The sequence below is a fragment of the Lacerta agilis genome, chromosome 8, assembly GCF_009819535.1.
Source record: "Lacerta agilis isolate rLacAgi1 chromosome 8, rLacAgi1.pri, whole genome shotgun sequence".
In the NCBI taxonomy this organism is placed as follows: Eukaryota; Metazoa; Chordata; class Lepidosauria; order Squamata; family Lacertidae; genus Lacerta; species Lacerta agilis.
Window position 1 is genome coordinate 13,797,670 of NC_046319.1, and position 71,185 is coordinate 13,868,854.

Here is a 71,185-nt window from a genome sequence, read left to right on the forward strand (position 1 = left end):
GTCATTCAAGGATCCCCTGACTTCACTACAGCCCCGTCCCCTCACCGGTTCATCAATCGCCATTAAGAATCCCTGCTCTAATCCAAAACAACTCACCCACCCCTCATATCGCGACCCCATAAGGTCCCCTAAATGGGCTCTTACCTGTTTGGAAGGCGCCTCTTCCCCGACAGATTCCGGCCAACAACACTTTAGGGACGGAACCGAACTGTGCGGGTTTGGCCGCCTGCGGGGGCACAGTATTGCACGAGTACCTCCGGGGAAGCTTCTTATTGGTCGCGGGCGCCGAAAGAGGCGTCGTGTCCGTCCCTAGGAACAGTCCCCCCGGCACACAATCTTGAAACCGGAAATGGGAAGGGTTTGGGCTTTTGAAATAGAGGACCCCGTTGCCTGAAGAAAGAATGTGATTGGGGGAGTTGGGAATGTCGGTTTTCTAGAAGGCTGAAGGAGTGTGGATTATTATTTGGGGTAAGGGGCATGCGGGGGGGGGGGGATAACGTGGGGTATGTAATAAGAGAAGCTATTAGTGGAAGGAGGATAATAGGGGTGGTGGGCTATAAGGAAGGGAGGCCGCCTGCGGATCTGGGAGGGGGCTTTGAAGGGTTTGGGCTGGGTCGGGGAGCCATTTTCAGCCCATTCCCTTCTGGGGTGGGGGTGGGGGATTGGAACATGCCAGCTGTGGGCGGGGCAAGAAGTGTAAATTCCACCTTTGTACAGAAGGCTGGTAGTTTGTGCACACACCCTTCTCCATTCGGGTAAGCAAGGAGGATTACGGTACTGGAGGTGCAAGGGGGGAAATCCGTCCATGCAAAAAGGCTCAAGGAGGGTGCGATGTCGGGGGTGGGGGTGTGCGGCTGGGGGCCAGAGGCTTCCCACTCCTGATTTAGGATAAGGTTTAGCACCCTGGAGAGGTCCGGGGTGGGTGTGCTCGCGGCCCCAGCTACAAAAGAGAAGGGGCGTGTCAGAAATGGTATTTTGTGTTAGTGGGATTGGCTCCCAGTTTATTGTCGCTGGGCCCCTCCTAACATTTTCCTCCTCAAATTAATTGTGGATCAGGGAATTGATAGAGGAACTATGTTTTTAGGTGGGCCTCAAAGGCTTTTATTTTTATTTTTCCTCTGTAGCTTTCAGCGGCTCATGTAGATTAGATTACATAGAGGACGTTCTAAATTGTTGATAGCATGCTGAGCTGTCTGACTGGAGTTGGTTTTTGCTTATTTTTTACAATATCATGAAGTATGCTTGCATTTAATATTTTTTAGATGTCATTTGGATTTGCTGTTTTTGTTATTGTACACTGATTTGTGACTAATGTTTCTTTAAAATTCAGATAGGGTTTGTGTGGCCAAATGGGGATTTGAACCCTGGTCTCCAAGGGCCAGCCATCTAACCACTACTCTACCCTGGCTTTCAGAGCCAAACTGGCTGTTTTCTAGAGTTTGCTGAGTGTCCCCTCCCCTATTTAATTAGGAAATCTATTTATAATTTTAAAACACATTTTATAAACTGGGGGGGGGGGGACATGGCACCCCTGAACATATTGGTCCTTGGTGTGAAATACTTTTGCACTAGAAACTAGTAAACCAAACATCCTGGTAATTTTTTTAATTAATTTTGCTTCCTAGGGTGAGGTGAAGGGGAAGTAAAATATGGGTGGGGTTTCTTTGCTTCTTTGTACTGTGAGAGGAACAGTGTCTGTATGCTTACATCGCAATGTAGCTGAAACAAATTCCAAGTATGTTGGAAAATGTACTTGGCCAATAATAAATTATTCCTATTCCTATCATGCTACAATAATCCCCCAATACAATATTTTCTTCTTTGAGCCTCTCGAATAGGATGGGCATGTTTAAATAAAGAAGATGATATTTACCTTTGTACTAGAGCAAAGTTATTTTATGCCACTTTCGCTATGTAACTAGCCTGCTATATTCTTTTAAGAACATAAGAGAAGCCTGCTGGATCAGTCAATGGCTCATCTAGTGCAGCAGCCTGTTTTCACAGTGTCCAATCAGATGTCTGTCAAAAGCCTGCAAGCTGGACATAAGTCCAATAGCACTCTGCCCACTTGTGATTCCCAGCAACTGATATTCAGAGGCATGATGCCTCTGATAGTGGAGGTAGAATATAGCCCTGGCATCCCCAACCTGCGGCCCTCCAGATGTTTTGGCCTACAACTCCCATGACCCCTAGCTAACAGGACCAGTGGTCAGGGATGATGGGAATTGTAGTCCAAAACATCTGGAGGGCTGAAGGTTGGGGATGCCTGATATAGCCATTGTGACTAGTGGCCATTGATAGCCTTGCCCTCCAAGAATGTGTGTAATCCTCCTTTAAAGCCATCCAGGTTGGTGGCTGTCACTGCCTCCTGTGGGAGTGGGTTCCACAATTTAACTTATGTGCTGTGTGAAGAAGTACTTTCTTTTATCTATCCTGAATCTTCCAACATTCAGCTTCATTGGATGCCCATGAGTTCTAGTGTTATGAGAGAGGGAGAAAAATCTTTCACTCTGCACTTTCTCCATTCCATGAATAATATAACTTATATCATGTCACCTCTTGTTTGCCTTTTCTCTAAAGTAAAAAGTCCCAAATGCTGCAATCTTTCCTTATGCGGGGGGCGGAGAGGAGGTGTTAATCCATCCCTTTGATCATTTTTGTTGCCTTCTGAACCTTCTGCAGCTCTACAGTATCCTTTTTGAAGTGAGGTGTCCAGAACTGCGCACAATATTATTCCAAATGCAGTTGCACCATCAATTTGTATAACATTGTTGTGATATTGGCAATTTAAATAACACACACCACATGTAAGTTTCTTGTCTCTTTCAGGTGGTCTGTTATGCACAAAATTTGAAATGGCTTCAAGGGGAACAATTGAGACCAGTAAGTTGAAACAGAACTTGGAAGAGCAACTGGATAGACTAATGCAGCAATTGCAAGATCTGGAGGAGTGTAGGTAATAAATGCCATCCTGAAATTGACCAATCTGTCACAAAATCCTTGTGTTAATGCCATGTAGGGCAGGGCAGCCATCTTTTTCTCCAGTCTTTAGCTGTTTTTAGATGGATGGGATGATGTTATTGGAGGCTGGCCTATCGGCGAATGGGGCACAGTCCCACTAATGTCAGCCTGCTCTTAGTCAGACCCTACCTTGCCTTCTTACATAGTACTAGTCCAGGGGGTGGGACTGCCTGCCAGCTTCCTCCTTCATAATCTCAGTATTGCCATTGTAGAACTTAGCAGGGAGGAGGATGTGGACAAAGCTAAAATTAATTGAGTTTGGTTCCACCTACTGTTAGGCTCTATGCCTTCTGGCCTTCCAGTACCAATGGGCACCAGACACTACTGGGTGATGCATGCACTCATTTGGATTTCGTCCTTTTCAGACATCCTTTAAGGATCTTCCAAGGGCAGTGCTTCATGTGGCATGCCAATATGTTGTGTTGCTGTTGTTAAGAATGTAAGAAGAGCCCTGCTGGATCAGACCAAAGACTTTTCTATTCCAGTATCCTGTTTCCCTTGGTGTCCAATTTGATGGCTTTTGGGAAGCCCACAATCAGGACATGAGGACATTAGCTGTCTCCTGTTACTGTTCCGCGGTAACTGATACTCAGATACGTACTGCTGCTGAACCTAGAGGTAACGTAGCTCAGTACTGCCTACACTGACTAGCAGCAGCTCCACACTGTTTCAAGGTGGCCTAGTAAAATACTGGCATCATTAATTTTGCGAGATGGGGAAAGCAGCCCACTATTAAGTGGGATGGATGTTGGAATATAAGGCTATCAGCAGCTACTGGTTAAATAAAAAGGCCAAAGCTTAGTGGTAGAACATGTGATCTGTTTGTAGAAGGTCTCAGGTGGTGTAGTGGTTAAGAGCGGTAGACTCGTTATCTGGGGAACCGGGTTCGCGTCTCTGCTCCTCCACATGCAGCTGCTGGGTGACCTTGGGCTAGTCACACTTCTCTGAAGTCTCTCAGCCCCACTCACCTCACAGAGTGTTTGTTGTGGGGAAGGAAGGGAAAGGAGAATGTTAGCAGCTTTGAGACTCCTTCAGGTAGTGAAAAGCGGGATATCAAATCCAAACTCTTCTTCTTCTTCAGGTTCAATCCCCAGCATTTCCAGGTAGGGATGGGAATGTTCCCTGCTTGAAACAGTGTAGAGCTGCTGCCAGTCAGTGTAGACAAAACTGAGTTAGATTGACGAATGGTCTGATTCGGTACAATGCACCTTCCTATGTTCCTATGTAGAGGCCTAATGTGGTTAACCTTTGGCTGAGTCACAGTGCTTGCTCTTATTCAGAGATGATCTGGATGCAGATGAGTATGAAGAGACCAAGAAAGAAACCCTTGAGCAGCTGAGTGAGTTCAATGATTCCCTGAAGAAGATCATGTCTGGAAACATGACATTGGTAGACGAACTTAGTGGGATGCAGTTGGTGAGTGTTTGGAGGGGACTTTTTTAACATAGTGTTAAACACTGCATTATGACATTGGGTCTCTCACTCAAAGGGAGAGCATCTGCTTTGAATGCAGAAGATCCCAGGTTCAATCCCCAGCACATCCAGCTAGGGCTGGAAGAGACCCCTGCCTGAAACCCTTTGGAGCCACTGCCAGTCAGTTTAGGCAATGCTAAGCTATACTGAGTGGTCTGACTCTGTTTAAGGCAGCTTCCTATTTCTTAGGCGAAAGGACATAGCTCAGTGGTAGAGCATCTGCCTTGCATCTAAAATGCCCCAGGTTAAATCTGATCATCTTTAGATGGGCCTGGGAATGCCTCCTCTCTAAAACTCTGGTGGGACATTGCCAGTCACAATGCTGAACTAGATGGACCAATGATGTAATGCAGCTTCCTATACAGGTAACTTGCATCTTTCGCGAGGGTTTTAGCTTGTAATCTTCCTCTTCCAGGCTATACAAGCGGCCATCAGCCAGGCTTTTAAAACCCCTGAAGTCATCAGGATGTTTGCCAAAAAGCAGCCAGGGCAGCTGCGGACAAGATTGGCAGAGGTAAAGATGTTTTATCGCCTTTTTAAAAAGTGTACATATGTGAAGTATGTTTAGAATCATTAGTTCATTTCATTTATAATCTGCTTCCCCTGATTCATCCCAATGTGATCTACATATTTTTTGAAACTTGCAAATCTTAAACAATATTTTATACTGATTTGCAAAGATGAGAAGCTGGGAGTGTTAACAGCATTGCCTAGTCCCGGGCTGGGCAGACTAAATTATGAAAACTAATTTGGGGAGGGAGGATTATTGGTTGTTCTTGTTTTTGTTTTTATTATGTATTTTGTGCTTTCGTGTTGTGATTTTATCTTGTGAACCGCCCTGAGACCTGCAGGTATAGGGTAGTCAGTATACAAATGTTAATGAGAATAAGAAGAAGAAGAAGATTTAGGCAGGCTGTAGAAGCTTTGCTTTGATTGGGAGCTTTGCCCCATGCAGTGCCTGTGAACTGGTTCATACAATCACATGGAAATGTGTGATGGGAGAACTCTGCCCAAGGAGGGATGGGGAACCTGTAACCTGGACAGGTTGTTGCTGGACTACAACTCCCATCATCGCTGACTGTGAGCCATGCCAGATGGGGCTGATGGTGGAAGACAGCAGTCGATCTTTTCTGCGGCTGACACTTAGCGGATGCCACAAATTTCTTTCTCATGGTACAGAAATAATGGGTGTTAATTCCTAAGGGCTGTGTAAATCTTCATACATCAGATGCATAATTAGTGTCATCCACCCCCACTTCCTGGTTTTCTCTTCCCCTTTATAGATGGACAGAGATCTGATTGTTGGAAAGTTGGGACGGGACGTCTATACTCAGCAAAAAGTGGAAATTCTTACCGCTCTCAGGAAGCTTGGGGAGAAGGTACTAAATTTGCTTGGCATGCCCCTCATGGGGCTATAAATGGAATTGCGTGGATTACACACGTTGTGTAGCACTAGTCTTATACCCTGCTGCAGAATCTGCACAGAATATTACAGAATTGGATGTTTTTTCTCTACACCACAACACTATTTAAGGATTTGTCTGGAGTCTTGAAGCTATGAAAGCTTGACTGGAAAAGTTTTCTTGTATTAGTTATATCACTTTCATTTTAAATGTTTAAGTGATATTTAAAGTTTCATGGTCGACTCATCTTTATTTCTTTCATTGTGTTTACAGCTGACTCCTGATGATGAGACTTTTCTTTCAACAAATGCAGGAGCTGCTCTCAGCCAGTTTGTGAGAGTTTCCAGTGACCTTGGTAAGTTAAAGAAAAATCTCCCCATGCCTCTTTCCTTGATCATGTGTGTCAAACTTCTCACAATCAGGAGAAAAGAAATGGTCTCTCATCATCCTTAGTTCATTACTGCAGCTCATCTGCTTCCTCTTCATTAATAGGCATGGAGGTTGGATTCACTGCCATATAGCATGAAAATGAGTGTAACTTAAATAGCATTTTTTCCAATCCAATGACAGACTGGTTTGACTTTATTCCAAATGATGCTTATCAGTCCCAGTTAAAACATACAACTTGATCCTGTAGATCAGCCTGGCAAAATCAGTCAATGAAAGTAAGTAGTAAACACATACCATATTGGCCCAAATAAAAGCTACACTTTCCTCCCAAATTCCAACCGTGAAAAGTTAAAGTGCAGCTTAAATTTGCGACCTTACAAAAATTGGCTTTTACGATATTGCTGCTGAAACAGACATACAGTAAAACGGAACAAAAAAAGTTTTATTGCCGATTTGCAAGCTTGAGGCTGTTGTGCAATTAATTCTAGTCATTCATTGCTTTCCCCGTATTTTACAGTGCAGTACAGTATTGATTTTTTAAATTTGCATTTATGGTGCTACGAACAGATGTTTAACCCACTTGTGGGTCCTCTCTAGTACCCGTAGAATTTTCTTCTACATTTGCCATTTACGGGTGTGAGTGCCTGCAGAATTTTAAGGGAGCGGCTTATATTTGGGTATTGTCTTTTTTTTTCTTTTTCCCCTTGAATTTTAAAAGTGTGGCTTATATTTGGGTGCGTCTTATATTTGGGCCAATACGGTAAATAGTTGCCTGCCATCTTACCTGCATATGACTTCCTGGCAGTGTTGTACCGATAATTGCTTGGGAATTCTAAGAAACCCCCAAATCAGTGCAGCTTAATGCAGTTTTGAGATCCATGGTTAAAATCAGTGGTTTTGAGATCAGTGGTTAACATCAGTGCAGTTTTGAAATCTGTCATTTAAATCAATGCAGTTCAGCCCACCATTGTTTCTTTGTTGTTTTTAATTTTGTTAGTCTATTAAATGTATAACAAACTCACAGAATATTCTAAGAATTCAACAAGGGAGGGGAACAATTGAGCATGGTCAGGTTTAAGATAAGGAGATAAAAGATATAAAAGGAAAATATTAAAAGAAACTCGTACAAGAGAGGCAATATGGTAGTACTGTACAGTGGTGCCTCGCAAGATGAAATTAATTCGTTCCGCGAGTGCTGTCGTATAGCGGAAATTTCGTCTTGCGAAGCACGGTTGGAGGAAGCACATTTTACGAAAAAACAAATGTTGCGGCCATAGGGAAATTCGTCTTGCGAGTCACCCTTTCGTTAGCGAATGCCTTTCGTCTAGCGAGTTTTACGTCTAGCGAGGCATTCGTCTAGCGAGGTACCACTGTATTCCAAGTTACGAAAGACTTAAAACAGTGGATCAAAAACTCATATAAGTGCATAATGTTCTATTCATATATTAAAAATATAAATAAATTTTACTATCAAATACCTCTGTGTGTTATTAGTATGGCTATATAAATTTATACTTGTAATTGTTAATCCATAATTATTTGTTGGAGGCTGGATGTTGCTGATGGAATAAAGGCAGGATTTTAAAAGTCCCTCTTTTTCATTAACTGCAGGATCAGGCGATAAGGTCTTCGCGCTGGCAAGTTTTGAGGTAGAGAAATCAAAGCAGTGAAAGCAGGCTACATTCAGCTGCATTGGATCTGGGGTTTTTGTTTTTTTACCATGTTGTATTTGTGTGTTTCTTACAAACTTTTTTGTAATGCTCTTTATCTTAACGGCAAGCTAACCTACAATGAAGACCGTTTTTGAAGTGCCCTTTTTGCGAGCTGGGCTGCATAAGTTCAGAGGCTAAAAACACTAAGTGGTACTTTTTAAAAACAAGGAAATGAAACCAACTAACTTAATTGTGTAACCTTTTGATTGTATGCGTTGTGTATGTATTTTCCCCACTTTAAAATGTGCATTTCTCTAGTAAAATGTTTTCTCTATTATTTTTGTTACATGTGATGGCAGAAAGCATCTCTCTTCAGCAGCTCTTGGTGCTTGATGGCTGTGTGAGTTCAGTTGTTTTGCTGGAATAGTTTTTTTTTTTTAAGTGGGGTAGGGGAGAGAATGTAGCTCTAGTGTGGAATGCGACACAGTTTTGCTTGTCTCAAAACAAGCCAAGCGCCCTCCTGCCCTCCCAGTTTCTCTTGGGAGATGAATGGGCAGCATTGTGTCTTCCGTGTCTTGATTGGCAAACAATAGCAGCCCTGTTGGGAGCTTTCTGGGCCAATTTAACATTGTGGACCAGAATGACAGGGAACGCAGTCAATAAGCCCTGTCTCTGGCCTCCTACGGTAGCCAGGCGTGTTATTGGCTACAATCTGCCATTCTTCCCTCGTGTGCATGAAACTGCTTCCTTCCAAGTAGAAACAAACAAAGAGGAATCCTAATTTTCTTAGATGCTGCCTGTTCTGTTGCCGAATGAAGGTGGCGCTTGCTGTCCGTTGATCTTGTTAGCCCTGCAGGCTCCCCATCATCTTCCAGGCCTGACTTAAGATGCAGGTTGATTTTGACTTACAGGATTGAGCTTAAAAGTTCCCTCATCCCTTTGGGCTCCTTCTCAACAATTTTCATTTAGGAGTATGGGAAGTTGCCTTTTCCCAAGCCTATCAAGCTCAGTGTTGTATTTCAGAGGGGTCATTCCCAGCCCAACCTGAAGATGCTGGCAATTCAACCTGTGCTCTTAGGTGCTCCACTATTGAGCGACAGACTTTTTTGTTCCTCTCCCACTCTTCCCTCTGTGTATATTTCCCCCGCCACCCATTTTATCCTTGCAACAATGACCCAGTGAGGTAGGTCAGGCTCAGAAAGAGTAATTAGCCAGCCCAAGTAGGGTCTTGAATCTGGGTCTCCTTAGCCCTAGACAGAAACGCCACACTGTTTCTCGCTGGATGGTGGGTAATTTGCCAAGTTGGTGTCTGTGGAGTGCATCCTCTTGCTAGGCCCGTATTTAAGGAGTTGAGACATCTCTGAAAACTCCATCAGAAGAGGGCTTGTTATGACTAAACCCCATAATCTGGTTGCAATATTTGTAGCTTTTCCCAAAATAATTGCCTCTTGACATTTGCAGTGTCTTTAGTGATGCTTCTAACCAAGTCCTACTCAAATTTAGCAGATGGCTAAATTGTTAATTTTTATGAGTCTACTTAGAGTAGGACTTGGTTGGCTACAACTTAGTAACTATCCAACTGGGGTTTGTTTTTTTTTGCAGGGGTGGGGGAGTGGTGTTGGAGAGCATATCTTTCTGCCCTGCCATCTGCTCTATACTTGTTTTTCACTTTTTTGCAGTTTGAAGCCATCCACATTCTTTCTATCATTTCCACTTTCATTTTTGACCTTAGTTTGTTGCAGGACTCACCTCTGCCCTTTTCCTAATCGCTACAAATCTTGTTCACTTTGAACCCCAGAAAGTGAGTGGGTTTGAAAAACTGTTTTGATTTAATCCTGAATATGAAACTTCTTCCTTGTTTCTATCTCCTGCTTGTTACAGATCATATGTAATCTTGCCTGGGGCCTGATTTTAATTCCTTTTTAAAAGAAAGTACTGAATATTACCCCTGCCAATCAATTCTCTTACCCTTGCCACAGCTCTCAGATGAACTCATTGTATAGTAACTTGAGAAACTGCTGCTCTCTCTCCCTCTCCCCTCCTCAGTTTAAAAAAGGAACAAGCACAATGCCTATATTCTATTTTCCTGGCTAGCAGGCATGCATAGGTTGCCAAAAGGGTGCTGGCTGTAGCATACTGCAATGCTGCCAAAACATGGCTCTCCCTTATTCAGCAGTTTTTGGGAGTGCAGGAACATGAGGCTGGGAGGAGCCGCTCACTGGGTTATTAGTGAACAATGGCCACAGTAGATCAGCCATGAAACAGGCAACTACCTTCCATGTTTTATAGATCAGTTATGACGGCACTTTTCCAAATAGGATTATGAGTTCTGAAACTGGGCAAGTAGAAAATGTCCCTCTGCAGTCTCTCTCCCACCGCCCACAACAATGCTTCTACAATACCAAGGCTGTTAAACCACCAGAATTAAGAGGTAAATATTTTGCTGAACTCCACTGATTCACATTGCAGGAGCTAGTGGGATGTGCGTGTTTGAATGTCCCTCTTATACCTGTTCCCAATGCACTCTTCCCTTTCTTTCTCTTTCAGCTGCAGAGGAATTGTATGTCAGAGAGAAGGCTAGGCTGTAAACTCCCCACCTCCCACCCTAGGAAATGAGAGTTTTCTGTGTGCAGGGATTTGGGGTTGTGAATTCAAACATCCAGTTTCCACCTGTAGCCTAAAGTGGGTTCAGTCTAGAAAAAGCTTGATCTGCAGTGAGCAAAATTAGGTTGTGAATCTCCCAGTAGGTTGGTGCTCCTCAATTTTCACTGTCCTCAACTCAAGACCATACTGTCCAAGCCTCCTCCAATGTTAGACACACAGAAGATTGAGGTCAGGTTTACTTTTGGATCTGGGACTGAAAGCTCTATAGTTCATTTGAGTTAGGGTTGCCATACAGTGGAACCCCGAGTTATGCACATGATCCGTTCCGGGTCGCCGTGCATAACGTGGGCGTGCGTAACTCGAATGCACGTAAAAAAAACCCAAAAACCCAGAAGTTGCGCGATTTGAGCGTTTCTGCACATGCGCGAAGTGCGCAGAAGCGTCCTGCGCATCTGGCAGGCACGCACACTACCACGCGCTCCAAAAAACACTTCTGGGGGGCAGGAGTGTGTATCCTGAACGTCCACAACACGGAGCATACACAACATGAGGTATGTCTGTATTTCAAAAAGTTAAAACCAGGACACCGGAAAATTGTTGACTTTTTTTTTTTTAGGAAACCACTGGAATTGTTGAGCTTTTCTTTACAAAAACACCCCAAAAAAACCACCTGGGATTTTTCAATCGACTTGCCTAACATCCAGGACAAAGCACTGCCATTTGGGAATTCCCCATGGATGTCAATTCTGCCTTTGAAATCCCAGTAATGTCCTGGAAATCCGGACATATGGCAGCCCTAACGAGCTGTTGAAAACTTCCTTTAGTCATAGATTTGACAGATAAAAAACAAAAGTCACATATGAGGTTTTACAGTGGAGAACATGTTAGGGTTCCCTTTTCACCCCGGCAGGGCTCTTTTGCCTTTAAAAGCTGCCCAACAGGTAAGCAGTAAAGAGTTGCAGCCTTTAGTGTCAATATAATGGAAAGCTCAATCAGCTGAATTTCTGCCTGTTATGTAGTCTGTTCAAGGAGCAAGAGGCCCATGGGAAACATGGGGAGAAGCCATACCACCATACCTAGCATACTGTTCCAAAGTGTGGTGGCTTATGTCCCACAGAAATATGGGAAAACCCTGGTTAGAGGAAAGAGCAGGTCTACTGGGAAGTGTGTGTGTGTGTGTTTGTTTGAGCTTTGTGACTCTGAAAGCCTCTGTGCAGCACTTCCTAGAGTTAGACTGCTTTTGACTGGCCTGTTTGTGGACTTCACTGCCCTCTGTGGCTTGTGATTAGGCCTTGGCAGTTGGGAATAGCATCCTTTTAAACGTTTCTTCCCTTTTAAAACTGATGGCTAAATAACAGCTTGTGTGAAGTCACAGTGGTTACAGACCTTCTTTCCCTGAAATGCTGTAGCTGTCTCATTAGTGATGATTAGAGGGTTAGTTCCTTGCCTGCAGAAGGGAAGCTTTGCTGCTGTGCTATTGCAAATCTGTGCCTTGAGCCAAACCCAGCAGTCACACCGGCTTTAAACAGGCTTCTTCTTCTGATCTCTCTCCCTCACTCAGCTTAGAGATTTGCATTTACTTGTCTCTCTTTGCATATTGTTCATTTCACTTTAATAAACCATCACTGAGAAATGCATTTTATCTTTATTGTCAATTTTATATTCCCCCACCCATCTACTTTTTAAGGACACAAACAATGCCTTATAACAACTTTCCCCTTAAAATGCTAATGGTTTCAAATATGGTATTTATTTTGGAATATATTCTTTGAGAGTGTTGGATTTTCTTGTTAGGCATCCAAAACTTGAGCTACTGTTCTTAAAGCAATTATAAAGCTCAAGGTGCCTTAGTGCTGCTAGTGTAAAACTGTAATCTCTTTTCAAAAATTTGCCAGCAAATTGGTAACTCTGAAAGTCCCTCTTCAGGTGTGGAAAGCAGAAGGAAAGTTACTTGGCATGAGAACATATACGTATCTTACAGATGCATCTTTTCTAGTGAGCAACATTCTCTATAGCAGGGGTCGTTAGCCTTTTTGGTTCCACAGACCAAATCCTCATCAGGATTGGCCATGTTGAACAAATTTATCAGGTGGGTGGCCCTACCCACCTGTCAATCACCTGACAGCACAAGGACATCAGGTGCAAAGTGTTGCTAAAAATGATGCTGGCCCTCTTTGTTTTATACAGGACTTTTGATGGTTTGTATTGAAAGCCCTACTAAAATGAAGGGAAGGAAACTGTTCTAGCAGAGAATTCTGATACGTACCTCTTTCTGATTCAGGAAGGTGTTTGCATGGTATCCTGCCCCTGCTCATCAGTGGACAAGCGGGAGATTAAATTCTGATCTGTTCCCTAATTGGAACAGGCACACAGCCAATGCAGGATTTAACCCTGTCCTGCCTCCAGTCACATGATGATGTAGCTAGAAGGCATGGTTTGAGGGAAATGGATGCATAGGCTCACCTGGAAGGCGAAGATTGGCCCAGGGGTTCGCCACCTTTGCGCTGTAGCCTTGCTTTGCTTTCACAGTAGTCCTGTGAGGTAGGTCACTTGTCATTCATTTTCTGCACTCAATGCTGCTCTTCTAAGACTAGTTATGCAACATTATGAAATACGGAATATACTTTTTTTGCTTCTTAATCTCTTCTCTTCTGGAGTGGGAACAAAATTTCCCAGCTGCAAGAATACTTCATTAAAAGTAAAAACAATAGCTCATAATATGGGTAGTCCTCATAAAAAGAATGGTCATTTTGGAGTCCAAAAATGCAGGATGTAGTTGATTATATTGATTGCCCATTAAATTGTTTCTGGCGAAAAGTTAGGATGGACGCTCTCCTAAGGGTGCGAAAAATCCTAATAATGATGCCATGGCAAAGATTTCAATTTGACCAGGAGCACCATCTTAACATCAGAACTAATCTACCCCTGTGGTCATATGGAAAGTCTTGGTGTGTGATGGCAGCTGGATTATGAAAGAATCCTAAATGAATTTCAAAGCAGATTATCATGGATGGCTAACGACAAGAGATTGAAGCAGAGCGTCTTTGTCCAGAATTAAGGCTGGCTGTGCAAAGCAGCAAATGGAGGAGCTAGGACTTATGATACCTGATTTTCAGCTACGCCTAGGAAAAAAGATGCATAAAGCAAAGGGAACTGGAGGTGTCATGCAAAGCTCCAAACCAACAGCAGGAAACTATAGAAATGTATAACACCATTTAATGCCTTTAAAAAGTGGGGATTTTTTTTGGGGGGGGGGTCTTATCCCAAAGGGTCTTACATTGTATAATAAAACACACACACCAGTCACCCAACAGTACATCATTTACAAATAAGTCATTAAGCTTCCTAATATCACTTGAGTTATAGGTTAATAGTAAATTATTATTTTTAAAAGATGTGTATGGGAAAGCAAGCAGGTTTGAGAGCTGTGTACGGCAGCCATTTAAACAAAGAAGATGTCACTTGCCATTCCTTCTGTACATCTCTAGAGGATCAGACCATATCAGACTAAGAACTGGGTCAGGAGCAACAGCAGCTTGCAAATAGCTTCTTGTCCTGTGCTCAATCTCCCCCATCCCCTGCTTTTCCTGCTGAAATGCTTTCCCATTTGATTCACCCTTAATGTAACTGCATTTTTTCCCTTACTATCTATCACCTTGTCCTCTCCTAAAATTCTGGCCTTTGGAACAAGCCAATGCAAGTTCTGCAGCAAATATAATGTTTGCTTGAGTTGCCCCTCCTAATCATCTATCAACTACAAGTCCCTGCTTTGCATTAGCTGGGTACCACCAGACTTTGCAGAAAGGCAATCAATAAATAAAATCTTTAAGGGGGGTTTGGGCACATATATAATAGTGGTCCTCAAGTATACTGTGGTGGAACTTTTCCCCCCTCTTGGTGCAGACGGAAGAACTAGAAATTGCAGGAAAGTAGATTTTGTCCTGTCCTAAAGCAAGGGTGGGGAATCTGTGGCCCTCCAGCTTTAGTTGGATTTATAACTCTCATCATCCCTGACCATCAGCCATACCGGCTGGGACTGTTGGGAGTTAGCATCCAATACATCTGAGAGCCATAGATTATCCCCACCTCTGCTCTGAAACGTTTATACAATCAAGCAGCCAAATGAGGACAAAGCAGAACATATGGTGTGTTTTTAAAATTGCATTAAGCCTGTAATTCCTTCAAAAGCCATCTCGGTCAGATACAAAGGGTAAACAGATGCCTTAATTGCAGGTCTCCCACCTCACATGATAGAATGTCTTTGGATATTTCTCTGCGCTTCACACACCGTGCTAATTAATGTAACTCCTAACGGAAGGATCCCAGAGTGATGTTTCCGTCTCCCCCCTCCCCCGCTTCAGCCTGAGCCGACGCACTCAGTTTTTCTTAAATAATTAATCATCATTACTGCCTGCTGCTTGCTGGGTACGTGTTAGTGATCATCTTAGATCCCAGCATATTTACACCCTTCCAGTTCCTGTCTTCAGCTTGCTTTTGCTCTTTTCACGGGCTTTCATGTTAAGGTCTTCATTAACTGACAGGTTGTAGATTTCTGTGCCATCGTACTTTGATGTCCTTTAAGTACTGAAACACAGATTGGAAAGCACAGGGCTGTTTGTTGCTGCACCTTACAGAATAGAGATGTATCTCTATAATGTAATATAAGTAGTAAACAGTAACCACACCTGGGCAGCCAGATCCTCTGGGGCTGGCCTTGCATAAAGAATCTGGGGGAGGAGGATTTTCTACTGTCCAGCTAGGTAACCACTGCCCCGCTACTGATATTCCTTAAGTGAGAAATCCAGTTCCTAGCTCCTCTCATTATACGGCTATGACCTACTTGTTGATTTCCTCTCTGTGACCTCAAAGTATGGAACTCTTCTGCTACATATTCTCCATAGCTTATTGAAGTGGTTGCTACATGACTTGCCTATTTGTCCTCCTCCCTGATATTGTGCCAGTGCCAGATCATGGAAAAACATGTCATTGGTACACTATATTTTGAAGGTGGTGGAAGGTTGTCTCAGTTCTCTGTCTTTCCAGTGACCATCCACACAATATCCATTTAAAAACCTCTAAACAAGGTATAGGGGCGTGGGTGGCGCTGTGGTCTAAACCACTGAGACTAGGGCTTGCCGATCAGAAGGTTGGTGGTTCGAATCCCCACGACGGGGTGAGCTCCCGTTGCTTGGTCCCAGCTCCTGCCCACCTAGCAGTTTGAAAGCACGTCAAAGTGCAAGTAAATAGGCACTGCTCCGGAGGGAAGGTAAAAGGTGTTTCTGTGCACTGCTCTGGTTTTGCCAGAAGCGGCTTAGTCATGCTGGCCACATGACCCGGAAAAACTGTCTGTGGACAAACGTCAGCTCCCTCAGCCAGTAAAGTGAGATGAGCGCCACAACCCCAAAGTCATTCACGACTGGACTTAACTGTCAGGGGTCCTTTACCTTTTAAACATGGTATAATGCCCCTTCATGTGAAATTCAGACAAACTGTTTGAAAACAATTTTAATGATGCCTGAGGTGACAAAGGTGGCTAAGATTATAGTTTTATGGCTATTTGTTTTATTTGCAAGATTTATGCAAAAAAGCTTGCACTTTCACTGTTATGCTATATTAAAACTCACTGTTTATCTTTGTAAGGAAACATAGGAAACTATGCCGCCCAGAGTGGCTGGGGAAACAACAGCAGCAGCATACAGTCAGTACTGTCAACACTGACTGGCAGTGGCTCTCCATGATTTCAGAATGGGAATACTTTCCATCCCTAGCCAAAGCTGCAGGGATTAAAGCTGCATGCAAAGCATGTGCTCCAGCGCCGAGCTGCAGCCCCTTGCACCTGACGCAGATGTGCACTATAGTCCAAAATATCTGGAGGGCACCAGAATAAAACATAAAAGGAGCCTTGCTGCTGCATCAGGCCAGTGGCCCTTGCCCAGCCAGTCCAACATCCTGTTCTCACTGTAGCCAACCAGGTGCCTGCCAAAAGCCGATGAACAGGACCAGAGCACAACAGCACTCCATTCAGTGCTTTACTGCTCCTATTCCCACCCTGAGACGTTCTAAGCCCCGCCTCCCGACGACGACCCCGCCCCAGGCTAGTTTCACGCCTCCCTCTCCTTGTAGCTCCTCCCTCCCTCTCCGGCCACGCCCCGTCCTCCGGGCCACGCCCCCTCCCCGAAACAATAGCCGCCTTCTCCTTCCCCAGCCACAAGCTCCGCGTTGGCCACGCCCCCTTTTACCTCAGGTTGCTGTTGGAGGCGGCTGCCTGAGGCTACGCGGCTTGCCGCCTCTCAGCGGCCTCGGGCGCTGGGACGCGGCAAGCAGCGGCGACGGCGGCGGCGGGTCCCTCCCACCCGGAGTCGCCCAGGCGCCTCCTCCGCTCCCTCCCTCGGTCGCCGCCGCTGTGAGTCACGACGACGGAGGGAGGAGGAGGAGGAAGAAGAAGAGCAGAAGCAGCGGCGGCCGCTTATACACACACACACACACCGTTCGGGGCTTCTCTCCCCTCAGGCGCAGAAGGCTCAGCCGCTCCAAGTGCTGAGAGGACGAGGGCACGATCCTGCCTCTGCTTCCCTCCCTGTCTACGCGGGAGGGCCACTCGAGGGCTCCTCCCTGACCCAGTAACAACAACAACAACATTATTATTACTAGTGCTGCTAATAACTGCGGCCGCCGCCGCCACTTCAGGTAAGCGCTTTACGCCTCGCCTGGCAACAAAAGGCGCCGCGCGGTGAGTAGGCGACTGCTTTCTCCCTTGCTTGCTTTCTCTCTCTCTCTCTCTCCCCCTCAGTGCGTTTGGCTGCTCGCGCACGCGCGCTCGTCCGTCAGCCTGTTTGCGCGCGCCTGGTTCCTCGTTCGAATGTCCGCGCAGCCGGCCGTTGCTCGCTCGCGCGCCCGCGCCTCTCCCCCGACTCTCGTAAACGTCACTCCCCTTCAGCGTTCCATCTTCTCCCTCCCCCGCTGCTTGCTCGCGCGCCCTCCGCCTCATCTCTCCCCCCCCCCATTTAGCCAACCATCCTTTTCCCTCCCCGCAAAAAACCCCTCATTTCCTCTAAGCAGCACCACCCACCATTCATTGAGTCACTCTTGCTCACTGACTCTCTCTCTCCCCCCTCACATACATACGAGCGCTAGAGGCATTGCTAAGTACTTTTAAAAGGTGTGGTGGGGCTCACACAGGCCCCTGAAACAAAATCATCATATGGTAATTTGTGTGCAGCCTATACATTTAGGGGTTAGTTTCAGAGGCGGTGGGGTCCTGCTTCTGGGCATCTGGTTGACTGTTGCATGGACAGGATGCTGAGCTAGGTGGGTCTGATCCAGCAGCAAGCCTCTTCTCAGGTCTAGATCCATGGTATACATTGAGAGCATATTCAGCACACACATTTCCTCCATAGAATCCTGTTAACTGTGGTCTTTGCCCCTCAGATACCATTTTCAGCGTCCATAACAAACTGCAGTTCCCAGGATTTGGGGGTGGGAGAGTACAGTAATGTGCTTTAAATGTGCACTGAACATGCCTTTGAGGTTTTTCGGTTCTTGCTGCCAGGGCTTACTCTGAGCTCTGGAATGGTAGGGATGGATGGCTCAGCCTCTGTTAAGTCCATCCCATCTCATTTTTTTGCATATTAAAACAATACATGAAAAATTCACATTAGATTGTATACATTCATCCCCTAAGAGATATGTTTTTGCATGCTTTCATTTCCCCTAGGTATGCCTTTTTCTGTGAAATGTAATTCTTGTGCCTTTTTTTAATAAAAAGATTAAACTGCATTGCCAAATTCATACACAGGCTGATCCACATAAAACTGTGGGACCAGCAAATTAGGTTGGTTCATTTCAAAATGTGGATCAATTTCTTTTCCATTCCTATAGGATGCTAGCAGGGTTTTAGGGGCTGCTCTGGGTGGATTGGGCCCTCTGGTTATATACACATTCAAATTAAAACCAACCTTTCAGAACAACATGACTTTCACACATGAGCACATTCATCTCTAGCACCATTTCTCCTTCCCATCTTCATCTACCTATTTCATATACCACAGATCAACAGAATGTTTACCACAAATATAAAGCAATGAAGGATGGCTGTGGCCTTGTCATTTGTTGTTGTTGTTCAGTCGTTCAGTCGTGTCCGACTCTTCGTGACCCCATGGACCAGAGTACGCCAGGCACGCCTATCCTTCACTGCCTCTCGCAGTTTGGCCAAACTCATGTTAGTAGCTTCAAGAACACTGTCCAACCATCTCATCCTCTGTCGTCCCCTTCTCCTTGTGCCTTGTCATTAGTGAGCATTGAAGCGTGCTCAACCACTTTGTAAGCAAAGAAAATTTTAAAATGTTAAGTTTAAAACTGAGGGGAAGGGGAAGTGATCTGGGGGTTTGGGCTCCCTGGGCCACCTGTTAACAATGGCTCTGGTCAACACAGGATGCACCAATCTTTACAACTTCATAGCCTGCTCCTCTTCTCTTCCTAAATTGTGTTCTCCAAAATTTCTGAAGAGTGGGTTGGTGATAAACGAATGTTACCTGTTCCATCTTTAGGAGAAGTACTTCAGGTGCATGTGCAAAGGAGAGGGTTCTTCTCTGTGGTAACTGAATGGTTTTATTTGACTTAGTGTTGTTGGTTTGTGTAGTGTGTCAGTAGCTTTTATGTTTCTTTGTGTACCATCCTAAAATCCATTTTTGGGGGTGAAGGACAGTTTGTACATTTCAAAAATAAAATTAAGACAAAAATAAGTGCTTCTTCACAAAGCACATAGTTAAACTAAGGAATTAGCTTTGACAGGGTGTAGTGATAACCACCAACTTGGACAGCTTTGAAAAGGGGATTAGACAAATTCATGGAGGATAAGGCCATCAGTGATTACTCCCTGTGATGACTATCTAGCCTGGTATAAGAGGCAGCATGCCTTGAAAAACCTGCTGCTGGGGAACATGAGCCAGAGAAATCTATTGTTCTCATGTGCTGCTTGTGGGCTTCCCAGAAGCATCTGGTTGGCCACTGTAAGAACATATTGCTGGACTAGATGGGCCACTGGTCTCATCCAGTAGGGCTCTTCTTATGTTCTGATGTTAAAGGAGAGGGGCTTTTCTGTGGTGGCACCCCTTACTTTTGAATGTCCTCCCTGACGTGGTTCAGCTTGATAACAACACTGCAGTCTTTTCAGTGGCAGGTCAATAAACTTTTTATTTGCTGAAGCATTTTTCAATGGTTATATCTGCTTTATAGTTTATAGTTTTATAATTTGCTGCCTCTTAGTTTTATCACTGAATGTATGTGCAGATGGGGCAACTGTATTATTGTAAACCATCCTGAAATACATCAGGAGAAAGAGTGGTTTAGATGTTTTTTAAAATGAAATATTATTTTGGAGGGGGGTTGATGATGGTGAAATGGGTGTGTGTGGGAACCTTACTCAACTGGTTCAACCTGTTGTTTCCAATGAGCTCTGCCACTACTTACTCTAAATCAACTAGTTTAATTCTTTAAAAAAGCTAAAGCAAAAAAGTAATAATCTTAATTCACCCACCCAAAAATCATTTGTTCAAAATCTTCTTTTTATTTCCTTCTCTTTGGGTGTTTTCTTCTTCTATGCTTCCTGTAGGGATTCCTTCAGGACTGTCACACTTAATGTTTCCTCTCCATCTCCTAAACCTTGTCTTACACACCTGCAGAAAATTATCCCATGTTTTCCGAATCCTGTCCATTTTTTTGTGCTGCATTCTTTTAAGCATGAAGCCCAGCTGTAGTTCTCTCTTTACTCCTCTTTTTGCTCTTACAGCAGCATCATAAGCAGCTTCACCTAAAAGTCATTTAAGGGATATGGCCGCCACATTTCTACATGACTTTCTGTGGTCAAAGCTTTCAAGGAGCTGGTGGTTTGTAAACAAATTTTTGTTTTTTTGTTTTTGCAAAACTGTCACATATTCTTCATGACTGGTAAACTAAATGACCCCTGTTTAGAGCCAGAATAGCAGTATTTCCTAATCCCTTGCTGATTGCCCCAGTCCCACACCTGCTTGAACTTGCTGGCAGCACTGCTAGGCCCTTCTTCCTCCTCTTTTTCATAAAGTTTTTTATTTAATTTTGAAATGTATAAAAAAATGAAAAATAACTAACAAAATACTAGACATAGGGAACAGAAAAACAAGACAAATAACTATGTAAAATAAGTGTATTTGTGCATGGATTGAGTAACAGTGTCCAGTTCCAAAAGAGGCTAGGGTTCTCTTCTGATAAATAGTTGGGGCCAAAGAGTGTCCAGACCAATATGAAATTCTTGTATGTTTGTGCACCAGAATGAAAAAAAATGGTATCTTGCCTCAATTGGAACCCCTGATTCTCACAACTAAACCCTATGGCACAAGCCACAGGAGGCCAGCCAAAATGCAGGTCTCGCTAGTTTGAGGGTTCAAGTCTGGGCAAGGAAATAGCTTGCTTCCCAGTGGAAGAATCCTTTTTGGGGAGGACCCACAGGTAGAGTACCTGTTTTGGAAGGGTTCATGGTTCAGTCCCCTGCATCTCCAGTTAAAAGAATAAAATAGCTGGGAACATGAAATAAACTTCCATGCCTGAGACACTGCCCATCAGGCTAGGTGGACAGATAGAGGAATCTGCCTTAAATCAGGTCAGACTGTTTCTATCTGGCAGCCTCCTGCCACACCCATTTCTAGTCTTTCCTCCGGCAGTTGGCTCTAGACCAGTGTTTTTCAACCTTTTTTGGGCAAAGGCACACTTGTTTCATGAAAAAAATCACGAGGCACACCACCATTAGAAAATGTTAAAAAATTTAACTCTGTGCCTATATTGACTATATATAAAGTAATTCTCTTGAATTTTTCAATTTTTCCCACGGCACACCAGGCAACATCTCGCGGCACACTAGTGTGCCACGGAACAGTGGTTGAAAAACACTGCTCTAGACTACCAGTTGCCGCTTTGTATGTTGCATTTTCAGACGTACATTTAAAACAGCTGAAACACTTAAAGTGAGAACTTGGCAAAGATGTTAACACCATTGCTTCATAGCCAGCTGTGACAAGCAGCAGATCCTTGCTGTATGTTCGCTTTATGTTAAATCCTGGCAGACCTTTGCCTAATGTGCAAAATTGCGCACTTTTTCCTTTTTTTTTTTTACACTTGTGAATGCTACTAACTTGTGTTTAATGTTTCAAATGTCTAATATGTTGGCATTTATTCATGAGGTTTTACTTCTTCCCCTTTTGTATTGTTTGAAGCAGCTTTTAATTCAGAGATGGGGAGCCTGTGGCTCTCCATATGTTATTGTCTCCGTCTCCCATCAGCCACAATTAGCAAGGCCAAAGGCCATGGATGTTTTAATCCAAGAACAACTGCAGGCCCACATATTATCCATACCTGCTTTAATTGCTGACCACAGATCTCTTCATATTGTCTACATCTTCTTTCACTTCAAGATTTCTCTTCCCGTCCCCTGCCCCACTTCAGAACCATTTTGTTAGGCATGAGATTGCACAACCCTATCTCTTTAACTTGCTTTAGGATACATTCTCAATGTCACTTAAATTCAGTGCCCTTAAGCCTTCCTTTGTAATTTTAATCAATATTATTTGAAAAAACGATGTAGGTGATCTATGGGATTTTTTCATATATATTTGCTCTATTCTGGCTGGCTCCTCACATGCAAATGTTGTGCATGAGCAGGGGACAAGTGTACGAAGCTACTCTCTTCCCATGTTCCCATCACCCTCCAAAAGTTGGAAGTCTGAAGTGTTCCTTGCCTCAAAACCTAGAGAGCCACACCTGGTTAGCAAAAACTTCTGAGCTAGGGGGACCAATGGTGTGACTTGGCATAAGGCTGCAATGGGCTTAGAGACGTGGTATGGGAGCGGGGGAGGCTAGAGCTTAGCATGTTCAGCCTGCTCACATGTAGCATTTGCATGTGAGCAGCATGCCTGAATGGGGCCAAAGTCTATGGGCAAAGTAGGAGTTCTAATCCTAGTTAACTAGAGTATTGAACCAATAAGTTCTTCAAGGAGTGTTTTGCAAATAATGTGAATATGTGAAGCCCCTTCTCATGCCGCCCCTGCCCTTGCTACATTCACAGTGACATTTTCTGCACAAACGTACTTCATAAAAGTAAGCAAGAACTTGTATTTCTGTATCAATGATATTTCCCCCCAGGATTATTTTTAAATGCACTGTGCATCATCTCTATTTTGGCTCTAAAATTAATCTAGCTGTTTTCTGCTGATTAACTTGTTAAATGTGAGAAGGTAAACTCAAGGGTGCTGCTTGAGAAATTCATCCTTAAAATAAGAATTGGAATGCATGGCAGCATGAGCTAACGTGATCTACTTGCACAGTCAGAATTTGCCTGCAGTTATGTGTGCATAAGGTATTATAGTACTATTTTCTTTTTTCTGTAGTTTTTATTCACTTTGTAAAAGGATGTTTCTTTCACTCAGGAACTTAATTAAACTTAAGTTCCTGAGTGAAAGAAACATCCTTTTACAAACATGCAAGTTTATTAGATCATTTATTCTCAAATGGTTGGCTAATACCAAGCTATGGATTGCAGAAAACATGTTAGCAATGCTGCCTGCATTTTGGGGCAAGGTAAAAAGAAGAGTACACACATGATTTCGGTTGGGAGAAGAGACTTCTGAATTTGGAACTGACAGGTAGAGCTGCAAGGCAAAAATGCAGTTTCTGAGTTTGGGAATTGTGGCTCAGGAGGCCTGGACATTACCGGTAAATACCCACTGAGGTGTGCATTGAGATTTCAGCTACCTCAAGTTGTAGAATAGCATGAGTTTATATACAGTTGTGCTGTTAGAAACATCGTACGGTACATGGTAGCTTGTGGGTGACATCCTTGTCCAGAACAGCATGATTGTTGCATTTTTAAGTATAACTGGTGCTGTCAACAATGGAAGACTTATAAGTGAGTTTATATAGAGAAGGCATTGTTCAGCAGAGTACAGTCTTAGCTTGTCTTGTGCCATTAGCTGTAACATATGGTAGAGAGATCAACAGTTAAAACACAAACCTCTTTCATTTCATAGAGGACATTTTCCTTCAGTGCATAAGATGCTTAAACCATATTCTTTTTGTCAGTAAAATTCTTAAAGAGCAGCTGAAGTATAAAATTCTGGTTGAACACTGAAAAAGGTCCTGTCTTAATTGTATGCAATAAGTCTCCAGAAATCCTCAAACTGTAATTACCAATGAACAATGAAGTTTTGGTAACTAAGCTGTTCATGTGGGTTAATCGTGGGGTACATTGTATAATCTCTGTTCAGTTAGTGTGCAAGATAAATGTTCTCTAGAACATAGACACTTCTGAATAAGTCTACTGTGATAAGTATTTAACATAATTAATGTTAATCCTGCATAATTCCAGTTTGTACAATGATTAATTGCAGGCTACTCCATAGAGTTTAGTAGTAACTCATATGACTCTTCAGCCTTATATCAATTTCACTTTCTCTTTTTGCAAAATACTAATGCAGTAGATTAACACTGATTAAGTCTTTCTATTGGAAGATGTAAGAAGTATATATTTAATGTCCATGCTAACAAGTTATCTGTTACCTTTGGTATATTGGTTCTGCTGCATAGCATATTATATATTTAACTTTGTCTAGGAAGGAAGGAAACTTCACCCTGCTGAGGACATTTCCTTCTCTGCTTTTTTTCCTTTTAACTGTTAGTGTAATGACCTAGTGCCATGAAACTTAAAATACAGACAACTGCAGGTGGGAAATATTTTGATATATTAGTCTGAAGTTTAAGGTGGAAGCTTCTGAGTTTGTGGAGAGCTAAGGAGATCGAGGTGACATCAACTTCCTGACCACCCCTGAAACAACAATGTGTAGCTTGTGCCAATTAGTTTAATGACCCTCCAGTGTGAAATTAAAAGTGTCTTGTGCTTCCTGTTGATTCCCCCCCCCCCAACAGTATTGCGATACTGCAGCCAATGATTTTTGTGGGGTACAGAGTGGTTACCGGTAGTTTGGAAGGCTACCAAGTACGTAAAACTTTGGTGCCTGCAAAATAAAAATGTATTTTCTACCTGTGGCCTGAACAAGAGTTTTAAGAAAGACAGAGGATTAAGTTGGGAAACATTAAAATTATCAACTTGTGTTGATGATTAGGAAAATACAAAATCACTCACAAAAATGATCAGATACACTGTTGCCATGTTTTATTTACACCAAATGATAACCTGCCACAGGTTTTATGCCTTTCTTAGTCACCAGAAACACAATTTCAAGAGCTATCTACTGATTTATTTTTTTAGTGGCTTTGCACTGATTAATAATTTGCCATATGTTGTAAGCAACCAAAGCATTTCCCAGTTGTTTCATTTTCTTGCTGAGGACACAGAAACTGTTGACATATTTGTGGCATATGTTTTCCAAGCTGTCATAATGAAATAGTGTTTGAGAAAACCTTTGACATGCCCATAAATAATGATTGATGTATGAAATGTCATGTGAGACATGATGAAAATAAATAATTACAAAATAAGTGTTACATTAGAAAATGCTTTATTGCCTTTACCTATATTATAAACAAAATCAAAATGAGTTACACAACTTCTCTGGATGTTTATAACATAGGGCTGCCATACATCTTATGCTCTTTCTTGGCATTTTTGTAAAAAGAAGCTTAACAATGGGGTTTGTCTCGAAAAACTCAACAAATTTTGGGGGTCCTGGTTGTTACTTTTTGAAATATGGCAACCTAGTGCTTTAAGTACAAAGATTCACAAAATGTTTAGGGGTATGCGTACCCCCAGAAAAAAGCACTGTGGAAACCCTATTATGACAGGTCACAAAACTTAAAGTATGGTCCTTTTTGAGTTCTGCTAAAATTGGCCTATTTATCTGTAAAGTATTATTGCACTCTGCTTCATATCCGACGATTCAGTTCCTTTCAGATATTACTCAAACTGCATAGAGGGACACAGACAAATGTGAGTAAGCTTATGGGCTAGTAAATGTTAGTTTTTGTTTATAAGACTGACTAAATAGCTCTGTACATTTTTGAATTTTTTTATTGATTCACTTTTTTAGTCTGACTCTCCCCATAGATTTACATTCATTGGGGATCGATCAACACAAGCAAGCTTTTCAGCCCTAGTTTTCTGCATAACCAACACAATTTTGGGTTTATGAATCTTTAACATCAACCCTCCATGCTACATGGCAAGCTGCTTTTGAAAACGAAGTGGGGTTTAAAATAAAGGAAAAGTTGACTATCCACAAAACTGGTAACAATTTCTTTTTCTTTTTTGTTACCAATTATATGAGGCTTCTGGGGAGATTGCAGGTCTTCAAATAGCAGGCATAGCAATGTGTTAACAGCTATAAAGATTGGCCTCATGGATAAGGATAACTTGGTTTACAAATACAGTATTGTATTCTATCCCATTTTTGTTGTTTTTCTGAAAGATGGAATAGGCTTCTCTTTAAGGAGGTGTAGTTGTCTGTAGAGTGGTACCTCGGGTTACGTACTTAATTGGTTCCGGGTTGCCGTTCGTAACCTGAAAATCGTGCTTTGTGCAGATTGCGCACGCGCCGAAAAACACTTCTGGGTTATCAGAGTACATAACCCGAAAACGCGTAAGCTGAAGTGGACATAACCCGAGGTACGACTGTAATTTGTAACAAGATACCCCCTCCCACATTACCAAAAATATTTGCCTGTCATCCAGCCATGGAGAGACCTAAATATTACGCAACTGTTTGACATGCCATTCTAGGGTATGGTGCAACAAGGCCTAGGCCAGCTTTCCCCGACCTGTTGCCCTCCAGATGTTTTGGATTACAACTCCCATCAGCTGCACCCAGTGGAAGTTGTAGTCCAAAAACATCTGTGAAAGCATCAGGTTGAGGAGGTTGATTAAAACACACTTCTGTTTTATGTATCCAAATACTGCAGTTGCCTGAAGGCAGAATGAAGTTGTAGCTTTTCTCTAGAATGAACACTGACTTTAATGAGGCTAGATATGTTGGCTGGCTGGCTGGCTGGCTGGCTGGCTTGAAGTACAACAGAAGCTGTCTTTCTCTGCTGACAAGGTGATATTTGCAAAAAAATGCAATAGGTTGCTTACGCCTTAAGGACAGAAGAGAGTAACAAGTTCAACAATAATTCACAGTTAACTTGACTCCATGTGGTCAGGCAAAATTACCTAGGGGAGTTCTTGAATTTGACTTCATTAATGCTCTCAATGTGTTTTGAAATCTGTTCATGAAAGAAGCTATAGAAATTCAAAGATCATGACCAGGGAAGGAACATTTTTACCCAATTTGGGTTTAGAAATTAATGTATAGGTAAATGCAGCTTATTTTTTATTATTATTATTTTCATGGGAAGGACTGTAAAAGCTTTGTCTAAAAGCGGTACAGTATTAGCTACTTGGATGGAAACTACCATTGGAGAATTCATTTTGAAGTCAAATGTAGCTGAAATTGTATACCAAGGGGCCTGAGTGTCCCTTAGAAGCTTGGTGTGTTCCAAAAAACCTAAAAAAGACAAGACATCAAGTATTCTCGATCTTGCTGTTCAATTATAAATGGATAAGTGTTATGAATTCTGTGTTGCTGACATCCCTTTGGAGAAGTGAATTGCCTGCGGTTGAAGGCCATGAATCACATTGAGTACAAAATACAATAATCAGAAGTATGGAATGGGTTTTTGGATTTCAGTTATTTGGTTTTTGTTGGAAGATCTCATTGTAAATGAACAAGTCTTGAAGATGCCACATCCTTTTGCCTGTTGAGATCATATTGTAAACATTAAAAGTGTCCTGCATAGCTACAGAGATTAAACTGGAGAATAGCAGTGTCCATTTAAGGGAGCAGCTCAGTACCAGTTTTTAAACTCAGGCTTTCATGGAGGAGAAAAGGTTGTCTGAAGGTAGAAAGGTTGGGAAACCTCTGCTCTAGAATAACATTTGTTTATTCCATAAAACATCCAATTCCATAGGATGTTATCCTTCTCAGGCTCTTTGTCTCCTTGCTAGTGAGAGAGCTGGATAGAATGTGAGGAGATCGACTTTTAGATGCAGAACACAGTTTAAGTTTTATGTTAAGCATTTAATGTGCTTCTTTTCTGTATAGTCAGTTTATTACTTTACAATTAATTATGCATTGGTCACTTTAAAATACCAGAAGTAGGACAGGCTCTGTCTTGTTGGTGAAGTTATGCACTCTTAGTCAGGTTTACTTTGGCCAGGGCTTGTGTCAAGAGTCTAAATGACTTTACTTGCTCCCATGAGTGTCAACTAAGGAGCCCTGGTATAGAAGTTGTGAGAGTTGGTTGTGTGTATATGGTGCTCCTCTGCTGAAAATGGTGATTTGGAAGAAGATTATTGTGGCTTCTTTCATGATAATAACGGTAGATATGGTAGTCCCCTAGCATACAGTACTTTTGATTGTATACATGACTGCAAGTAATGATAGGTTCCACAAAAGGGTAACTGGGGCTGGCATTAAATCCATGGCTGAGGTACCCGTGGAATTTGGCCGTGCCCCCTGAAACCACTGTGGCTCTCCATAAACTGCATAATGAGCAATACTATGCAGGCCTTGGTGGTGATGGGTCAGCTGTCGTACAGCTGTCTTGCTAAGCATTTCTTGCTTTTGGGACCTTAGTCATCTCCACACATACACACCCCACATCTCCCCCAAAATATCCTGTTACAGAGTATTTGGGGATCCTATTTCTTGAAAGTCCATGTGTAGTTGAACATTTCAGATTTTTAGTTGAAATGAAAATCCTTATACATGGCCGTGTAGTCCTTGGAATCAAGGTCATCAGATTCTGCACTTAGCTCTGTCACTGACTTTCTTTGTGGCTTTGAATGCATTCATTGGAACTCTGGGCTTCACGTTGCTCACTTGTAATACAGGCAACTCCCTGTTTGCGTGGGGGTTGCGTTCCAGGCATTCGCACGTGTTGGCAGAGCACACATAAGCCTGCCCCATTATGCCCCCTTCCGGGTTCAAAATTACCCACATGTCAATGGTCGTGCGTCAGTTGAACATGTGTGAAATGGTTGCCGCCTGTATATATTTATGTTGGGTGCAAGAACATGTAGGCAGTGAGTTAGATCCAGACTTAAGTGGGTCACCCTTTAGTCACATTTAAATCAATGAAACTTAAGTGTGATTAATGTAGCCCAGATCCAACCCACTGTATATGAAGAAACAGAAAACTGTGTCCAGCATTATTACAATCTCTGGGTTAACTGGTGTATAGTGAAGAGGGGATGCTGCTCATATTTTACTGTTTTCATAGGTGTCCTTAGCCAGAAATGTTGCAATCTGCCTTTCAATGTTTATGTATGTGTTGCTTTAATCGGTGGATTTTTGTCGTGATACATTTAGGCTAGATCTCAGCTTGCAGTTTATATCTGAGATCCTTTCCTGATATCTCCTGGTATCAAGGAGTTATTTAGTTTTTTCATAGTCTGTGGATTGTTTTGGACTACAACTCCCATCAGCCCCAGCTAGGACAGTTGTGCTTTTGGGAGCTAATGAGAGTTGTAGTCCAAAACATCTGGAGGGCTTCAACTTCGAGAAGGGTGCTTTGGTGTATCTATACTCGTGTTCACAGCAATGCTTTGAAAACATCTTGCTGCAGTAGTGAGAAATAATAACAAAGTATTGTCTGTTAATAAAATGGATACAGCTGGAATGGATGTTTTCTCTAATTCTAGCCTGTTTCTTTTCTCAATAATTCTGAAGCTCGTTTTCTGAGGGTGTGAAGCGGGTTTTCATTTCTGTAGACATCAAAAGATCACTTGGTTCCTGTAAATGACCCTTTTGTCAGAGATGTCCTAGGGCTCTGTTACAGATTTAGAAAGCAAAGATAGCAGGAAGTAATTAGTGAAAAAAATTGTTAAAAGATTTTAAAATAGCTCTTTCTCTCCTGGGGGAATTTTCTCTTTCAGATACAAGATGATACTTCTGACTTTTCTTTCTAATGTGCTTCTAGCCCTTTCTAGTGTGTTGCAGTGCAGAGGAGGGCTTGCAGGAATCTCAGCTGTAGTGTCCCCCTCCTGGTGGTGACATTCTGGGGATTAGTTTGGCATCTCTTCCAGATGCTTTGTGGGATAGTAGAAATAAGCTGACACTTGGGATTACCAGACTCTGACCTCTGATCGAAGTGTGTGTGTGTGTGTGTGTGTGTTCCTTAAATCAACAATTTTTTCAACCAGTTTTCAAGGAACCTTGAGGGTCCTCAGACATTTATTAGGTTCCTCTGTAATCACCAATTGCAGACAAGCTTCCCTGAATGATAGCTTGCCCTCTGGGTACTGTACTGATATTTTCTGAAATGCACGGCTATAGGGAAGGGTGTACACTTTGGTCTCATTGTTGCCCTGCATAAACTAATAGGCTTGGCCAGAGATTTATGTGAACTGCCCCTTTGTAATACGTCAGTCTTGTAAATAAGCCCCCACAAGTTAATAGCATGCAAAAAAGAGAAGAAAAGAAAAAGAAACTGGTCTATTGGGGGCTGGCAGAGGAGGACTATGAGCTGCATTTCTGTACTGAGTATGGAAGAGGGGACTTTCCTCCAGCAGCCTGTTTGGTTTCTGTGCTGGTTCCTCTGCCATCCTGTTCACCTGTCTGCATAGAATTTAATGCACTTGCCTGCGTGCAGTTCCTGGTCGTCTATGGTTATGAGGCTAGTGCTTAAATACAAGGGTGCCCTAGGCTGCTATAGAATATACAACAGTTCTGTGGCAGGACACGGGTTTCTGGGCAGGCAAGTCATTGAGGAAAAAGTTTTAAACCAACTAACATCAACCCCAGCCATGGATTTTGAAATCAAATTGTACCATGTAGTTCTATAGTTGATGACTGAATTAAATTTGTTGTACTTCTCACCCATGTTAGGTGACTTGCTAAACTTGTATCTGGGTTATACTGCTTCAGGCTACAGATGACAGCTCATTTGATGGAATATCATTCCTACAAAAAAGAAAAAGAAACTAAATGCCTACACCTACAAAGCAAGCTTGCTTGGAATAAGCAGCTCTGTCTTAGCCATCTTTCTGAGATATCACTTTTCTCTGTGGGGATGTTTGTTTGTTTGTTTGTAACGTTTCATCATATGAGCACCCCCACCCCACCCCAAGCAGTATGAAATTGAGCAATCCAGAGACAAGTTTACCACCTCCTCTACTGTTATTACTACTGTTTTAAATCAATCACATCAACTGTCCCCACAATCCCTGGTCACCTGCATGTTTATGGTCTTGATAGACTTTATTAGTTTTTTATGTTGCTTTTCAGACAATTATTGTTTCCCAAAGCAACTCATATAAACAGTCAGTGAAAGGCCCTTCTATAAGGCTTACAAGCTAAAAAGAAGAAGAAACACAAGGAAAGAGGAGGGAGTGGAAAGGGCAGAGGAGATCATTCCACCTGCATGTCTATCTTGTGGCACAGAAATTAATTGACCTTCTTTTGATTAAACTCTTGATTTCTAATGACTGAAGCTTCTTTTTCAGCAGCTGAGAAGTTTGATTTTGATTCTGAACAACAAATCTTATTGAAATTGGGGTACAAATAAATTACAAGGAAGACAACTTATGCTTTTTGTTAGACAACACTTGAATGAGTCCAAAATATTTAGCATACCTTAATCTGTGTTAAGTTGTATATTAAAATCACTGTTTTGTTTCCACAGGGTGGCATTTTGCAGTGTTTCTAAGCTGTGATAACCAAGGCGAGAAGAATAGTTCAGTGAGCTTTTCTCCATCTTAACAGAGCCAGGTAAACTGAACAAGCAGCCTGAACCCAATATTTTGTTTTGAGCTCCAGTGTGCATGACGAAAGTAGTGTAGAATCTATGTGACAGCGTCTTGTGAAATGTCGCACCTGTCTGTACCCTCAAGACCTACTACCAACATTCTTGAGATACTTGGGCTGAGAATATTTTGTTCATAGAAATGGGGCTCTAATTACTGAAATGATCAATATATGTGGTGGTTCCATTCATTAGTTCATGGTATTATTATTTCATGCCAGGGGGTGGGTGGGTGAGGACTGAGGAAAGAGTTTAGGCAGTAAACCTTGCAGGGGAAACTGCCAGGGGCTGCCCTTGAGCCTTCAAATTATACAGCAAGCATAACTTGATTCCATTTTATTGTATATTGGAAGATGCCATGGGCAGCTTCCCTTCACCCATGTAGCTTGGATGTGTCTTAAAGCCAACATGGTAGCATTTGTACGGGTTTCATGTTGTCTTTGTGGACAATTTCAGTGGGCTACTTAAAACCACTTAGCTCTACATATCCCAAATAACCATAATCACCCCTGTGTCCCATGTTGGTGTCTAAAATAGATGAGTAACACCTTTTTAAGTTCATGCACCAATTAGGACTACAGGAGCCTATAGAAGAGTGACTGCCCCTTGATTGCAGAATTTCTTCCCTCTGAGGACTCGGCAAAGAGTATTTTAGAGCATCATCAGAAAGTGAGGTAAAATGTATACTGTGAGCAGAGCAGAACACCATCTCTTGATAGTGGCCTGGTTCTTCACATCACACTAAGCCAAACCATGCAGGCTCCTAGAGAGGAGATTGTGGCCACTTAGCTCTTTCTCAATTGTTTTGCTCCTGTTGTATACTGAGCTAAGACATGGTTTGGCTTACAGTTGGAACCTGACTTATTTAGCTGCCGAGTCCAGAGGAGGAGGATTAGCATTATCAGCTTCCCTGCATGTGATCTTTTTGCCTATCTTTGGCTGTTTTGCTGGTTGGTAGCAATCATGCCTTGCTTCAATGCCCCTATAGCAGTAAAGGTTTGCCTTTTATCTAAACCAGGGGTTGTCAACCTGTTCCCTACCGCCCACTAGTGGGTGTTTCAGGATTCTGGGTGGGTGGTAGGGGGTTCTACGGCACAAGCTGAATCCTCCTTCCATCGAGCATTGGTGGGTGGTAAGGAAGTTTTACCATTAAGAAAGATGCATTAGTGGGTGGTAGGTATAAAAAGGTTGACTGCCCCTGATCTAAACCGTAGTGACTCTAACATTCAGGGACTTGTAATTATGTTGTCAAGTTTCCCTCTGATTCATTCATTCATTTTTCTAGTATATTTTAAGGCACGAGGTTTATACTATCATCCTTATTGGATTGCCGCATTGGCAGTTCAGAGATAAATGCCATTCAGCCACAGCCTGAACTGAATAATCATAACTGTATAATTATTATTTTTTCTGTTTCCTTTCCCTTTTCCCACTTCTAGGCTACTCTTATTTTAGTTCCTTCCACCTTAGGAATGAAGTGAAAGGAAGGGTACTGTTGCATTCACCTTAATGCAGGGGTGGGAAACTGCAGCCTCCAGATGTTACTGTATGCAACTCTAGGAAGCATAGCCAAAGGTCAAGGATTATGTGGGTTGTAGTCTAGCAACACCTGGAGGGCCACAGATACTTCACCCCTGGCTTAAGGTAACCTGCTGAATTGTGCAAAATTTGTCTGAGGGGTGGGGCTGGTATTTCTTGATCCTGGTAAGTGGTGCCACCTGGAAAATTAAGAACAAAATGCTCATTTTTTTCCTTTTTAAAAAGCTGTTTATGTGTTTCACCTGTTGGTGGAAGGAAGCACCTTCCTTTTAATTTCCAGAGTGACTGACTTGTTCCATAACTCCGCCTATAGTCTGTTGGAATATATTGTGGCTTTATAACACATTATACCAACATTCCTTCACCTGGCCCTTCCCACCATAGGTTTGCTGACAAGCTACCGGTAAATTAACAGGCATTGCAGGACGCTTAAAAAGTTCTTGGGCTTTGGCAGGTCTCCAATTTAGAATTCCACATTTGTGGAGCAACCACCCAAATTCATGGGCCATTGCTGGGCAAAGTGAGATCTTCTGTCATGCAGTCAACAGACTGGTTCCTGAGGTCACATGAGAAACAGTGTGTTGGCCTCAAAGGAGTTAAGATTATAATACGTGATGGTGCCAGGAAGGTGCAGTGACATGTGCCATCTTGCTATAACTTGCTCCATCTCTGAGGAGGAATGCTTCCTTCAAGATCTGGCTAATTTTGATGCCTTAGGAGAACTTCCCATGCTTATCTGTTGATAGGTCTAGAGTCACAGTAGATGAATTTGTTAGAGCCTGCTCCCTAATATCCTGATTGTGCTTTTGATGGGCATTTATTGCCCTTTTAAAGGACAGCTGGGTCCTCTTGAAAGATTATGACTTATTTCAGATAAAGATGGATTGCCTAAGAGCAGCAATATACACTCCAGTTGCCAAACAGGAAACCAATGAGCTTTTGGTTAACTGTTTGTGCACAGATTGCCAGAACATAGTATCACTTTTTTATTTTGTTTAAACAAATGATATAGAAATTACAAGCCACCCAATCAAATATGGATACTACATTGCATTCTCTTTGTATGGTTTCTTGTAGGTGGAGCCCTGCATGCTTTTCCCTAAGTGCAGATTGCATCTTTGATTTCTCCTTCCTTGGCTGTACTTGATTAAACGTTCTCATAGCCTGAGATTACTAGGCAAGCAGGTAATGTTAGCTCTTGGTCTATTCTTAACTTCTTCTTTTTCTTAAAACTATCGCGTCATGCACAGAAGCGGCGCTCTACTTACGGACTTTTCAGGGTGCGAATGGCACCCTGGAACGGATCACGTCCGTAAGTAGAGGTACCACTGTATAACTAAGTTAGACATTCATATTGGTGATTAAGCTAGCAACCAGGCTGAATGTTGCTACTAATTTCGGACTATAATTGTAAAAGTTTATTTGTGAATATATTTATATGCTGCTGTATCATAAAGATATATCCCAGCAGCTTACAACAATATAAAAACATAAAACCAAATAATAAAAAGTTAAAAATAAGTTAAAAGCAAAAAACAAATTTAAAAAAAACTTCAATGGACCATTGTGGGGGATGTACTCTTAACTGCCTGCATAGGCCTGGAAAAGTTTTCAGCAGGTGTTTAAAAGTTTGCACAGAAGGTGCTGACTGAATCTCTTTTGGCAGTGTTTCACAGGACTGGGCCGATGATACTAAAGGCTTGATTTCTCGTTGTTGTCAAATGAGCCTGTTTGCCTCGTGCTTCCCAAGGAAGAGTGACTTACCAGAAGAATAAGAAATCAAGATAACAAACTTTTTATAAAAGAATGGAAATGGTTTATTGAATATTTACAGATAAATTACAAACAGATAAATTCATTGGCAGGATTATTGTAATAACCTGCAGTTTCATAAGAGTATATATTTAAAGTAGATAATCAAATGAGCAAATTACGGTAAATGAATTTGGATATGCAGAAGATATTAAAAAATAAATTTAAAGAACTGCAGAAAGAGGGGGAAGGAAGTCAAACTTTGAAATCTTAAAATGATTGTAAAATTAGTGAAATGTATAAATTTGAAAAGTATAAATAAAAACTTTTTAAAAAAGAGTGACTTCAATACCTGGTCAAATACTATTAGTGTGCCCACAGGACTGTAGCATTGTAACATGTCCTCCTGACAGCGTTTTGTACAAGGCAGCTGTAAACCATTTATTTTCCTGCGGAAAACGAACTTGTCAGCCTTTACTGTATTGTGGCCCCAGCTGAGCACTCCCAGGAGATCCAGCATGATAGTCATGACATTTTGTAGCAGAGCTAAATGGTGTACCGCAGGGTTGGGGAACCTGTGGTCCTCCAGGTGTTGTTGGACTACAGTTTCCATTTTCGCTGACCACTGGCTATGTGGGCAAGGGCTGATGGAAACTGCTGCTAACTAGGCAGCTCCTATGGATAGGGTATTGCTGGTTTTAACTGTTAATACTTAGCCTTTTCTTGCCTAGTGTTCTTAACATAGTAAACTATTCTTGTATCTTTTTTGTTGGTGGTTAATATTTAGAAGTCTCAGGAACTGGGAAGAGGGGAATGAACCGTGAGGGTGTCCCCGGGAAGAGTCCGGAGGAGATGTATATTCAGCAGAAAGTCAGAGTCCTGCTAATGCTTAGGAAGATGGGATCAAATGTAAGTATTGCAGGCAGCCTTGTAGACCCTCACAGAAGCTACTAGTTCAGCATGATTTGTACTAGCCTTCTAGAACACCACGTCCATGTTAGTTGTTTGTGGCACTCTAGGGGTTTAAAGAGAGCTAGCCATTTTCCAGTTTGCAAAACTTTTCTTGCTTGCTCACCTCAAATTGATTCTTTCTTCTACCGGGCAACTTAGAGGGGTAGCTAGTTACAATCATGGACTTTTATGACTAAGAGCCTCCCTACATTCTTCTATAGCTTTCCTTAGGGACGTGGGTGGCGCTGTGGTCTAAACCACTGAGCCCCTTGGACTTGCTGATCAGAAGATTGGCAGTTCGAATTGCTGCAACAGGGTGAACTCCCGTTGCTCTGTCCCAGCTCCTGCCAACCTAGCAGTTTGAAAGCACACCAGTGCAAGTAGATAAATAAGTACTGCTGTGGTGGGAAGGTAAATGGCATTTCCGTGCACTCTGGTTTCTGTCACGGTGTTCCGTTGTGCCAGAAGCGGTTTAGTCATGCTGGCCACATAACCTGTAAAGCTGTCTGTGGACAAACGCTGGCTCCCTCAGCCTGAAAGCGGGATGAGTACCACACCCCATAGTCACCTTTGACTCGACTTAACCATCCAGGGGTCCTTTACCTTTTTTACTTATAGCTTTCCTTAAAGGTTCCAGTTTCTCTTGAGCAGATGCAGGTGTCACTAGGAATATTTAATATCATGATTCTAATTAAACAACTTTGAATGTGGTACAGGATAATATTACTTCCGCTTGACTTTACATCTTAAAAAGGATACAATAATACTAAATTTTTGCCCCAAAACCTTTATCCCATAAGAACAAAAGATAAGCCTTGTAACTGGATGAGACTGAAGGACCATCTAGTCCAGTATCCTGTTCTTACAGTCACCAACCAGGTGCCTAAAGCAGTCCACAAGGACAAAATTCTCTCACTTGTGATCCCAAGATAATAGCTATGATGACTAATAGCCTAAATGCTAGTAATTATTTTACAGACACCACATCTAGGTTTCTGTAATTTTTCTACCTTCTTTTTTGAAAATTAAAACTGTAAAATGAATGTATGATATTAATAGAGGAATACATAATTTCAGTTGTGCGTTCTTTAGTCATCTGCTGGATATATGAACGTTTTTATAGTGTCTACTTGGGGACTCATTATGGACTACCCTTTGGCTTATTTCGACACATAATAGGGGAAGTTGGTTTTATGGCCCCTTCTTGTGTGACTGGAAGCAGGTACAAGTGACAGTAAAGAAAACTGAACTGAACTGTGATGAATTGTACTCTGAATAGTAAATAGGCACAGACCCTACTGCTGAGTTTCTACTGCTCTAATTGTGGATTTGCTTTTCTTTGTCCTTGTACAGTTAACCACCAGTGAAGAGGAGTTCTTGAGGACGTACGCAGGGGTAGTGAATAGCCAACTTAGCCAACTTCCTCAGCATTCAATTGATCAGGGTGAGTAGCAGGGGAAAGGGAGACATGTAAACTTTCCAAATATTTATTGGTATAAGTGGTCTTTGTGGAAATGGCTTTTAATTTATTTTAAAGGTACATAATAGGTTTATTTATATTATTTTACTTAGGAAAAAAGTAAATATCTGGATAGACTTGTTGAAATAAAACATTTTGTAGCTAGCATCTAAAATAATACAGTGAGGATGCCTGTCTAATGCTCATAGATAGGGAGTTCCAAAGCATAGATGCTACCATGTTGAAAGTTCAAGGCTCAGGAAGGGAAAAACTTAGTGCTCCCTGTGCTAAAATAAATCCAAAATCAGCAAGAAAGGTAACACAGTTTTTTGCCAAGAAACAAAGCTAAGTCTTGTGCCCCCATAAATTTGTCAAATATGATTCTATTTTATTGTATTACATTTGTCTGCTGCTGTTTCTGTGGGAAGGGGAAGGAGCAAATATCTTATTAAGATGCAGAAGATGAAAATTCAGCTTTAATGGTGGACGAAGTTCTTTTTAAATACCCTAGAGCAGTGTTTTTCAACCACTGTTCCGCGGCACACTAGTGTGCCGCGAGATGTTGCCTGGTGTGCCGTGGGAAAAATGTGTTTATTTGATTCCTATTCAAGAGAATTACTTTATATATAGTCAATATAGGCACAGAGTTAATTTTTTTAACATTTTCTAATGGTGGTGTGCCTCATGATTTTTTTCATGAAACAAGTGTGCCTTTGCCCAAAAAAGGTTGAAAAACACTGCCCTAGAGATGCTTGAGGAACAAAAAGCAGCATAAGCCACAAGGGATTCAAATACTCCTGTATGATGGAACTTGGGTTTTGATCATTTTCTTGGCCGTGAGCTAAACTGCATCTGTAGTCGCAGAAGGAATTCTTAATTCTGACTCCACATCTCCCCTCTTTGGTGTTAGCAGCCCCCCGCTGACATTAATTGTTTCAGTTTCCAAAACTGGAAGCAACCTTTGGAGTAATCTGATGTCTTCTGTTATAAGGAGGGAGGTTACAAATCATTTTGTTCTTGGAACATTATTCCTCAAAAGTTCTTGAGGGTGGGGCTCAAGGATTCCCCATTAAGGCATTAAACCAAAATTAAGAGAGCAATGTAGAAATGCATAAATTTTGATGCCAATGAGAATCTTGTAGCTTGTGGAAATGTTAATGGATGTACAGCTGGTATGATATCTATGATCCCCCAAAGGTTATACAGAACAAGCTGAAACAGCCACTCAATTGGCAAGTACAAGAAATATAACTGGTCATACATTGCCCAGCTTTTCAAGCCATAGTTTAGCAGCTGAAAATGGACGTTGGGACACGCTTGCTACGTCCCTTCCTTGGCATGCCAGTCTTGCTTAGGTTAAAGTTCCCTATTAAGTTCAAAACATAATTGATGTCAGTTCACTAACTTTAAAGTTTACTAAATTTAATAGTTTGTGAACTAACATTAAACCACAGTTCTCCATTTTGTATGTTTATTAGTGATTGCAAACTGCTGTGGAAATTTTAAATTGAAATATAGACATGTTGAATAATTATTTTAATTTGTCATTCTAAAGTCTGATAGAATATTGACAATTGGCTTATGTAGTGTAGATCTTTGTGGGCAGGGCACAATTAAACTGCATTCAGGTAGGCTCTGGATCCTAGCAGGATAGAGGTAGTCACAAAAATAAGTATGTAAATAAGTGACAAGCCAGAGGTTTAAGATCATTTAAATGTGTCAGTTTCTGCCTTTGTCAACAACACAGTTGGGATTTTAAACCTGATACTGAGTGCCAAAGTGGCCCACAAGAATGACGAGAATGGAGTTTTGGGGAAGATGACATCTGTCTTGGAAAACAGATTATAGTAACTGAAATGCCTCAGTTGTTCAAGCACTTTTTTGTGTGTGTAGCTCAGTATAAGAGTGTATTCCCTCTCCTCTGTTTCCCTCAAACATAAAATGTGATGCTAGAAAACCACCAAGTCACTTTGTATAATTTTTTCACTAGATGCAGAAGCAGTATTGAATCAGCTTACTCATTTGTTTAAGTTGACATTGGTGGGAATGCATTTTTTTTTGGTAGTCTTGCTGCTTTATCGCTTATACTGGTTTTGGTGCCCAGACCCAAATATTCTATGCAAAATGTGGTGCAGGGGAAACAGGGAAGTGAGAAGACCAGACATCAGAATACCTGGTAATATAAGGCCTAGTAAAAGGCACATAAAAGTGCCCTTCTATTTAATTTACAGGAGTTTTGTTTTTACAAATGTTAGCCTAAAGCCAACCCTTCCTGACCCTCTCAGAATCTGTTCCTTGGACAAATAGGGGCTTTCCCCCCTATTTTGTGTAGTACAGACGAGTATGTGCCCTACTTCCACCTAAGCAAACTCCAGCTGGCCAATGGAAGCCTTATGCTTTCTGGGGGAAAGCATAACCTCACAAAATCTTGACTTTAAATCAGGGGTGAGGAACCTGTGCAGCCCTCCAGATGTTGAACTCCTATCAGCCCCAGCCAGCATGGTCCATGGTCAGGGATGGTAATGCATCTGGAGGGCTGCAGAAGCCCTCCCACTGCTCTAAACCAAGAGCATCTTAAACCTGCAGAGCTTCACAGGAACTGTTCTTGAGAACTTCTGCTCTAGGGAGTCACTGCTTTTCTCATTCTTATTCTGTGGACAGGAGAAGAGGTAACCATGGAGGTAATTAAATAACATCAAGTATATTCCAGTGTCTTAATTAGCCAAACTGAAACGTTGTCTGAATGGAAATCTTCTCCACTAGATGGCAGTAGCTTCCTATAAAAACCAATTTCAGAACCTCTGAGATGCTTGAATTTAAAATATTCCCATTTCCCCTAGAAAATAGTGTCCATTTACCTCCTACCCCCCTACCCCTATATCTTGCATCTAGGTGTCGAAGGAAATTTTAAAATCTGATTTTCAAATTCTTTGATGTGCATCAAAGATCCATCTAAATCCCCTTTGGGGCTTGGCATTAATTTAATGGTTCCTCAGCTCCTGACCATGGAGTTCCACATTCTCCTGAATCCAGCCACATTCCTATATATGCAAACTCAAACTTTCATCACTTGATCATTCATGAAGGTTTTGCTTTTTTCCATTTAATAGAAATTCTGCCTTTTGCATATTCTGTTCTCATCTGGACCAACTCCCTGCCTCTGCAATGGCAAACACTGTGGCAGTTGGTCAGCTATGCCTTTGTTGAGATAGCTAGAAAGCAGGGAGGTGTATGTTGAAGACTGGTTCGATTTCTAGTCCCTAGGCTGGGGTAGCCAACCTAATGCACCCCCCGGTGTTGTTAGACTACAACCTCCACAATCTCTGACCATTGGCCATGCCGAGCTGATGAGAGTTGTAGTCCAGCACCACCTTGAGGGCACCACTTTGGCTACCTCACCCCTAGAAAATGATAACTGGTTTCTGAGTGGCAAATCTTGTCTTCAGCTAGGGTTACTTTGTCACTTCCCCCAAAGACATTGGTCTCTTACGTGCAGAATAGCCACATTAGATGATCTAACATCGGTTATGCTGTTCAGTCTTCATGCTTTAACAGATGGGGTGCGCTCCCATTTCAGTGTGATTTAGACATTTGCCAAGTATGTTGGCAGAAAGGATTTGGAGAAACTTTAAGTTCTACGGAGGAGTTCAGAGTGGGAATAAGCTGCATGGCTGTCATAGAAACGTGGGTGAAAGCTGGAAAGCTCTAGAATTCCCTACCTTGCAATCTGGAAGTGCTGCAGTGAAAGTGATGTTAACAATTCACTGGAAGGTAATTAGCACAGTACTTCTCAAAACGCAAGCTGTTCCTCTTGGAGTCTTTGACACCAAGGGATATTTTGAAACCGAACTCCAAGGTTTGTTCTTCGGCAGGGGCTCAGAGGTATGAAAGATCTGAAGAATGGAGGCCTTAATCTGTGTAAGTACATGCCTGGGGGAATGTTGGCCGCCTACTTTCTCAGTCATCTGTTTTGATCTATTCTGCATTAGTTCCCCGCCTATTAAAGAAGGAGCAAAAGCAGCAGCTCTTGAGGGTTTGTGCTAAGCTGCTACTTGTCAGATAAACTGAAAGGCGTTACACTCTTGAAACGCTCTGTGCAAATACAGTTGGATGCACCTGGGGTTTTTTGCTTTTTAAAATGAAGAGGTTGCAAATGGGTTGTGCTGTTGGTTATTTGCATAATGAGACTGGAAAGCAGAATCTGTGTGGTTGTTAAAGTGGGAGTATCAACCTTGGTGACTCTGCCGCCACTGTTTGCTGCAGCAACCGTGCCTTGTTAGTTCTTGGAGAGAGCCAGGTCCCTTGGGGAGCACAGAGCTGAGATGCAAATAAACTCTGTGCAGATAGGTTGGTGGACTAGGGGAGCCACTCAGCCTGCACTATGAATTTTGTGCAATATTCTTCAACCCTAAGTCCTCAGTTGGTGTTGGACTGTGACTCCCCATCATCCCCAGTCAGCTTAGCCAGTGATCAGGCATGATGGGAGATGTAATCCTACAGCAATGGTGGACTTAAGGTTGTAGAGTCATGTTTTAGGGGAAGAAAGTTGCCTGAGGTTTGAAAGTAGACGGGCATCAGATAAGATTTGGATTCAGTACTGTAATACTGTACAGTACTTTGTTTTGCTGGGATGCCTTGCATTGTTCTGTATGTTCCTTCCAGTTAGCACACAGGATCTTTTTTTGCACATGAACAAAGGAAAAGGATACTTCGAAGGCTATGGAGGAAGGCTTTGCTTTTAGCAACATGCTGTCAGGCCTATGCAGTTGTTTGACATTTTCTTGAGTAACCCAGTCATGTTAATGATTGTTCTGCACTCTCTTTAATGGGGTGTGTGTGTGTGTGTGTGTGTGTGTGTGTGTTTATGTTGCTGAACACTGCCCTGATACATTATGAGAGGGCAGGGTATGAATACTTTTATAAAACAAAAATAAATAAATAAACATAACGTTTTGTGTTTTCACCACTCATTCCCAAAATGTTGTAGATACATGCCAGAGAAACAAAGATGCACTGATTTGAAGCTGCTACTGAAAATGTTCCCAGCAGCTGCCTACAGAATTGCAACACCTCTGGTTAGAGAGCCTGTATGGGGTAGTATATCCTTCCTCAATCTGTGGCTCTCCAAATGTTGTGGGACTCCCAACTCCCATCAGCCCTAGCCAGTGCAGCCAGAGATCAGGGATGATGGGAACTGTAGTCCAACAACATTTGGAGGGCATCAGTAAAGTGTTGGACCAGGGAAATGCTTGGCCTAATTTTTGTTCTTCCATGAAACCTACTGAGTGACTAGGGGCCGTTTGCTCTCTTCTAATCGCAGGGTGGCTCTGAGATGGGAGAGTCCTAATCTCCTTGGAGGAAAATAAATAAAGGGTCATTTTCAAAAGGCAGATTTGTAGCCTTGGTTCTAAAGAGGTAGAGAAGAATTTAATAAGGGAGTTTCAACCACATAAATCATGCTATAGAAAACACCCTAATTCCTAATGTCAGATCATCTTTATAGGAAGCCAGACCACATTATAAAATTGCTCCCCTCCCACCTATTATTGTGATTCCATTATTTGTCACATCTGCCTTTTTCTAGCCCAGACACAGTTGGTATGAGTCACTCAGCATAGCTTTTGGGCATAATTTTGGAGTCTAATCTGCCATGGAATTGAGCAGCTCAGAGAGACCTGTGTAAACTGGGACTTGCTAAGATGAATCACCTAATGGGAATCTTCACAACTGGCTTCCTACTTGGTTTTGTCTGTTCACAAAGTCTGTGTTCATGGTGAACAACAGTGAATGCAGCATCTAGTGAGCGCCTGCAGCTTTATTCTGTTCAACACTATTAACCAGTTTCCAAACCTTCAAGGCTATTCAATTTCTTTTTAAAAAGAGGTAAATGGCAAGAAAATATGAAAATATTTCCAGAGTGGGAGCTGTTCCCCTTTCTCAAATACATAGCCCAACAATACAACAAGAATCCATTGACAGCATACAAATCAATATGGCTAACCTGATCCAAAAATCCACCCCCTCACACACATAAACAAATCTCACTACAGCCAACCAAAGACAACCAACCATACCCTAGCCCACCCCCAACCTCTCTCACCACCAAGGAAATAAAACAAGCAAATAGTTAGAGAACTCATCCAAGTGATGCTGACACAAAACCCCACATTACCACCCCACCCCACCCCACTCACCCCACCCCTCTCCCCCCCTCTTTTCTTCCCAACCTGCATGCAACACTAATGTCTCACAACAAATGAAACTGATCCGTAGAAAACAGAATATGAAAAAAGAGACGATGCACATATTTTTTTTAAACTAAAAAATATTTAATAATAAAAAAACAACAAAAAAGAGAAAAGACTGCTGCACTGAGATAGAATTCCCCCTTTCCTGTCATTTTCAGTTTTATGTGGCAAGCAGCTAATTATTGGAATAATAATGATGGTAATATTATTATTTTTTGTATCTCACCCATCGGACTGGGTTGCCCCAGTCACCCTGGGAGGGCATGCCTCTTGGAGGTAGTTTGGAGAGCATCGTTTTGGCATGCAGCTGCAGAATTAAACAGGTTTAAGGTCTGCTATTTTGTTTTTCTGTGTCCCGCTTGAACTGGGTTCTTAACTTTGAATAGTAGAAGGATGTTTGCATATCATGTGATCACACTGGTAGCACTACGATCATGCACCACAGAGTAAGGAAAATATAAGAAACTGGTCCCCAAATGCATGTTTGAGCTGAAGGTGGTTCCTGGGTTTGAAAAGGTTGAAGATAATATGAGAGTAGATACCAGAGACTTTTGTAAGCAGGCAGCTTGAAGAGCAATTGACCAACGAGCATGTGCACAGAATTTTTTTCTAGTTCCTCTTCATGTTACTAGAAGTGTCAGCAATAATATTCATATAGATTCAGCTCTGATCCTCAGGCATTTGGCAAATGTTCTGCTTGTTTTCCAGGCTGTGATGTGTTTTCCTTTCCAAAACCATATTCATTATAAAGGTTACCTGTCTGAGCTATGGACCTGTGCCCTTACTTTCTGATCTTTGTTTACCTCCTAGCCATGGCAAAGTTCCTCTTTTGGTACCATTTATTAATAATTGCTGTGGCCTGCAAGCAGTTTGCTACTCTTGCTGATCAACTGGTGAATTTATCACAATAGTTTCCGTTGCCTTTGAGTAACAGAATTCATAATTTTAAATGATTTTAAAGAACCAATTTTTTCTGCTTTTAGCAGTATACCTGCATATAGTCTCTCGAATATGGTGATAATATACTGCACATGAGCAGTGAAAAGCAGCTTCTCTTCCATACGTTTACTTATAGAATATCAGACACAGAAGGATACCAAAGACTGCTTAATTGGGACGGGGAGTGTCAAGGCTACAATGAGTCAATCCTGATGTCTGCCAGAGTTTGAAAAAGTAAAAACCAATAACTCTGTCAATTTAAGGCAAGTATCCAAGATACCTCACTTTCAAACAGATTAATTTGCTCCCAAAACAGATCCAGGTTCCTACTCTATATTTTGTTGGTGTATGCTTTTGCCACTACACCCTGGGGCGTTGTGGGGAATAGGGGAAAAGCAGATGATGCACCATAGCTAGAAGGTGCCATTGTATTGCTAGAGAACCAGACAGGGACTGTAATGAAACCTGAGGCCACTATAAAAATCAAAGTTTGGTTTGGCAGGAGGGAGAGAGGAAGTAAATTCTGCTCGGAACTGTAACTGCAGACGCAGCTTCAGGTCCTGCTGCCTGGGAAATAATATTCATGGTTCATCAGTTCAGATTCACAGCAATTGTCCTGTGGCAACAGGCTCTTCCACTGCCTTGTGCAAGCTATTTTTCATGTTAAGAATTATGCTGGACCACACAATGCCTTTAAATATTTTTTCCCTTATAGACTTAGGGCAGCTTAATGCAAGATAAAGAGTTAAAATATCTCTGCACGCACACACATGAACGTAGAACAGTCTGGTTGAGCACAAGTCCAGGTGATTTTGCCAAGAACAGCTTTGCAAATAGGTCTGTAAAAAAGAAATTAGTAGCCCACCTGCTCCCATGTATCATTGGCAGTCATTTGTGCCCTAAAAGTAAACAACTGTTCCACCTGATCACCTGGAAGCAATTTCTTAGTCTCCACAGGCAGTTGGCTATTTATAAGCTTGGCTAGGGGTGAGTTGATACTCTCATCAGTGAAGTAGCCAGCTATCTTAGGCTCTGCGCCAACAGCTTTGTTTGAACAAGCTGCAACTGAAGCCTTCACTTCAGCTTGTGAGTGATCTTAGGTTCACTCCTCCTGAGAGTTGTTGGTGTAGTAACTGGTGTAGATTCCTTAACTGCTATACAAAATGTTGGACTGAATTCTCAGTCTCCAGCAACCCAGTCAGCATTTATTTCTACAGACTAGTTATTTTCAGCATTGTCATTTGCTGCTTACCTGGGACAAATAGCAACAGTGCCCCCCCCCACCTCCCTTCTGATCTTAGGCTTTGCTTCTTTACTTCTTCAAGAATATACCAGACCTCACAAGCATCTTCTGAAACCCTTCTTGTGTGTCCTATTTGAGAGAGGCTTAGAGGGTGCCAGTAAGGGAGAGGGCCTTTTCTGTTGTGACACCACCAGCAGTAGCGAAATGCTCTCACAAGTGAGACATAGTCCCTCCTGGCACTGACACTGACATAGTTTACGTGCCAGGTGAAGATTTTCCTTTTCACTTAGATGTTTGATGGAATTCACAAAGTTTTAAAATTTGATTGTAAGTCACCTGCGTCTGCTCCGTGTCCAACGACTCACACATGAAACAAACAAACAAATAATCAGCCACACAAGCTGCTTACTAAGCATAGGTTTTCAATTAATAGGCAACCTCATCTCAAATTGCCACTTCTGGCCCAAAAAAGGTTTCCAAATCAGGTCCATTTTCAGAAAATGGGATGAGGCAATAAACTTGTTTCTGAACTGCGTTGCTTCACACTGCCTTTTGTGATTCCCACCATGGGGACCATCTTCGATGCTAGAAAACTTCTCTTCTCACAGAAAACTGGCATGTTGAGTTGAAGTCTAAGCTAGAAACTTTCTCCCTTACATATTTCTCTCTGTGGAACAGTTTTGGTTGAATCTGCTGCTTAAACCACATTTGCACAGTTTGTCTCCTGAAAAGAACCTCTTGTAGCTCAGTGAATTAGGTTTAACTGGGTATTGACTACTTACAAAACTTGATTACCTTTGCTATCTTTTTCCTAAAAGGTTTGCTTTCAATATCTAGGATAGACCAGTTAAAGTTACTGGGCCTCAAAGGGTTATATAAATAGGTCTACCCTGAGTAGGACTAAGACTACAACCTTTAATTATTTCATCTTCACCTAAGATTTTACTCCAGATGATTTGGGTTCTGCAGTGAATGATGGTACTTAAGAAATTAAATAGATGCCATTCATTTCTGCATTTTCCTCTAGCTTCTTTGTGTAATCTGGCTATATATAATCTAACTGTGGAAATCCTCCTGTCTTCTGTGCAGCTGGAGATTTCTTGGGGTGTTGCTTTGTAAACTCTTCTGCTCTGGCCACTGTAATCTGTAATATGGCGAACGGGGGGAAATGATTTGGGCTGCTGAAATTGGCAGTGGGGCTTTTGGAAGGCCGGGAGGATTATCTTGAAATAAGTCTCCTGTACTTACATAAGATGCACTAGAGATTTTCTTTTCTCTTCTTTTTTTTATTTTTAAAAATGGGGTTTTGGAAGAGAGTGGGGATTGGGATTGGAATGGGGGAGGAAGAAGCATCTGCTATCTGTTAGATAACTCTGCTCATCTACTTTGTGGGCCATGATGTCATCTGTTATCTTGTTGTTGCTAGGAAACACTGCTTCCATGGAATTTCCACACCAAAGGCAGCTCTGGGTTTAAAAGTAGTGCACATTAGAAGAAGAAGCCTGCCACTTGGATCTCCTGCCTTGTTTTGCCTTGCTCTTTTTGGTTGATTTCCCCCCTTTCCCCAAAAGGATGTGATTCTAGCAGAACCTGCATAGCATCTCTCTCAGTCTTAGCTCTTACTACGAAGGAGCTACTTGGGGCCTTTGATCTGATTCAGCAGGGCTGCTCTTATGAACCCAGCAGCATCATATTTGTAACAAGAACAGAGAGTCCTCTGTCACCTTTGAGCCCCTTTGTGGACTGGAGCCAAAGCAATAAAATCAGACTGATCTACTCCCAATAAGCAGCTGTCTGTGGTAAGTCAGCATAGCAAGAAAATAGCTGAAAGTGGACAGCTCCACTTTGTTAGTATATATTTGGATTCTGCAGGAAAATGGGACCCACTTACTACTGCCCCTTGGCTTTCATGGACTTCTGATCTCATTGTTTCCAAATCTTTGTGTGTGTGTGTTTGGGGGGGGAGAGAGAGAGAGAGAATTTTCTTTTCTAAACACACCCAAATAGCAAACAGGTATGGATGTTTTTCCAACACTAGTGTTGTCTAGTCCATAAATTTTAACAAAGTATAGAGTAGCAGCAGAGAATCGGTAATGGCCCTCAAGGTAATAAATTGATGCAAGGTTCTGTACACAGAGAGTGTAGCTCTTGTTGCATTTTTATACTTCCTAGCCTTCTAAGAACTTCAGAATGGCTTACATTATTATCCTTGGGGACTTGTGTAAGGAGGCCAAAGAAGCAAATGAATATAGAAGGCCTGGCACAATAGTTAAACCACAAACAGAAACTGGTCTTACATTGAATCTTCAATTTTTGACCTTCTAGTGTGCCTGTTTAACTTCAGTAGAGTTATTTATTTATTTATTTATTTATTTATTTATTTTAGTGTCTTTGCTGGATCTATCCACTGCAGTTTGACTAATGAGTGGGATTCACCTAATAAGCCCCTTGTGTTTGTGAATTGGGATTCTTCTCCTCCCACTCTGCACTCCCTCCCACTTCAAGTTGGCGGGGGTGGGGGTGGGGGTTGGGATAACCCCAAGCAGTGAGGGGAGGGAGATCATTACATCCAGCAAACTGAAAAGCTTGTGCAGACGAAACATTTATAACTGTGCTACGTTGAATTCCACCCAGTGACTTCCAGGAAAATAACTTGGGCTCCAAGCTCTCTAGTTTAATTTGGAACTAGGACACTGATCTTTCAGTGTAATTTTGTGTGTTTGAGATTTGTACCTCATCCTATAAAAATGGGAATTTAATAGTCTTTCACATGATTGAGATGTTTTCACTAACTAATAGGTGTTTTGCAGAATGCTTGAAAGATTACTTTACTGACTTTATTTTTCTTAAAGCTCTTTTTAAAGACTTTGCACTTAATTTATCTCAACACACTAAGCTCCTTAGCTTACTAAAGCTTCAGTAATGTTTGTCCAGACAGTGGTTTCTTCCAGATCCTTATTCCTCCTGCACTTAAAAGATGGAGGCGAGAGAGAAATAAGATGCATACAAATTACTATAACTCTTCCAAAATGGAACTTATATGATACAAGTTGCAAAGAAAATACAAAAGAATTCAGTTTTACATTTCATTCAAGCCAACATGGTCTCAATCCGAATTATTGTATAGACTTTTAACTACTCACTCCACAGTTATTTCCCTTCACACAATGAATATTGGTAACATCAAGATCACTGACCATGCTCCAGTAGAAGTGACCATAGGACTGAGCAATGAAATCCAAATCCATTTAACCTTATTTTCAAGACCAATCAACTATCTAGATAAAGGATAGCAGAAACCCTACAATTCTATTTTAAAGAATACAACAACAGCACCAATTCTACCAGCCTTGGGAAGGCTATGAAAGCAGTGACAAGACGTATATGTCTCAAAGAAAGATCATATATTAAACCTCTACAACAATAACCAAACTAGAAATTGAAATTACTGATCTACTAACTAAATATAAAAGTTCAGATTCAAAACATCTCAGAGTAATTGAACAAAAGAGGCAAGATATAGACTAGAAATTAATAACACACGTCAACCTCTTATAAGTGAAACAATGCTGTTATGAATATGGAAGTAAAAACTCTAGGCTTTTGGCAAACAGAAGTAAAAAGAAAAAAAATCTTAAGTCTTTATCTTTTAAAAAGTTCCTCCAGGTGGCGCCCTTGCTCAAGTCTTTTAGAGAGATTCCTCATACATTAAGGTTGAAGTCGCCCCCTTTAGCAAGTTTATGGAATTTACATAATGCCAGACCCTCCAATGTCCCTATTTTCCAGGGATGTCCCTGATTTAGAGAAGCTGTCCCAGTTTTTGATTTGATCCTGGAACGTCCCACTTTTCCATAGGATTTCCCCATTTTCACTGGATGAATGATGGAGGGTATGGTAGGATGTCCCTATTTTCATTGGAGAAATGTTGGAGGGTATGGAGTTATCCAGCCCCCGAGCCATCTGAAGGAAATCCTGTATTGGGAAGGTTTTTTTTAATGTTTAATGTTTTATTACGTTTCTATATATGTCGGAAGCTGCCCATAGTGCTGGGGCAACCCAATATGATGTGTGGGGTATAAATAGTAAAATTATCATTATGAAATGGGACATCCCTATTTTCATTGGAGAAATGTTAGAGGGTATGTAATACCTTTGGAATAAAATGAAGTTGCATATACAGATCCATTCATTGTCCCATTAATAAAAACATATCTGCCATTATCGTATTTCAGAACTGAGTGAATTTTAAAGGTTATTCCTTTACCAAAAATGACTGCTACCTTCTCGTCCTTTATTTGAACCCGGTGCTGTCACTTGGTGTTGAAACCAAGTGCCACTGAAGATTTTACTTCTCCTAGGGGATTTGTGAATCTGTGAGTTTCTTTTTTATCAGATCACTAATTCCCCTTGCAGTCAGTGTTACTATTATAATGCTTAGACGCAACAACCTGTTTGTGTGGTGTTGAGGTTTTCCCTTTTGTGCTACGAAGAGTTAGTAAATTGTAATATATAATAAACATTATAAACACATATCTTAGACTTCCAGTCAGAGGAACACATTTTCCCAAATGATGTGTTCCGACACCACCACCTCCCAATCTTTTACCGATTTTCCCTGTGACCACTCACCATCATCCCACCACCAATCCCTGGGCTCTGAGCCTTCTTCTCTTGGTGGTCCCCCTGCTGGCTCCAACCAGTCCATGACACTTAGCAGCCGTGTTTACTTTCTAAATCCAAGAGTACCATGTTCTGACCAAAATGAGCCTGTGAGTGGTGGGTCTGTGAGTTGCTTTCTCTACTCATAACTAAAGCAACTTTGCAAGACATAAAACTGTTGTCATAACCATCTCTTTACTATTGATCTCTGCCCAGGGGCAATGCATTGCTTTGAACTAAGTTGCCAAAAGATAGTGACTTAAATTAATCTCCCATCAGCAAAAACTGCAAAGTGGCTTCCTTGAGTGTCTCTCAGGAGGAAGAAAAAACTTGAGTCTGTTGGTGTGTTGCATTTGGAACTGCTCTCTCTGCTATCTACCTAATCCTTTTAACCAAGAGGCTTCAAAGAAAGCCTTATTAAAGGAAATAATCCGTTCATGCAGGCCTAATTAGTTTGTGTGGGGCCAAGGGGGGAAAATGCTTTTGTGTTATCAGTTGCTCTTGAATGGCAAAGATCATTTTAAAAACTAAAGATCAATTGAAGGCTTAGCTAAACATCCGCAGCCATGTGGGTGGGGACTCTCTGAAAGCATGCCGCTTCTTAATTTGATTCTGATCATTGCTGCTAGAGGATCTGCAGATGAAAGTACCAGCAGCTTCCTCTGTGTCAGCCTTGGGAGGCCAGAAGTTCTGCAGCAAATTAAACATGGCATAGACATTCCCCATAAGACCACCTTGCTGTCCAGAAGCCTGCTTTAAAGAGGGGCTCAAGGCTAACTAGATGGATCATCATTCTCCCCCCCCCCCCGCCCCATGTGTCCTAGAGACCATTTCTCAGCCTGCTGGGCTAGGGATTACTAGTGGGCCTCAGTGCAGTTGCCTGTCCCCTAGCCAATGTCAGCCGCTCCCTTCGCACACGGTATACATGCATGCATGGGAGCAGGAGATAGAGAGTGAGGCTGTATCATACCAAGTTAGAAGGGAAAAAAGAGGAGGACAGGGCAATAGAAGAGAGGGGATGGGGAGAGAGGGGGGAGGGAGGGAGAAAGGGTGGGCAGACCAAGAGAGAGGGAAAGGAGAAGCACCTTGGGTTTCTGGCCCCTCTGCTTCACAACTCTGCTTATACCCCCCCACCCCCACCCCAGTCCTCCTTCCTTCCCATGCAGTCATTTGCCAAGCCAGGAAGCCACTCCTCCATTCTGTAAAGGAAAGAACTGGTTGTGGCATTGAAGTGAAATAGAAAGAGAGAGGTTAATCTTTTAATAATAATAGCAATAACTATAGTAGCATAATATAAAAACTGGGAATAAAGAAGACTAGGATAATAAGAGGGAAACAGAGGAGGAGGAGGAAGTGAATGTAAGAGCAGAAAGAGAGATAAAGGAATTAATCAGTTTGGGGTTGAAATAGGGCACAAGTGTGAAAGGAGAAATGACCCAAAATGAAGTAAAAATATTTTGAGCCTCTGACACAGCAATTTCTGCCTAAAATTGAGAGTCTGAGTCACAATATGACCAGATTCAATGTTTTCCTTAGCTTTTAAGAAGGCTGAACTATGGAACCTGCTGTGCCAAATAATTAAACTGTTTCCAAAGAGGGAAAATGATGGTGGTAATAGCCGACTGATGATGTCAGACTCTGCCTCCACCTGCTGCCGTTTTGTGACTGACTTCAGCCCTGCACCCCATTTTGTAACTAGTCATGTCAATAGTTTTTAGCCCTTTTAAGTGGGTCCTGGGGGTGGAAAGTTCCGTTGTAGATCTTGGCCATCCTGCACTGCATTCCCAGCAGTGCACAAAAGTGGCTTAACTACCAGATGTGTCACTGTGGCCAAATCAAACACCTCAAGCAATGGGCACAGCTGGTGCACTAAATTTAACTGCAAATGCACTTCTGGCCACCAAAGAAACCTGGGCACCCATGCTCAGGACTGAGTCTAGACGTACGTCTAAACTGCAAATCTGGGTTTTCAGGGGGAGTTTGACTCCATCCAGCACAGGCTGATTCCTTATTCCCTGTTCTTCCTTCTGACTGACCAAGATTGCTTCTGTCTTGTCTGGATTAAGTTTCAATTTATTCACCCTTATCCAGTCCATTCCTGATGATAGACACTGACTTAGAACCAAGTCAGCTTCCTTGGATTTAGGTGTCATCAGCATACTAGTGACACCAAACCCTGAAACTCTGGACAACCTCTCATGTAAATGTTAAATAGCATGGGGGACAGAACAGAACAGAACCCTGAGGGACCCTGTAGGCCAGGCATAGGCAAACTCGGCCCTCCAGATGTTTTGGGACTGCAACTCCCATCTTCCCTGACCACTGGTCCTGTTAGCTAGGGATGATGGGAGTTGTAGTCCCAAAACATCTGGAGGGCCGAGTTTGCCTATGCCTGCTGTAGGCCAATGGCCAAGACATCAAGCAGGAGTCCCGCAGCACCACCTTTTGGGTTCACTCCTCCAGGATGGAACAGCCACTGTGCAACAGTGCCTCCAAGTCCCATCCCAGCAAGGCAGTCCAGAAGGATAACATGGCCAGTAGTATTGAAAACCATCAAGAGATCCAGCAGAGCCAACAGGACACACTCCCACCGCCCTGTTCTTGGTATAGGTCATCCACCAAGGCAACCAAAGCCATCTGTGTCCCATAACCAGGCATGAAACCAGATTGAAATGGATCTAGGTCAGGGGTAGGCAACCTAAGGCCTGTGGGCCAGATGCAACCCAATTGCCTTCTCAATCCGGCCCGCAGACGCTACGGGAAGCAACGTGTTTTTACATGAGTAGAATGTGTTCTTTTATTTAAAATGCATCTCTGGATTATTTGTGGGGCATAGGAATTCGTTCATATTTTTTTTCAAAATATAGTCCGGCCCACCACATGGTCTGAGAGACAGTGGACCAGCCCACGGCTGAAAAAGGTTGCTGACCCCTGATCTAGCTAATCAGTCTCCTCCAGAAACCCCCGAGCTGAGATGCCACCACACACTTTAGTACCTTGCTCCAAAATAGGAAATTGGAGACTGGCCATTTTCCAGTACAGTGGGATTCAGGGAGGGCTTTTTCGATAGAGGTCTTATAAGTGCCTCCTTTAGGCTCACTGGAATCCTGCCTTGTTGTAAGGAGGCACTGACCAGAGGGGCACCTCCTTGCTAGCCCTTGTGCAATGTTCTAGCTCTCACATTTCCAAGGATCCTGTCCACATCCCCAGGCTGTACAAATGGAAAGGTATGCATTTATGCTGGACAAGCAGAGGCCAAAGTTACATCCACTGGACCTGTATCAACTATAGCATCCAAATCAGAAAGGCTCCAAGCGATTTTGTCAGCGAAGTACTGAGCAAATAGTTCACAATATATCATCAAGTGGATGCTGGTTACCTGTTTTATGGAATGGTAGCTTGTTAGGGTTGATGTAGCCATTTGGAAAGCCAGGTTTGATCTTCTCATCTCCCTTTAACAGGACAGGCTTCCTAAATGGTTGTACACAGACTGCAGCAAGTTACCATATGAAGACTCAGGATTGCACTCATGCAGGGACTTTCCTGTTTGTGTGGTTTCTGGAAGCAGTAAAGCATTCCATCCCCGTATTACTTCATAAGTGTCTTGCTATACAAGAAAAAGAACTGGGAATTTCCAGTCACAGGTCACTGGAAGATAGGAATAAGGGAATTTTACCAAGGCAGCAAGGACCTTGTGTAACAGCAGGTGTGGTGAAGTGGACTGAGACCAGTTGCTTCCCTGTAATTAAAATGTTGCTGCTATTATTGTTATTGTTATTATATTTACATTTATGTACTAGCTCCTTAAGGGACACGGGTGGTGCTGTGGTCTAAACCACAGAGCATAGGGCTTGCCGATCAGAAGGTCGGCGGTTCAAATCTCCGTGACAGAGTGAGCTCCCATTGCTCAGTCCCAGCTTCTGCCCACCTAGCAGTTCGAAAGCACGCCAGTGCAAGTAGATAAATGGGTACTGCTCCGGCGGGAAGGCAAACGGTGTTTCCGTGCGTTGCTCTGGTTCGCCAGAAGCAGCTTAGTCATGCTGGCCACATGACCCGGAAGCTGTACGCCGGCTCCCTCGGCCAGTAAAGTAAGATGAGCGCCACAACCCCAGAGTTGTCCGCAACTGGACCTAATGGTCAGGGATCCCTTTACCTTTTACTAGCTCCTTGGGAGTTTGAGGTTAGCATACATAGCATGGTCTCCCTCTTTTAGCCTCACAACAACCCTGTGAGGTAGGTTGGGCTGAGAAAATGTGCCTGTCATCCCACGGTTAACCAGTTATTTTCAGTGCTAAGTGGAGATTCAGACCTAGGTCTTTGGCGTTTAACAACACTAATCTTGTACACCACAACCACTCTAGCAAAGCTAGGTTACCCAGTAATGTATAAGTATTATATATGGATGATTTGAGGAGGAAAGCAAAACAGCTAGCACTATTTAACCTTGTCCTGTAGTCCTTTGTCTCATATTCAACATCACTCAACAGAGCAAGTAGTGAATTTTCTAGCCAGTGGGACAAAAGGATCAACATCTATCTGCATATGATACAACAGGGGGTTCGAATTAGGGAGGAATGGGAAGATCACTTGTACAACCCACGCACAGCACTGCTGGCTTGTGCATGCCTGGTCTCTGATCTGTCATCTTTGCTATGTTCATTTGGACTTCTGAGTCATTTAACACTTTCAGTCATCTTTAAAAAGAAGCACTTTAGCTCGCTCTCAGAAGGCACCGAAGGTTTTAATTATAATCAGTGTTTGGGAACAACATTGCTTCCTCTGAACACAAGGTGAAAATAAGGTGTTATAACTTGCATTTAACACTCTCTCTTTCTCTCAAAACCTTGTAGCCAAAAATTTAAAAGCTCCTCAAAGCCTGCAGACAAACATTGAAGAATAGTAGTTATCTGCCCTAATAATGGGCATATTTCTTTTTCCCCACAGCCCCTCCTAGCTTTAGGGAAATAGATCTTCTCACTAGCATGTCTTATTCTTTGTCTAAGCAAATAAAACCTACCTGTCCAATAACATCCCATTTTTTGCCTTTCCTCTACAGGTGCTGAGGATGGGGTGATGGCATTTTCCAGATCGGAGACTGAAGACAGAAGGCAGTAGCTTGAAGGGCTGTCGGAGCAATTCAGAGCTGGAGCAGGGCAAATGAGCTCTAGGAAATCGAGGAAGATGGCCGGACAATCATGAGTTCCTTTGCCCTCCCTGATTTTTTTTGTCTTGTCCCATGGTAGCCTTCCCCACCCCATTGAATTCAGTTTTCCTGTTACCTGACCTTCTGAATGCATTTCACAGCCGTCTGTTCTATATGCCCTGTTGGTGGGTCAGCAAGGCAGTTTAAATCAAGGACAACTGTAGGAATGCTTTCATGATTGGCTCAAAAAAATAATAATAGTGGACTCTGATTGGCTAGCTAAAGGAAGGAAACTTGACCAGTGGAAACACTCCCCTTAATTTTTAATTTTGTATTTTTAAGAATTATTGCTGACATCCTACTTCTAAAAGCCTTCAAGCTCTGGTGCTTATTTAGGTCATGCTTGTGTGTGTTTTTGGAGAGGGGTGTGGCTGTGTGAGACTGGAAATGGACTGTCGCTGCTGTTTGCAAAATGAGTGGCTTTCAGGTGTTTTGCTGACATCAGTGTTTTCCTTGCTAAAAATTTGTGGGGGGAGGGAAGAAGGGTAGAGGGAATTAACGTATTTAGTTATTGCTTCACATTAATTGTCAAGATGGGAGGGGGAAATGTTTTGCCATATTTATTACATGCTTGCTTGCCTTTTTTTTGGGAAGGAAAAAAATGGCTTAACTGTTGACTTCCTGTTGGCTGCAGCCTATGTGCAGCTGACTCTTCCACGCTGGTCTCCTCTGTTCTTCAGTTCTCCTCAAGAAATTGTTGCTTGAAAGCATGTTTGGTTTTCTCAATTCTGCCCATGCAGGAAGGAGGTGGTTGGAAGCCCTGACATTTTGTTTTGAGTTGTGGCAATGAGCCTCTACTGCAAATTTGGGCAACTCCCTTTGCACCTTGCAGAAGACCTGTCAGTACTATGGAGGAATTCTGTATTCCCAAATATCTGTGAGATGCAAAGTGTCAAACCGGGAAGGAGTGCAAACCAATTCTTCTAAGCAATCTGCACGGTTCGATCTTTAACCTGTTGGCTGCTTCACATGTGGCAGTGCAGTAAGAGCTTGAATTGTGTATCTTTGGCCTAATGCCTGCCTGACTTAGTGAGATAAAGTTCCTCAAATTAGGCTTGGTTTTGTGTACCTTTTGATCTCTTTGGAGGCAGAGCACCTCCACTGAAAATATCCAAGTGGCTTCAGGTGATACAACCGGTTTGTTGAAAAATGGAGAAAGTGGCATTAATTCATTGCCTACTTTCTCTGGCTTGCCAGGAAGCTGCATGTTAAAACCCTAAAGTTCTGTGAGTTGTTTGCTGCCTATATCCAGGAGTCTCCTCCTCCCTTCCATGCCATGAATTTTCACAGTACTTCCAAGAAGGCACCTAGGTGAGATGGTACTGATGAAGTATTTGAGGGGGTGGGGGAACATTGAAATAGAAACTTGTGGTTTCACTGTCTTTGCAGGAGATATCATTATCTAGAGGAACCAGCTTGAGAACCTGGCTACAGCAAACTGGAGTTTCCAAGTGCCCTTGGCTAGGGGGGTCCAGGTGCTATTGGTGTGTTTGTGTGTGTGTGTGTGTGTGTAAGAGAGAGGAGGAGGAGGAAGAGGAGGAGGAGATACCAAGAATAATAGCATATGATAAGAGATAATATACAGAAAAGAGGAGTGAAGACGATCCCAAATTAATTGGTCTACCTGCAAAGAGCAGGTGTTCCCTCTCTGGAAATGATACTTGAGTTTTGATTTGCAACTTCATAAAAGTTCCCAATGTGAAAAGCCTCAGTTTCTTGGGGCTGATGATGACACCTGTTCAAATAAAACCAGCAATAAATGCAGTTCACCCTTGCAGTTCAGGTTTTATTCCCCATGACCGGTTTTTAGATGTGTCAGAAAGGACAGCTCTTCATCCCAATTATCAGGGTTTTGTATTGTTTTGTAGCATGACAAAATGTGCAGCTTTTGCTCCATTGAAGAGAATCCTGATGCTTTCCCTCACCCAAACACTTCCATGATAGGGAAGTCTAATTTCTCTAAATCTCAAAATGAAGTGTGTTGTCACTGAGAGATCCCCCCCCCACCAAGCTGTCACTTCTTTTGCAGTGGCTGGTGGTTGTGCTAGTGTCTGGGTCACCTTTCCTTACCCATCCACCTCTTTGCCATTGGATGAACTTTATTAACTTTGCCATTGGATGAACTTTATTAACTTATTTTTCTCTTTTGTGTTTTACTGCAATGGAGGCTGAACACTCCCCTGTTAACAGAAAGAAGTTCTTGTGAAAACATGTGGTCCATTAAGGCTTCCCTATCACTGGTGTGGCATCGCCCCAACATTTCATTAATCTTTTTTGCCTCCTAGAAATCTTTTCCTATGCTCCCCCACAGATCTTCCACTTCTTTTTTGTTTTTAAAGAAGAAGCAGAAAGGCTATTCCACCCTGTGCTACTTCTGCACTACGTATGTACCTCTGTTGCACAGGAGTGGATTTTTGCCCAATTTGTGGCCAATTCGACGATTAAAACATCCGCTGGAAATTCAGTGAACACGTTCAACTAGTAGCTTGCTGGGTCAACCAGGCAACACTGTCACAGCCTTGTTGTTTGGTTGCGGCCTGTGTTCCATTGATATATGGCATTTCCAAGCTGTTGCATCTTTCTAATGTAGCAAAATTACATGTTTCTGTGGTTTTTAAACTTTTGGAGGGCTAAAAATGTAACTTGAAAGGGGTGAGGGAAATACACTTTGTAAGAGCTGTTCCTTGCTTCTTGTTTTATATTGATCCAACTGAACATGAAAAGGTCCTTGTATTGCTCTTGGGTGAGATTTCAAGTTCAAGATCCAGGTTTTAAAAGCATACACCCTCCTTATGCAAAGAGGGAGGGAAATAGTTTGGGGCTGCAGTCCTGCACACACTTCCCTGGCTGAAAGCCCCATCAAACTCAATGGGACTGTTAGAGTAGGCATCCATGGGTTTCTGCTGTTAATGCAGCCATCTCACTCTGCCTTCAAACGCAGCCCTAGTTTACACAGTCTTGTGCTTTCTACCCCACAAGTCAACTCACAGCCTCAAAACAATAGCAGTATAAGCAAAATAGACAGAGTCTGTAAAGCAAAGTTAAGGAACCTGTCAACTTCCATTTGCTCTTGAACTCCCAGTCTCCCATCAGCCCCCTCCAGCAAGACCCAGTGGTCAGGGATGATGTGAGTTGGAGTCCAGCAGTATGCAGAGGGCTGCAGATTCCCCACTGCTGTTTTAGGGCTTTAAAGATTATAACCAGCACTTTTAGCTTGGTTTGTCAATACACATGGAAAAGGATTGAAATGCAAGAACATGGTTTAATATTTGAGTTGCATGATCTGAAAAATGGGCCTATTTCATGATGAGCAGCAGACCGAAGGACTGTTGTGGCTGATGTACTTGGACAGCTCTGCCTCTGGCATCATAAATACAGTGGCTTTACAAAGGCAGGTCATCATGTGATAACTGGTCATGTGCAAACCAAGTGCCTTCAACCGCTCAGCTTTTCTCTGCCTCACTAAATGTGCCCCCTCTGCTTCCCAGCTGCTGCCTGAAATGGACACGGGTGTTTCCAGTCACTTTTTCTTGGGTGCTCTTTAGAGTTAGATGCCTATCATTACATTGGCAAGTAGGCCATTTCTATAAAGCGGGGCGGGGAGGAATTGAGAGTCCAGAAATGGGATCTGCTTGTACAGCAGGATGCAAGGCTACTTTTACAATCAGAGGTGGCCTTTCGATAGAATTGACACCCAGCAGGAGATGTGGCGTCAGAGGGAACTGTTCATTGTGGCATGAAATGGAAGCCAGGGTTGTTTCCCCCCCCCCTGCTGACTATGCAGTGTAATCTATTTTTGGCGTTACACAGTGACCACCTAATTGAAGTTACTGAGAAAAATACCCTTGCATATGATGAAATAGATAACCAGCCAACTTCCATCTCCAGCTCTGTTGTCTTAGGGCCTTTTCAACAGTAGTGATAGTCCCAGCTGCCTTCTTTGCCTACATTCCAAAAGGAAAAATGTGTTTCATTTATTGTTTTTTGACTTCTCTTCCTCCCAAAGGAGCCCCAGGCCAGAAACCGCCGAATAACAAAATTATATAATTAAAACTCATAATCACAGCTTATTAATTAATTAATTATTAATTATTAAGGTTGCCAGGAATATTCAGTCATCAAATGTCCAGGTAAGGAATAATGTTTTTAATTTACTCCTGAATATTAATGATTAAGGGGGAGAGGCTCCTTGCTAGGGAGGGCATTCCACAATTGTGGCACCAGCACTAAAAAGGCCCCATCAGAGTTCAGCATTGGATTGTAACAAAACAATTCCTAAAACAATATAATGTGCAATTCTATTTAATCAGCTCTGTGGGGGTGGGGAGTGGGGGGAGATTTTTCCCTATCTTAAGCACTTCAGATGAGCTATGTGTGTACACACTTCATTTTTTTATATGTACAAACCAGCAAATGAGGGCAGTAAGACATAAATCTGTCCAGTGTCACCCAGAATGGTAAATGGCGATATACAGCTTTCCTGAATGGACACCCCCCAAAATTCAAATTGCATTGGGGAGCAGAAGGGCTATAAATGTAAGGAACAGAGAATGAAATGAAGGTGAGGTATGGCCTATCAACGTACAATAATGTAAGTGGGAAATGAAACAATGTCCCATTTTGAACAATGCAAGGAAGAGATTAATGAAACAACCCAGGTGTATCAAGGAAAGGAGGGGCTACGAAGGACAGCAGAGGGCACTGGGCCCAGCCTTTCATTAAATCTGGAAGCAGAAACTGACATCTAGCCCTGCTTCTAGTTAACACCACGACCTCCCCAGGCCCAGTTTAGAGCACCCCTTCATTGCCAAAGCAGAAAAACTTCCTGAAATAAAGCAGTACCTCTATTGCTTGGAGCCAAATCTGACACTCCAGGTCTGTCTACCTGGCCCTTGAGACTCTTTCTCCTGGCCACCCCACCCCAATCACTAACCCTGCTTCATACATCCATGAACATTTTTGCCTGGATGGAATATGTTCCTGACCTTTTTGCTAATCTAGATGGAGGATAGAGAACAGCATGTGTAGAAACCAGCCTGCTCTACCAAAAGGTAAAATTTATCACTCCACCCACCTTTGCCTCTGGCTCTGTCCACCACTAGCATGCGGCCCCTGGAAGGTGGCTCAGAAGGGAATGTGGCCCTCTGGAAATACCTCCCCACCTCTGCTCTCTAGAACAGTATTTGGTTGTTTCAAAGGAGAGCTTGAGGTCAGTTGCTCCTTTTTCTCTCCTTTAGAATTCTAACATTTTTATATCTTGTTTGAAGCACTAGGAAGTGGGGGAACTTTTTTTCCTTTTTTAAAAAAAATCCTTTTGTGCTGCAGCTTTTCTATAAGCCGCTTGTGAGCCATGGAGGGAAAAGACTAATTAGACTGGACAGCCTGGTAAGCCTCACCAGCAGAAGCACCCGTCTGAAAGGGATTGTGAGCCGAGTGTTGGTCTACAGTCATTCTGAGCTGCAATTTTACCAGATGGGGATCTAGTGGAATCCACCTGTTTTTTCCTCTCTGCCCCCTGCTGCCTGGCCTTGCTTTGACCTTCCCAAATTCTAAAGCAGATGGTAGAGATAGACATGATAGAGAAATGTGTGTACGATATGCATGTGAAGAAATCAGATAAGGAGACACTCCCCCCCCCCCTTCTGTCCCATAATCCAAGAACTGGGCCATTCAAACTGAACGTCAGAAGTGCCAGGGCTGACCAATGGATTGGCTTCTTCACACAGCTCTGCACTTTTGATCCCACCAGATTTATTTCTTATTTCACAAAATGTATATTCCACTTGATTGTTAAAAACAAAACAAAAACAGTTTACAAAACACTGAAATTACCGGTTAAAAATACCAGTTAAAAACAACTATTGAAAACATGCAAGCGTGTTTCAGCTTGCTAAAGCTAAGATGTTCTTAAAAAGGTAAAGGGACCCCTGACCATTAGGTCCAGTCGTGTCCGACTGGGGTTGCTGCGCTCATCTCGCGTTACTGGCCGAGGGGGCCGGCGTACAGCTTCCGGCTCATGTGGCCAGCATGACTAAGCCGCTTCTGGTGAACCGGAGCAATGCACGGAAATGCCATTTCCAAAAAAGATGTTCTTAGCAGGTGCCAAAAAGAGTACAGTGAAGGGGCCTGCCTATTGTTCAATAGAGAAGGAGTTCCAAAGTGTGGATGCCACACTAAAACAGGGCGGTCCAACTTTTCATACCAAATGGGCTGCAAGAGTACCGGTACTTTGACACAGAACCCGTGGGGAGAGCAGGCCCAAATCTGACACACACGCCCTGCAGCCCTTGCACCTGGAGCAAGGTCCTAGAGCCCTCCCACCTCCTTCCCAAAGCTGTGTAAGTGCTAACAAGGCTTTGGGAAGAGACTGGAACTCTAGGACCCTGTTGGAGCCCTCAAGCCTCCTTCCCAAGCTTACCCACCTTTGGGAAGGCAGTGCAAGGGCTGCGGGAAAAGCTTGTCAAATGTTGCCAGAGGCTGCCCAAAAAAGGCATGAGGGCCGCATGCGTGTGTTAAACCTCCCTGCACTAAAAGGTAAATTTCTTACAAATCAATTTGTTGTATTGATAGCTACGATCTTGGGTGGCTTGAAAAGAAGAATGGGCAAATTTAATGGAGGATGGAGCTATAGACAGCTACTTGCTGTGATGGCTATATTCTCCCTCCACTACCTGTTGTTGGTCACCTTTGCGCTCAGGTCCTGCTTATGGTCTTCCCATCGGGGTCTCTGGTTGTCAACTGCGAGAACAGACATAAGAGTTGGAAGGGACCCAAAGGGTCATCTAGTCCAACCCCCTGCAACACACAATTCTCAACTAAAGCATCCGTGACAGGTGGCCATCCAAGCTCTGCTTTAAATCCTCAAATGGTTTTTAATCTGGATTTACTCTTTTTCAGTCTGGGTTCAGGGATAAGGGCCATAGCTCAGTGGTAGAGCATCTACTTTGCATGCAGAAGTTGCCAGGTTCAATCCTCAACAGCATCTCCAGGTAGGACTGGGAGAGACCCCTGCTGATATCCTGGAGAGCCACTATCAGTTAGTGTAGAGTCTAGACAATGCTTCCTATGATCCTGTGTGTTGCTATTGTGAACCAGGTGGTGCCATTGTCAGAAATCCAGGACTTTCCAGTAGTTGCCACTTGCAAGCAGGGCACCACAGCTGCAGTAACATTCTCTTGTTCACCCTGGGCAGCCAATGGTACGTGGTCTGTCAGCATGCTGAGTTCATGTGGCTGCTAATCTTTGCAAGTAGGAACTGCAACAAAATGTTGCAGCTCAGAATGCTCCTGTTCAGGGAACCAGCCAGCCCTTCCAGGAGACTACATTCCTTCCAGGATACTCCAGGATACATTCCCCTACCTCCACCCCATTTTCTCTCAGCAGCCTATGCACATACTGAGCATGCCCAATTCTCACTTAGCTGCTTTTTTGGCTTTGTACCCACCTGGTAAAGTTCTTTTGTACTTCTGGAAACTTTGGGGTTTCCCTCAGGCCTGCTGATTGTGGGTGGGTGGTATTGTTTTGGCTTTCCAAGGAGCCACCCGCTTGGGCGCCTTACCCAGTGCCAATGGAAATCTTCAAAACCTCTAATATGAAAGACGAAGAGAATGAATCACAGGCTTGGCATCAGTTGGTTCCTACACAGACCTAGTGCCCTTCAAGCTCATCTTGTGACTTTCACACACACACAAAAAAAAGTTATATTTTCGGGGCAGTGGCTATGTGCTGATGCACTTTCCAGAGAGACTGAAACGGCAAACATATCCGTTCAGTGGTGTGTGTGCATGTGTGTGTGTTAGCATGCTATTCTCACACACTGCCTAGGGCCCTAGGCGGATGGCCAATTATCTAAAAAGCGGCAGGAAAAGTCATCCCAGATGGTGTTTTTCAAGAAAAGGCAGCCCAATTCTTCCCCATCTCTTCTGTCACTGCTATTTTGTTCACCTGCTGGGTGTTCATTTTCTCCTTCCCTTGGGGATAGTTTTCGATTATCTGTGCACCCCCACCAGCCCAAGGGCATTGCAATGCCATTGGAATTCAGATGCCAGAATTCGGTGGCCAGGTTGCTCACCGGGGCAAGAGGGTTTGAGAAGATGGTCTGAATGCACCGGCTACCAATTCCCAGGCCCAATTCAAAGTGCTGGTTTTGACCTCTAAAGCATAATGTGACTCAGGAGCCCAATACCTCAAGGACTGCCTCTCTGTATGTGAACCAACCCAGCCCTGAGATCATCATCTGAGGCCCTTCTTCATGTGCAGAAAGTGGCAACAGAAGAACACGCCTTTTCAGTGGTGGCTAACCTGAGACCATCATTCCATACCTTTAGGTACCAGGTAAAAACATTTCCTCTTCGCCAGGCCTTTGGCTCTTAATTCCCTGGCACCTCCTTGAGCAGGTGGGATATTTTGAAAAATATGATTGTGTTTTAGATTTTCTATTGTTCCTTTTATGGCAGCTTTAATGTATGTTGTTTATTTATTGTTGCAAGTTGCTTTGGGTTGCACTGGCAACAAAAAAAAGCAATCAATAAATTTAATTAAATATAAACAAACAAATTAATGCAGTCAAACTGGTGCCTAGGAAGGTGTCAGGGACCAAAAGTTGGATTCCTCTTTATGCACTGTCTTCCAGTACGTTTCCGAGCACAATTCAGTGTGTTGGAGCTGACCTTTAAAACCCTAAACAGCCTCAGCCCAGTAAACCTGAAGGAGCATCTCCACCCCCATCGTTCAGCCCAGGAGTTGCTCCTCCAAGGGCCTTCTCATGGTTCCCTCACTGCGAGAAGTGAAGTTACAGGGAACCAGGCAGAAGGCCTTGTCGGTAGCGACGCCCTCCCTGTGGAACGCCCTTCCTTCAGATGTCAAGGAGATAAAGAGCTACATAACTTTTAGAAGACATCTGAAGGCAGCCCCTGTATCAGGAAGTTTTTAATGTTTGATGTTTTATTACGTTTCTATATGCTGTAAGCTGCCTGGAGTTGCTGGGGAAAACCAGCCAGATGGGCAAGGTATAAATAATAAAATTATTATTATTATCAGGTGATGGAGGTGAGGACTCCTGAAACGGCGGGGGCAAGCAAGGCCTGCCCCACAAGCTCTGTGGGGCCAGTCCTCCCCACCCCCATGTCCTGGAGGTGTGGCACTGCCATCTTCTGACTCCACCATAGAAGACCCTGGAAAACTCAAGCCTGTCCTGCTCCATCACAACTGGAGATTCCTAGAGAAGGTTGGGCCCTTTGAAGTAGAGAAGCATCCTGCAGCACAGGTGGCGTTCAGAACTAGTCTGCACCTGGTGCTATTGCTGCAAGGGGACTCAGTTCCAACTTGTTCTTTGCTGGAGGAACTTCTGAGCTCTGTGTTTCCCAGAGTACGGCCTGTGCCTTGCAGCCAGCCTGAACCTTGTCTCACCTTGCCTTGTGTCCACCTTGAACCTCATATTGTCCTACTCTTCTGTTGAGCCTTGCCATGGCCCAGAGCAGGGCAGCAACCGGGCTATTGATCCTCCTAGCCCAGCATAGCCTATTCTGATTGGTGTCAGCCATATGGTTTCACAGGCTGAAAGGGGCTGCCTCAGTGGTGGGGGACCTTTGCCAGCCCAAGGGCCACGTTTACTTCTGGGAAACCTTCCAGGGCCACGTGTAGATGGTGGGCATGGCCAGAGGCAAAGGTGGGTGGAGCGTCAAATTTAAAATGTGAAATAGGCAAACTTCTACACACGCTCACATGCCCTCTCTTTCCTAATTCGCATTCACACGCCCTTCTCTATCCAGACAAGCGAGAGGCATGATCTGAGTTCGAGGAGGCATGCCAGCCAGGCCAAGACAATCAAGGAGCATCTAAAGTCAGAAGTGTGAGCCTCCCAGGCCTGGTTGAGAAACCTGAATGGCCACTTTGGGCACCCAGTTAAAGCGCTACCAACAACCCTGCAAGGTATATTAGGCACTTTCTTTCAAGGCCTTCGACCTGTTACATGGAAACTCTGAAGCCAGATAGCTGTGTTCAGGCCTTATCAAAGAGGACGAGTTTCATGTTCTCTCATAGATAGATAGATAGATAGATAGATAGATAGATAGATAGAGATAATAGATACACACACACACTTTGATGATTAATTCTGCTTTATTTCCCCCCCTGCAAGAGAAGAGCTCAGGCAAACTCTCCCATTATTTCTTAATAATAACGCTTGAAGCCTCCTTGGGACAGCAGAATGTTGTTTTGATGGAATAATAATAATTTTTGAGAAAGAAAAGGCAGGCTGGCTGATGAAGGGGGAGCCTTGAGGGGAAGAGGAGGGGAAGAAAGACTATAATTGTGCTAATAAGCAGCGCAAGGAGGGCTACAATTAATATGCCACCAGAATAAAAGGGCATGTATTCTGATGATAGTGCATAATTGGGTTTAAACTGCACCCTCGGTCATGGGCTTTACAGCGGCACACTTGTGTTTATGCTTTATTTCAAATTAGCAAGAAGGAATAAATTAATGCCTACAAATGAGCAGAGCTCGTCTCCAAGCAGAGCTGCGGAGGCAGACAATGCCTCCGAGTTCCTGCGTAGCTCCTGGAGAGGAAGGAGGAGGGCACATTCTCACTATACATTTAAAGCACTATGATGTGGCATTGCTTCCTCCATAGACTGCTGGAAACTGTAGTTTGTGAAGGGTACCGGGAATTGTAGCTGGGGGGGGGGGGTAATCAGCAGCTCCCAGAGTCCATTGGGGAAAATAAACCACTTTAAATCTGCTTTAAATGTAGGGGAGGTATGGATGGCTACATCCTGCATTGCAGTCCCTGCACTGAGCAGAGATTACAGATGACCTACAAGATCTCCTCTCACTCTGATTCTAAGGCCAAGAGAGTTGGCCACACACATATTCTCACCATTCATTTAAAGCGCTGTGATTCCACTTTAAGCAGTCATGGCTTCCCCTAGAGAATTCTGGGTGCTGCAGTTTGTTAATGGTGCTGAACATTGTTTGGAGACTCCCTACTCCCCTCCAAGAGCTACCATTTCCAGAGTGATCTAGCAATCAATCCCCCTTCACAGGGAACTCTGGGAATTGTAGGCGTCTCTTAACAACTCTCAGTACCTGAAACTGAGTCAGTGCCAGTCACATTTATTGGCATCCATCTGTCTCTGGAGACCATGGAAGAGTTGTGTCTGGGGAGGCAGTAAAGTCAAACCATTGGAGAGTTACAACACCTGCTGTAGAGCCTAATACAAGATAGACCTTTGTTGTTGTTGTTGTTGTTGTTGCAGCTGGGGCAGATAAAGGGGTCCGGTTTTGCTGCTACAGGTGCACCATGGCTTTTCTTCTCTCTACCAGTTCGTGTAGACAACACTTCTGGCAGCAGGACAAGGCAAGAGCTGAGTGAGATGTTATGGGAGGGCTAAGCTGTGGGCCACAAGACTCCCCCCTTTTAAGACTCTCCACTCTTTAGGAAGCAGGCAGAGCCTGAAAGGGGCAGCACGATCCCTCCAAAGGGATAAAAGGCCTCCACAGAGTGCCAGACCTCTTTGGAGGAAAAGATCTCCTGGGTGCTCTCCAAGGTCCTGAAATCCAGCCCCACAGCACTTTCTTGTCCTTTTGTTTGTCCAAGAGTCTGCTGTACCCTGTGGGCTCCTGCTTGGAGTCAGGGCTGAACATCATGGCCGTTTTACAAAATGGGTTGGGCTGAGGCTGTGCATGAGAACCAGGTCTGGCTGGGTGCTCCCAAACCTCACGTGTTGGAACTAGGAAACAAGTAGGCTGCGTTAGGCTAGAATATCAGTTTCTGGGAATCAAAAGTGGGCAGAGTTGCTGTCGCTCTCAGGCTCTTCTTGTGGTCTTCCACAAGGTATCTGAATGGCCACTGCAAGATCAGGATGCTGGACTAGATGGGCCCTTGACCTGATCCTGAAGACAGTCTCTTCTTATGTTCTTATATGCCAAGATTGGCGCCTAAATAAGCTTATATATAGTTGTGTGTTTGTGCATGCACACACAGTAAGGGTGGGAACCCTCAGGACCACATGTTGCCCTCTAAGCTTCTCTCATCTGGCCCTCTGGACTCTGCACCCTCCTTGCGTATTTTTGCCTGGCTGGAAAATGTCCTTGAACTCTGGACATGCCTCTTGTTTGCCTGGGATGGAGGAGAGAAAGGAGTGTGTGAATGTGTTAAGAAACCAGCCTAGTGTACAAAGGCAACCATTACATCAATTTTTGACTCCCTTTTGCCTCTTGGCCCCACCCACCCCTGGCATGTGGTCCTCGGGCGGAACAAGGGTCCCCACCTTAATATATTCAGATGCAAACCCATGTATACAGAGAAAGTGCATCCCTAGGAAGGAGAACAACAGCTTGCCTCCCTGGAGACAGGAGAAACCTCCCTTTGCAAGAGGCTCTGTCGCCCTGGAGTGACGGCAGGGGGCCGCGTCTCTGAAGAAGCCAGCAAATCAGCTTGGTTCTCAGGGATCAGCTCTCTCTCAGGTGGCATGCTGAGACGTGGAAGAGGCAGCTTATTAATAGATGCCATGAGGCTGCTGCCTGTGAGTTTTCCATGGTTTATTTAAGAGGAGCTGATGGGGAATGTGCTTCTCTCAAAACAAGCTGGGGGGGTGAGGTGATGGATTGCAGCCTCAAGCGCTGGCAGCTAACTCTGGTTCCATTTCGCCTCCCTTGTTCCTGCTGGGAGAAGATTCCTTTGTTTTCCTCAGGCTTTCTGCCTTGAGATTGAGTTCTTTTCCACATTGCCATGTGGCCACCTATACGTCCATAGATTAGAATAATAAGAGTTATAGAGTTGGAAAAGGTAAAGATAAAGATAAAGAGACCTCTTGACAGTTAAGTCCAGTCGTGAATGACTCTGGGGTTTCAGTGCTCATCTCGCTTTACAGGCCGAGGGAGCTGGTGTTTGTCTGCTTCCACAGACAGTTTTTCCGGGTCATGTGGCCAGCATGACTAAGCCGCTTCTGGCAAAGCCAGAGCAGCGCACGGAAATGCCGTTTACCTTCCTGCCGGAGCGGTACCTATTTATCCACTTGCACTGTGTGCTTTCGAACTGCTAGGTTGGCAGGAGCTGGGACCGAACAATGGGAGCTCACCCTGTCGCAGGGCCTCGAACCGCCGACCTTCTGATCGGCAAGTCCAAGCGGCACAGTGGTTTAAACCACAGCGCCACCCGCGTCCCTCATAGAGTTGGAAGGTACCCCCCAAATCATCTAATCCAACCCTTGGCTGTGAGTCCTGGAAGACCCGCTCCCTGCCTTGCAGGCCTTTCCCCACCAGGCCTGGGAGGGTGGGGCCCTGACAGACTCCAACTACAAAAGCTATGGCTGCTGGAGAGGCCAGAGAGCATCTTGACTGTCTCTTAGTGGAGACTTAAGTCATGGAGCTTCCACAGCTGCCTCCCACCACCTGCCATGAACCACCATTGGCAGGACTGGCAGCAGCAGCAGCAGCAGCAATGTTGCTTAAGATAATATATTATTCTCTTGCGAATTATGCAGTTTTAAAAGTGCATTTTATATTTGAGTTGCTTTAGTAATGTTTTGTTTTTAAATGTTAAGATATATATATATTTGTTAACTTTGCTGTGTTATATGTGCATTCTGTACTTGTCTTCCTTTGTAATGTTTTGTTTTGAAATCTTTAAAGTAATATTTAAGTTTCCTGTTAATTATGTTGCTTTGAATGTATACTTTATATTTGACTTTCTTCTGTAATGTTTTATTTGGGATTGTTTCATCTGATGTTTTAATGTAGGCTTCCCATTTGTGGGGTTGTCTCCTCTTACCAGGTAGGCTTGCCTGGCACCATCATTGCCTATCTTCAGGCACCAGGAAAACATGTTTCTCTTGAGCCTTTTAAATGTGGGGTTTTTTGGGGGGGGTGGTGGTTATTGATTGGTTTGTTTTTTGGTTTTTGTGTTCTCATTTTGTCTTTTTTAGTTGTGAACTGCTCTGTGATCTTTGGAAGGGTGATATAAAAATTAAATAAACAACAACAACAACAACAACCGATTGTACACCACTTCGATTCCCCCCCCCCTTAAAAATATAAAGTGGTGTTGAAATGAAATGAATAATGAATAACAATTCCCCCCTGCAATGCAGGAATCATAGCTAAATTTTGTAGTTAAGCTAAAGTTGATTCAGAATAGACCCAGTGGAACCAACAGACTTAATGTTCATGCCTATGCCTTTCAGTGGGTCTACCCTGAGTAGGATTAACACTGGATGCAGGATTTATTAAAAAAAAAACAACTGTGCCACACCCCCTTCTCTGAAAAAGAAGGGGGGGTTGCAGGTCAAGATCTGGACAAACCTAAGAGCATTTCTGTAATATTTGAATACAATTGAATCATCAGGGATAGGAAAGTGGGTAGGTAGGAATTATGGGTTGTCATTTGTTTGATGATACTGTCATAACTTGTTATTCCTTGCACATGCGCACACATAAACATATATAATAGACTCTGGCTACTGAGAAAAAGTATTCCCACCCTTTTTTGCTGATTGGAGCCAATCAGCCGCTGAGGATTGACTCCTAGGGTCGCTTTGGAGAAAGCATTCAGAAAACGAGTTGTTCTGTGTGCTCTGAAGCTAAGCGTTTAGAAACACTGAAAACAAAAGGTGCTTCTGTTTTGAGAGAATGCTGCACAAATTCTGTTACATATAATGGAACTTAATGTAAAACACAACTTAAGCCACTATGAAAGAAGATATTGGAGGACTCCAAATCATTTGTGAGGCATGGAAAACAGTGGATCTAAGCTGAAAGGCAGTGCATGGAGATCTGCATGGACTGTTGCAATGCATCCATATTTATATGATTATTGTGTAAGCTTAGAGATGACGTGGCTGTGACCATCCTGAAGGGACCCTGCACTTCTGAATTTGTCACTACTGCTTAGGATCTCAGTTTTTCCACCAGATGTCATATCCTGCCCTTACATATTTATACACCCTGCAATGCAGTATTGTAGAACAGACGCTTCAAGAAGCAGGTCTGGGTGCTGCGCCTCCATTTCCCCACCCCGTTCACATTCTTTGTTGTCTGTTTCTATTCTTTTCTGGTCCCTGCCTTATTGAATTTTCCTGTTTTATTCTCCCCCCCCCCTTTCTTCTGATCAGCTTGTACTTCAATGGCTTACTGAGAATTCCCTACACACTCTCCAAAATGTCAAGGGAGATGATTTTCTTCTAAGGGATTGCCAAGGCCTTCATTTGCATCCCCTAACACAGTCCGAAGACATGATCAAAAGAGGAAGAGGGAAACTTTTGAAAAGGATAAGGGAGGGTTGTGAGGGGCAGGATTAATCCTCTTTAGCACAACAGATTCCCCGCCTCCACTCACTCAGTAACAGATGAAGACAACTTTAAAGCATATGGAACAATGGAGGAAGAAGATGGAGAAAAAAGACTTTGAGATTGACACTTTTCTCTATGTCCGTTTCGCACTCAAAAACCCGCAGCTACGGTAGGATCCATTAGCTTCCTTACTTTCCTTTCTCTATTCCCATCAAATCTTCCTGGGAGAGTCTAAAGTTGTTGCATAGGTTGCATACTGACTTATTGACCAACAGGAACAAAAACCCTCATGTTCAATCTGAAAGAAAAGAGGCGGTGTGATTCACGTTTGAGACAGACCTGATCTCCATTGTAGAGCACCTGCTTTGCTTGCAGAAGGACACAGGTTTGGTTCTTGGCAGCATCTCCAGGTAGGAATGGGAATGTCCTCTGCCCAAAATCCCAGAAAGCTGCTGCCATTCAGTGTAGACAATACTGAACCAGATCGACCAGCAGTCTTGCTATGGCAGCTTTTGATGCTCCTGTTTCTTAAGGAAAGG

The 71,185-nt window shown here is 43.0% G+C and overlaps 3 protein-coding genes across 4 annotated transcripts in view; 2 read left to right on the forward strand and 1 right to left on the reverse strand.

Moving 5' to 3' along the window:
- Nucleotides 1-258, reverse strand: part of NMNAT1 (nicotinamide nucleotide adenylyltransferase 1) — a 17,944-nt gene extending 17,686 nt beyond the window's left edge. Inside the window, exon 1 of the mRNA XM_033156230.1 lies at nt 145-258. The gene's annotated coding sequence lies outside the window, so the exon portion shown is untranslated. The remainder of the gene's footprint in view (nt 1-144) is intronic.
- Nucleotides 259-340: 82 nt separating this feature from the next.
- On the forward strand, nt 341-8,273 carry LZIC (leucine zipper and CTNNBIP1 domain containing). Of its 2 annotated transcripts, none has more exons than XM_033156231.1 (7): nt 341-468; nt 2,830-2,956; nt 4,302-4,437; nt 4,910-5,008; nt 5,778-5,873; nt 6,171-6,252; nt 7,899-8,273. In XM_033156231.1, exons 2-7 carry the CDS (start codon nt 2,856-2,858, stop codon nt 7,955-7,957), a joined length of 573 nt encoding a protein of 190 aa, XP_033012122.1. In that variant the 5' UTR covers nt 341-468; nt 2,830-2,855; the 3' UTR covers nt 7,958-8,273. The 2 variants fall into 2 exon arrangements, with proteins under 2 accessions (XP_033012122.1, XP_033012123.1); XM_033156232.1 differs by lacking the exon at nt 341-468 and adding an exon at nt 681-755.
- A 22,970-nt stretch (nt 8,274-31,243) lies between these two features.
- On the forward strand, nt 31,244-55,548 carry CTNNBIP1 (catenin beta interacting protein 1). Its single transcript, XM_033156234.1, has 5 exons — nt 31,244-31,329; nt 33,980-34,087; nt 35,442-35,563; nt 36,959-37,049; nt 55,210-55,548. Exons 3-5 carry the CDS (start codon nt 35,468-35,470, stop codon nt 55,266-55,268), a joined length of 246 nt encoding a protein of 81 aa, XP_033012125.1. The 5' UTR covers nt 31,244-31,329; nt 33,980-34,087; nt 35,442-35,467; the 3' UTR covers nt 55,269-55,548.
- The last annotated feature ends 15,637 nt before the right edge of the window (nt 55,549-71,185 follow it).

Bases quoted from the DNA above. Each gene is read 5' to 3' on its own strand.
- CTNNBIP1 (XM_033156234.1), top strand. From the start codon at position 35,468: ATGAACCGTGAGGGTGTCCCCGGGAAGAGTCCGGAGGAGATGTATATT. The intron at 35,564-36,958 runs GTAAGTATTGCA...GTCCTTGTACAG, and splicing joins TTAGGAAGATGGGATCAAAT to TTAACCACCAGTGAAGAGGA. The intron at 37,050-55,209 runs GTGAGTAGCAGG...TTTCCTCTACAG, and splicing joins TCAGCATTCAATTGATCAGG to GTGCTGAGGATGGGGTGATG.
- LZIC (XM_033156231.1), top strand. From the start codon at position 2,856: ATGGCTTCAAGGGGAACAATTGAGACCAGTAAGTTGAAACAGAACTTG. The intron at 5,009-5,777 runs GTAAAGATGTTT...TCCCCTTTATAG, and splicing joins TGCGGACAAGATTGGCAGAG to ATGGACAGAGATCTGATTGT. The intron at 5,874-6,170 runs GTACTAAATTTG...TTGTGTTTACAG, and splicing joins TCAGGAAGCTTGGGGAGAAG to CTGACTCCTGATGATGAGAC.